Below are 60,651 nucleotides of genomic sequence, written 5' to 3'. Positions count from 1 at the left end.
CGGCCACTATATAGTCCAATTTTTCTCCCGTGATGTTGAGTTGATTAAGTCCATTCCCTTGAGCTATATTCCTATGGAAGATAAGTTAGTGTGGCCTTACTCTCCAACGGGTGTTTACACAGTCAAGTTAGGATACCGGTTCCTATGCACATCACAAAATTTTGAGGATAATGACTATCAACCTGTTAAGACAAATTTATGGAAGAAGGTATGGGGTTTACAGGTGCAACCCAAAGTCAGAAATCTATTTTGGCGAGCCATCAAAGACTCGATTCCATCAAAAGTTAACCTTAAGCGCGGTATGGTAATTTATGATGATTTATGTGATCATTGCAAAAGCTTACCTGAAGACACGGTTCATGCACTTTGGTCTTGTTCGTTTCTCACACGGGTGTGGAGCCACGATCCATGCTGGAACTTCAAAGCTTCCCAGCCATTCACAACCTTCAGGGACATGGTTGAGTATTCAATAGAAGCAGGGGTGGATTTGAATTACTTTGCTAACATAGTTTGGACGATCTGGCATTTGGAATGCACTTCAGACTGGTGATAAGCCATTTCCAATCCAACGGGTTCTTCATGATGCACGATCTGCACATGCCTCTTATGTACGATCTATCCCCCCAAAACCTCTAGACCGAGGCAGTCATGTTCCTCAACACATGGGGTGGACTCCTCTGAACAATCACATGCTCAAGGTAAACTTCGACAAGCCTATCTTTAGAGAGGATCAGAAGGCAGGTGTTGGGGTAATTATGAGGGATGAGCAAGGCAGGGTTATAGCATCCATGGCAGATAATTATCCACTACCCTTTTCAGTTGATGCAGTGGAAGCTTTTGCAACCAAGGAAGCCCTTAAGTTTGCTTAAGAGCTTGGTTTATCAACCATTGTTCTCGAAGGTGATTCAAAGCACACTATTGAGTCTCTAAAATGTGAGGATGTTTCATTAGTAGACAGAGGATGTTTCATTAGTAGACATAGGACATCTCATAGAAGAAGTAAAGTTGTATGAATGCCAGTTTGATGTAATAGAGTATAGGCATGTTAAGAGGGAAGGTAATAAAGCAACCCACAACATTGCTAGACATGCAAGACATGTTAGCGAATTTTCGGTGTGGATGGAGGATGTTCCTCCGCATCTCTTTGCTGTAATTCAAGTTGATTCGGCTTTCATTAATTAAAAATTACACTATTCTTTCTCCAAAAAAAAAAAATCATAGTGAGTTCCAATTAGCTCAACTAGTAAAGTCTATTGTTGCCAAATAAGAGATTTGAGGTTCAATCTTCTCTTACACTAAAAAATAATTGGTCTAATGACAATGAGTAATTATCATGGATAGGTTTGAAATAATATAATTATGATACTTTTTTTTTTTTATACAAGATAGAATTTCTACTCTAACTTAATCTAAGTGTATACCCCGGCCCTTGCCCCCCACACCCCACAAGCATTTATACTTGTGAAGTGACCACTACACCAAGGGTGTGCGGTGGTGATACTTATTAATAGTTATTATGATTGTGTTAGATTATGAAATCATTTAAAGAAAATATGATGTGGCAAGATTCTAGTGAACATAAGAAGTTTTCTAAGAAATCCTCATAGTATTTTCACATATTAAAAATAGGGTAAATTACGCTTTCCTTCGTTTATTTATTGGGTTATTTGCACTTCTCAAAAAAAAAAAAAAGGTTAACTTTTGTGTCATTTGCAATTCCCCCTCAAAGGTATTTTAGTAATTATGTTGTGGAATATCCCAAGATACAAAATATTTTATTACATGTTGATAGTTTAACTAATGGTAATAGGGTATTTGCTTATTTTGAATAGATAAGGGAGGGATTGTGAACTACTCCATCGATAAAGGGGAGGAAGTGTTTTTTCCCCCTTTATCATATACTATACTAGTTGTTAATGCATACAATACATGAGAAAATTTGGCAAAGATAGTTCTATATGATACATGTTTAATTAATAAGTATTAATAAATAAAAATTCAAATTTGAGAATTTGTTTAATGTTAGAAGAGTGTTTTATCCAAAAAGACGATGAGTTATTTTAGGACTATTCATAAGTCAAAAAACCATATTAAGAAATATTCCATATATTAGAATAATAATGTGAAAAAAAATATGGTTTTTAAAATATTATGTGACAACATTATAAAAAGTTAACAGAAATTCAAAATATATATGGGTATTGTAGATTTTTTTTTTTTTTTTAAATTCAATCATTTAGGAAATGTCAACATAAATAGTTTACATTTTAAGGAAGATAAGCGTCTTATTCCAAATTAGAGGGGAGTTGAGTGTAATAACAAAAAAAGGTCCAAGAAATTAAATTGGTGTAATTATCCTTTATATATACATAGATGCCTGTGTATCATACCTATGGTGTTAAATCCAAATCAAATGTTCCAAGCAGAAAGAGGAAGATATATAAGAGGAGAAAACTGAACTTCAAATAAAATGTCATATGAATATATGATACGGTTTGCATACGCAAAATATTATAAAAAAAACGGGGGCTACAAAAAGGATATGTATATCGTTTCAAGTCCAATGAAATTATTTTATTTTTTATTTGAATTTCTTTGCAAATTATATGTCAATTTTCGAAATTAACAAAACTCCAATTTCCAATTAATCCAATTAATTAGTTGGAATTAATTTCTCTATTTCAAATTTTGAGGAGTACCAAGGTTTTTGAGCTCTCGTTAAGGTTGCAAGTGTGAGATAGAGTATTAGGATTTGTATTAATAATTTCAAGACACTATTTTTTAGTTGTACAAAACTTAGATACAATACCTTAGATGTTATTCCTTAGATTCCCCTCTTAAGATTCAGTCATGTTGTTACTTAACTAAAAAATACACTTTCATCCAATGAAAAAAAATCCACATGGCAGAATCTTAAAAAGTAAACCTAAGAAACAGTACATAAGTACTGTATCTAAGTCTTGCTCTTTTTAGTGACGGTTGGAAGATTACAAATTTCATAACATAATGGAATCTAGTTATTCGAGTTATTTTTGAGATAATAGTTGATGAATTATTAATTAGATATTGAATCTCTTTTATAGAATAATTATTAAACTTTAGTGAGGCCTTGCACACTTCTAAAGTTTATTATTGGGAAATGCTAACGAATGTCCTTAATGCATTGGTTAACAATTCATTTAAAAAAAGTATTTATGAGGAAAAAAAAAACCAATTAATGTTTTGACAACTGTTTTCATTTCCCATAAAAGTAAAATGAATTGTTAACCAATACCCTAAAGACACTCATTAGCATGACCTTATTTTATTCTTTATTTTTTTTATATGATATGTGGTCATTGTCACATCTCTAACTCCTACTTTGGGTTTAGGGCATGACAGTTTAGATGATGAATAATTAGTTGAATCGTAGATGCTAAAACCATACATTGGAAAAATGGAACCATGTCCCATGCCTTTTATTTTTTTAATCTATAATTGCTATTGTAATTTGTTGTGATTAATACATAATAAAAGTGGTAATAATGGCAAATCCATGTGACAAAAATGTTCCCTTCACAGTTTATCACCTTAACGAATTGTCAAAAATATTTGAAATTTTTTGAATATTTTGCATTGCTCGGTCTATTGACACAACCTTTTTGTTTTTCCATAATTTACAAAGATGTTATGATTGTTACACAATAAAAATAGTATATCATATGTGAGAGTGAAACTTATCCGCACAATACTCATTTGGAGCGGTAAGAGTACAAAAATACCTAAAAAAAAAACTTAGGCTTTCAAAGAGTTGTACGTTAGTAAATAAGTTGAACAAACATCTTAATTTTCACCGTACCTAGTGTTCAACAATCACTATACATTTAAATTTAAATAGCTAGTTGTAAAAGAAGTTATTGATTGGGTTCTTTCTTCTTCTTTTTTTTTTCTTTTTTTTTAGAGATTAAATTCTATATAGACGTGATGTAAAATTTATGTTTTACATCATCCAATAAATGATTGTCATATCAGCATTTTACTTAAAATTCAATACATCTCACCACACCTAACAACATCTCGATAAATTCCCAATTTGGTTGGATTTATATATGGGTATTAGAATTGATTAAGTGTAATTATATTTATTCTTAAATATGTAATAAGATGATGTGACATGTTAGGATTGTAGAAGTAAAACATTGGTTTTACACCACGTCCTTATAAAATTTAATCTCTTATTATTATTATTATTATTGAGAGTAGCAATGAAGGAATTCACGCACCGTCAACCTCCTAGCGTTGTCTGTCATAGCACCATAGAGAATCTTCATTGCAATGAAGACCCTCCAGGTGTTTGGGGATATCTGGATGACGGACAGACCCAAATATTTTAAAAGTTCTCTATATAGGGTACTTAGCGGAAACCTAAGTCCCGCCTTCAGCATCTGCTCGTACACTTCTACACCTTCGTAATAACATTTCTCTGATACATAGAGTAGACGGATTGGAATGTAGTCTGGAATTTGAAAGTTAGCCCTAAAAGTGCTGAAATGTTTCTCCCTGATTACGGATGGGAATTTATGCACCGTCCACTCTGGTAGCATGATGAACTCCCTAAGTCCATCAGCACCGATGACGGATCCCAATGGTTGATCCTCGCCGTCATCAAACGTATCTTCTACTTCAACCATCTCCATATCCTCATTTGTTGAGGACGAGGAAGAGGCGGACGAACTCCTATCTTCATCGGGACTCTCTGGGTCTTTATGACCGGACGGGTATACTTCCTCGTATTCTGCCCCGTCATGAACTACTGACTGATTACTTGACGCACTAGACATTGCCTACAATCAATGACAAAACCTAAGACTGACGGATCTAGTAGTGACTGACGAGTGTGTAGGTCTAGCAAAATGTAAGCACAAAATGCAAGACTTGGAAAAAATAATAATAACAATACTCACCGCTCTCTGAGTAACGAAAAGTCAACGGTTGTATAGTTGACAGGTACAGATGTTCGACAGAGTGCTCTGACAAGGTTGACGATGGCGCTCTGACAATATGTTTTGGCTAAAAAGTGTAGAAATGAGGGAGGAGAAGTGTGTTATATATATGAGAGATGCACGGAAGACGAAGCGACGCTTCGATCCGGTACAAAATCCAATCAAAAAGTGACACGTGGCATGCCTCATAAATGCTTGACAACCTGTCAACAAATGTTCGCAGTTCATGTCCTCTTGAAGAACTGTCAACTTCAAGAAACTTCAACCGTCAACTTCAAGAGTCTTCAACCGTCAACATAAATAATCTTGGACTGTCAACCCCAATTAAAATTGAACCGTCACCCTACTGGTCCGACCACCTAAATCATGACGGACCATAGGGTGAAGGGGGCAACTGAAGGGGTAAAAAATAACATGACGAAGCTTCGCTACATTAGGCCTGACAGATCCTAGCCCATGGACCGACAGTAGGAGAGAGCCCAGGGCCTAGCATGACTTAAAATACTTGTTACACACGTTTGAAATCCGGAAGAATCCCAAAGGAAATCAGAATTCTAGTACAAGGATAATTCTGGAAGATACACGCTCAATGAAAGACCCACTCTACAAGGAAATGTTTTGCCCATCACGTTTGAGATTACTCAAGTAGAGTCCTATAAGGAAAAGACTTCTACGTCAAGGAAGAAAGGCCAATCTTCTACTACTATAAAAGCCCCGATACCCTCACAAATCAAGGTACGCATAATTTCCCCTTCTCTAGCACTCTAGAGTTGAGAATAGTTCTAACTTAACCTTCGAAGGGTATTTGGCCAGCACCACACTGGTGCCCTCTGCTAAATCACTTCTTTCTTTTTGCAGGTTGTTAGTTCAAGTGTGCGAGGATCGTGTAGCTCACTGGTGATTTTATGGCATCATCAATTATTATTTTGCAATAATTTTAGTGAGAATTCATGACTATTGAGAAAATGTAAAACTTTGATACAATATCTTAAATTTTTTTTTTTTTTGGAGAGTTTCAACCTATTTATTATTAGACCAAGGCACCAATCGATTTTTGGTGTATGCAGGGATTGAACCCTAAATCTATTATTCAACTATCAGAGACTTTACTAGTTAAGCTAAAAATATTTAACAATGTCTTAGTTGCTATACTTTAAGTTATTCAACTAAATTTAATCAAGTTTACATTAAAAAAAAAATTAAAATTGAATCATGCGACTGTATTAAACAAGAGTCATGTTAACGGATGCACCTAGAAAAGTTTTTTTTTTTTTTGAGAAGCCAACCTGGAAGACTAGGCAGGAACTTTTTTTTTTTAGAAAAGTTTGTAACACTACTTTTATGAGAAATATAAAAAAATTGTCAGAAAAATTAATTACTTTATCACTTTTCCATAAAATATTTCTAAAAATAGTTCCTAAACAATGCCCGCATCCGTCAACATTTCTCATTAAACAATACAATGCAAAATCTAATATATTCCTTAAGAGTTAAGATAATTAAATTCAACTATGTGAATTTTTTTTTTTTTTTGGAGATAATTACAATACGTTGTTAATCCCGTATTTTGGACTTTTTCTCCCCCTAAATTTTTAAATACTTTGTGTACAAGTAGATATCAATTCAATTACAAGGCTTCTAGTGTAATATTTCTTAATACAAAAACGCGTTTGAATTTATTTAACAAATTCTTACTATAAGATTTTGAAAACTACACCTAAATTTGTATATAATATTTTAGAAACTATAGTTAAGTTTTGTCCATGTTAACGGGTGCACCTAGAAAAGTTTTTTTTTTTTTTTTTTTGAGAAGCCAACCTGGAAGACTAGGCAGGAACTTTTTTTTTTAAGAAAAGTTTGTAACACTACTTTTATGAGAAATATAAAAAAATTGTCAGAAAAATTAATTACTTTATAACTTTTCCATAAAATATTTCTAAAAATAGTTCCTAAACAATGCCCGCATCCGTCAACATTTCTCATTAAACAATACAATGCAAAATCTAATATATTCCTTAAGAGTTAAGATAATTAAATTCAACTATGTGAATTTTTTTTTTTTTTTGGAGATAATTACAATACGTTGTTAATCCCGTATTTTGGACTTTTTCTCCCCCTAAATTTTTAAATACTTTGTGTACAAGTAGATATCAATTCAATTACAAGGCTTCTAGTGTAATATTTCTTAATACAAAAACGCGTTTGAATTTATTTAACAAATTCTTACTATAAGATTTTGAAAACTACACCTAAATTTGTATATAATATTTTAGAAACTATAGTTAAGTTTTGTCCATGTTAACGGGTGCACCTAGAAAAGTTTTTTTTTTTTTTTTTTTGAGAAGCCAACCTGGAAGACTAGGCAGGAACTTTTTTTTTTAAGAAAAGTTTGTAACACTACTTTTATGAGAAATATAAAAAAATTGTCAGAAAAATTAATTACTTTATAACTTTTCCATAAAATATTTCTAAAAATAGTTCCTAAACAATGCCCGCATCCGTCAACATTTCTCATTAAACAATACAATGCAAAATCTAATATATTCCTTAAGAGTTAAGATAATTAAATTCAACTATGTGAATTTTTTTTTTTGAGATAATTACAATACGTTGTTAATCCCGTATTTTGGACTTTTTCTCCCCCTAAATTTTTAAATAATTTGTGTACGAGTAGATATCAATTCAATTACAAGACTTCTAGCATAATATTTCTTAATATAAAAACGTGTTTGAATTTATTTAACAAATTCTTACTATAAGATTTTGAAAACTACACCTAAATTTGTATATAATATTTTAGAAACTATAGTTAAGTTTTGTCCATGTTAACAGGTGCACCTAGAAAAGTTTTTTTTTTTTTTTTGAGAAGCCAACCTGGAAGACTAGGCAGGAACGTTTTTTTTTAGAAAAGTTTGTAACACTACTTTTATGAGAAATATAAAAAAAATCGTCAGAAAAATTAATTACTTTATCACTTTTCCATAAAATATTTCTAAAAATAATTCCTAAACAATGCCCGCATCCGTCAACATTTCTCATTAAACAATAAAATGCAAAATCTAATATATTCCTTAAGAGTTAAGATAATTAAATTCAACTATGTGAATTTTTTTTTTTTTTTGAGATAATTACAATACGTTGTTAATCCCATATTTTGGATTTTTTCTCTCCCTAAATTTTTAAATACTTTGTGTACGAGTAGATATCAATTCAATTACAAGACTTCTAGCGTAATATTTCTTAATATAAAAACGCGTTTGAATTTATTTAACAAATTCTTACTATAAGATTTTGAAAACTACACCTAAATTTGTATATAATATTTTAGAAACTATAGTTAAGTTTTGTCCATGATAGAAAGCTACGAACTGAATCAAACCTCTAGGGAAAGAGCCAAGTTTCTTCTCTAAATTATAACGTAGATTCCAAAAGGCAAAAGTTTTTCTTTAAAAAAAAAAAAAAAAAAAAGCAATTACTTCATATACAATTATTAGTTTCTTACCAATTAAAAGAACAAAACAAATAGGTTACTGAGAAAACGAACTGTCTGTCACGAAACCACATTATCATAGCCTATTTACTTTTGCATTAATAAATGTCTTTTGCAAATCTGTCCTCCTATGATTAGTCCGTCTTGAAATTTTAGTCACAGCATTGTTACTATACTCCAAATTATTTTTTTATTTTTTTATTTTATTTGTTTTTCTTCGTCAAACTCGTGCTGACGGATATTCCGTTGAAACCCGAAGCGAAAAAAAAAGAAAAAAGAAAAAAAAAAAGTCTTTATATTTTTTTGATGGGTAAAAACTTTCGGATCTGAAATGGGTTGTGATTAGATTTTTCATATGATGATGATAATAGCAATGATTTTGTACTGAAAATTTTTGATACTCTGTTTTGTCTTTTTTAATGTTTTAGTATTTAAATTCAATGCCTTAAAGATCTCATAGCCATGAGGAAAAAGCTCGATACCAGATTTCCTGCTGTAAGTTTTCTCTATCTCTCTATCTGTTTTTAGTTTTTTGTAAGCTATGTTTGGTTTCTGAGAAAATGAAATTATGGTAAATTAGTTCAAAATCTTAGCTTTGGGGTTGAATCAGCTGGTGGGTGTTTCAGCTTTGTGGGTTTTATGGGTTGTTTTGATCTGGGGTCTTGTAAAGTTTTGATTTTTTTCATTGCTATGGTTGTGATTTGTGGTAAGAACAAAGAAATGGTTGATGGGTATTTTGTTTTTGGGCTGAATTCTGGATTGGGGTTGTGTTTTTTTTTTTTTTTGTTTAGGTTAGGGTTTGGTTTTTCTGAGATAGAATTGAAATCAGCTTGTGGGTGTAGTATGTTTTTTGGGGCTTATGGTAATATGAGACCGGGTTATGTTTTGCTTAGGTATTTGGGATTGATTTCTGTGTATTGATGTTTAAATCAGTTTCTGGGGGTTTTGTTTTTCGTGACTATTTCATTGGTGACATTTAATCAGTTACGTTGTTTAAGTTCTGGTACCAGTATTGGTTATCAAGTCAATTAATTCATTTTTTTTTTTGGTTCCTTTTGGTGCTGGGGGAGGAGTTGAAAACCTCAGTAATGTTCTTTCATGCCTTTGATTAGTATTGAAATCATGGATAGGATTTCCATGAATGGGGAGTTTTATTTTTTGGTATGTTGGTTTGAGAGTAGGGCTGTTGGGGAAACGAGTTAAGAAGCTATTTAGTATGGTGTTAGTGTTGTTTATGTATCTGGTTTCTATAGAAAGCTTTGTATCCCTTGGGATTACAATACATATGGATCAAATTGGTGAATTATTTTGTTGATTCTGTGTCTAGTGAAGGATGGCATTTCTGGTTTTTTTTTTTTACTAGTTTGAGAACTATATGGGACAGAATTTCTTCTTGGACCCTGAACTTTTAACCTGATATTCGTAATTCAGTTGCCTATGTTCAAGATCTTGTCCACTCGCATCAATTTTGTTAGTTGAAGTTTGAGTTTATTGTAGGGCACCAATGAATGTTAAAGAAAGAACTTTAGCAATATGGCCAGCTGACGAAATCAGATGATTTCTCTTCTAACTTCCTTCTATGATTTCGTACCTAAACATAACAGGGTCTGTTTTCATGGTTGTTTATACTTTATACTCACTTTCCCCCTTAACCGCTGGTAAACATTTCCTGCCTAGAAATATGAATTTGTTGACCCAAAAAATATATTATATATAAAAAATATGGATAGAATGAGATGTCCATCTTTAAACCAAACAAATAGACTAAACTAGAATACTAACACAAAACCAACTGCCCAAACCAATCTGTGGTGGGAGTGATGGCCTTGAAAATGCTCTCTAGGAGCTGCTAGCCTGCTACTCTCTTAGCTGAAAAAAAGGGTCTCCTCATTTCACAACATGTGAATCCAATCCAAAGTATTGTGCATGGAACAAATCACTAACTTGGATTCTCCTGTATCCCTTTGTCAGGCTATAACTTTTAAGAAAGCTCTTATCACTGCATGATTATACAGTGTGTCAGAAGATCTAGTATATCTCCCCTAGTTGTTCTACTTCTGCTTTGAAGTTTGATCTTTTGCCTCTCAATATCATTCCTTTGGCTGGCCTCATAAAAGTTGCTATTAAGTATTGGTCTACTGAATATGACTTGCAACTTGGATTTTTTTTCCACATTGTATAAACCCTTTCTGAAGTCTGAACCCTCTACTTTTTGTAAGCTATTTCAAAAGGTCAGGTGGTAGTTAAACAGTGTTTTAATAAAGTAGTATCTACTGTTTGGTCCCTCATACTTGCCTTGTTTGATAGGTGGTCCCTCATACTTGCTCCAAAACAAAGTAAAAACAACCAGTGACATTTAAAATTATTAGCTTTCTTTAGCAGGGAGTGATCTAGTGCACTTGTCATGAATGACAGATTGATGATGGGATCAGCCAACAGCATGTTCTGGACGTCTTTCCAGAGTATCTTTTCTTTTTCATGAGTGATACACTTCAGAACCTGGAATAAAAAGCCTATAGAAATGTGAAGAGTCCTAACTATTACTGTTGCCTTAGAGGTGCCTCTGATATATTATGTTAATCCTATAATGTAATACTGCTGACCTAGTGGCTCAGGCAACTTAGTTTCCTGGGCCTCACCCCATGGGGGTAGTACAATTGGCTAGGGACCTCGCCTCATGAAGCAAATGTCACTAGTTTGAATCTCCATTCCCCCTCCCCTTGGGCCAGAACTTTAAAAATTCTAAAATTTTAAAAAATCCTAGTTATTAGAAAAGAGGGGGACAGACCTTAGCTTCCTTGGTTTTCTTAATACAATACTTTAATTTGAGAGATCTGTTATACTCTTCTACTGGTGTCTAGCCTGAAAATGTTATCTTATGATGCTCAAAGAGAAGTGACAAAAGATTATTCTAGTTGGTATTTCTCATTTTTAGGTACCTGTAATGTCTTTTAATCGTTGCCATTGCATAATCTAATCTCATTATCTGATATAAAGTATTGATTTGACAGGCTCGGATTAAAAAGATCATGCAAGCTGATGAGGATGTTGGAAAGATAGCATTGGCAGTTCCTGTTTTAGTTTGTGAGTAGATTTGACTTTCTAGGGTATTATGCTTCTTCAGTCCTTTGATATTTAATTCCCTGGCTTATCATCTTCTTGAATAATTATGCAGCTAAAGCGTTGGAGTTATTTTTGCAAGACCTCTGTGACCGTACATACGAGATAACCCTTCAGAGAGGAGCAAAGACTATGAGTTCGTTGCATTTGTAAGTGAAGGATTACATTAATTTGTGTTTTCACAAATTTTTTTTGCCTTTACCATGCATTTTTCTGTGTTTTACTTCTTGACAACTTGGCCTTAAATGAGGGCTGCAGGAACGTAAATTTTTGTCAGGCCTAGATACTCCATTTCATTCATTATTTGATTCCCTAATACGGCAAGTTCTGGTCCTATCACTTTGTTTCTGAGTTTATTAGCTTTGTTTTGTGATAGCTACTGTAGATAATGAGAGGCTTTTATGTACTTTGCTCTCTGCAGTGTAGTTGTTATTCTAATTGCTAATAAATGCTGCTTGTGATCCACCATTTAATTTATTTTTTTTTTGAATTAAGTGCATGAGAAAATCAGTGTAGATAAGACTGTACAATGGTGTCTAACAGCATAGGCAGAACCTTTTAGTAGATGTGGATATGAGTTGGTTCAATGCTAGGGATTTGGGCATACACCAGGGGAGGGAAGATTTAAGGAAAGGAAGAGGGCTAGTTCTTGTTGTATGACCCATAGTTTCAATGGGCCTCTAGTGGAAAAAAGGGTTGACTAAGTGCACATATATATATATATAAAGACTTCAGTGCATTTTGCATGTGTTTCATCTTTGTCAAACTTGTGACATATCTCAATATAAGTGGCATTACTGAAAGTCACCATTTCAGTCAAATTTTCACCATGTGTTTAATTTCTCGTAAATTCTTCAAAATAAAGGGCTAAATTATCGCAATAATTGTGAGTTATCCCTATAAAGAATGAAGGCCTGTGCAACACCCGGCGTTTAACACTCCAAAATCTGGAAATGCTAACCACAGTTTCAATGATAATGGGAATATTTACTGAAATGATTGTGAAAATACCATTATCATATGCACACATAATTCAATAAGCTGTTTTCTCTTGATGTGGCATTGTGATTCACCAATGGCTGTTATAAGTTCATAGGCATCTCAGTCATACTAGTTACTGCTATGGGAATAGTGTATAGAGTAATAGTCAAGTCAGCATTCTCTTTTCAAAAATTCACAAAATCATTCCCAATGTTTTGAATAAAGTATCCTATTACTCTTATTATCGATCAAAAAAAAAAAAGTATCCTATTACTTATCAAAAAAAAAGTATCCTATATATAATGGCCGGAATTATCCAATTTCACTCTTAATTAATTGATTACTATGGGTTTCCTTTTTGAAATGCACATTTGTTTAGGTACTCTGGTTGTTGAGATTGAGGATACTGCATTTTGACCTTATTTTCCATTGTAATGTTACTTCCTTTTGCAAAAACTTAAAAATGACATGGTTAAGTTATGAAGCATTTGATATTCTCAGGCTCCATCTCTTAGGACCTGCTAAATGACAAATCAAATCCTCCATGCGTTCTGTGTTAAGCTCTTATGGAGGGTTAGGACCTACATCTAACAATAGTATATGAGAATCAACTTTGTTAGAATTTAAATGACATATCAATTTTTAGGGGTTTTCACAAATATCACCCATGGGTTTTGATGTGAATGTCCATTTGGTCCTTGGACTATTTGAACAATTAATCTTCAAACCAACCCCTGCACTTTAGTTTTGTAACAAATTAGACCTTCTGTTAGTATTTTCTGTTGAAATTAACAGATTTAATCAATTAACATGTACATAATAATAATGACATTTTAAAATTATTGATGATGTGGAAGTACACATGTTCAGATTTTGTGTGTGTGGAAATACTAGTAAAATTTTTAATTTGTTACAAAACTAAAGTTCAGGGGGTTAGTTCAAATCGAAAGTCCAAGGATCAAATTGACATTCACATTAAAATTCAAGGGTGATATTGTAAAAGCGCTCAAAATTTATATGTGCTGTATTCGTTAAGGGGATTCGTGGCAGGATGAAAAAGGGTGGGAGGAGAGGGGAGGGGAGAGAGAAAAAAAAGAGAAGGGGAGAGAGGGGGGGTTGCTGGGGGAATCCTTTCAAGCCCTCCATTTTCAATCCACAGAAAGGTGCATGCTTTGGAGGAGGGGGAGAGGCTTGGTGTCGGCCATTACTTTATGATTTTGTTCTCTGGCTATTTAATGATTTTGCCCTTGTTTCATACTTTTTTTAATTGTTAAGTTACACCCAATGGGTTTTGAACCCAAAATCTCACCTTCCTTCCATTCTTGTGGGAGGAGGAAGTGCCATTTGATCTAGAGCTCATTGGTCTTTCTTCATGTTCACTTTTTAATTAATAATTGGAGGTCAATGGATGGTAAGGAATTGCGTGTGTCTCTGCACACACAACCACACTCATTCTGACATGAAGTTTTAGGAGGTGCTTTTACATGTGGTACTTTTTTGCGCTTATGTTATTGGTAAAATGCATATGCACTGGTTTGTCTTTCCCTTCTCTCTTCCCCCCTAGAATTGAGCAAAAAACAGTGGCACCCTTTGCATTCCTCCCTTATTAAACCAAGAGTGAGTGATAAGCTCCTTTTCATACCTCTTGTCTTCCTTTCTCCCTACCTTCCATAGCAAACACACTGTTAAGTGGTTGGTAATACACACAACAAGTTTGTCTAGATATTCCTTGCCATATGAAGAATTTTTCTAAAACTAAAGATTATCTGGTTGCCTTCTTATTAGCACACTCCATCTGAATGGTGAGACAAAAATACAGTATTGTCTCAATTTGAAATGCTTCCATCTAATAGATCTTAATTGTGATTATCTATGAAAAAATAGTACTATCTGGCCAGACTTCTCATTATGATATCTTGTATCATTTGCTTACCCCCCTTCTGCCCCAACCCCCCCCCCCCCCTCCCCCCTCCCCAACAATCCATGCCCCATCAGAACCCACCCAAAAGAGAGAACAAATCTGAGGTTATGGATGTGTGTGCGCTTTTGGGATTCTTTTCATAGGTTATTGTTAATGCTTGGAACTCCATTAGGTCTTGTTTCCTTTGGTAATAGTATCATGCTGCTCCCTCTTCTGCATAATTTTTTGTTTAGATGATATTGTCAAATTGATCTTACAAATTTCTGTACTGAATTTGCAGAAAACATTGTGTGCAGAGCTATACTGTGTTTGATTTTCTGAAGGAGGTAGTCAGCCGAGTTCCAGACTATAGTCATGGTCATTCTGATGCTGGTGGCGAGGATCGTGCCATTTCAAAGAGAAGGTTAGAAGAGAAATTCCTGTTCTTTCTTCCCTTCTCATTAACCTTGATATATATATATATATATATATATTATATTGGTTATTACACATGCACCTTCTAGGTCTTGAACCAATGACCTCACCCTCCACATTACTCTTTAAAGGGGAAGAAGGTGCCATTTGAGTTAGCGCTCGTTGGCTTCATTAAACTTGATATACTAAGCAATTAGATATACTCATTGGCTTTTTATTCTACCAGAAAAGCTGCAGGCGATGAATGCAATGACAGTGATGAGGAGTTGAAGAAGAGCAAGATGGTAATAGCTCCTTTCTTAATTAGCCCCCTGACATATTGTTAATAAAGTCATTTGTTTTGCTTTGTTATATCAAAGCATCATGTTTTTCTCATTTACTACTTAGTTGAACAATTTTAATATTCAAGAACTGGGCTGTTTTGTCTCTTATCCTTTTTTTTTGTTGGTATTTTTCACAAGCACATGGTGGGCCTTTAATCCACGACCTTATCTCCACCTTGTTCTTACAATGGGAGGAGGTGCCATTTGAGTTAGAGCTCATGGGCTCTTATCCTTTAATTTTTTCTTGTATGTTCAAAACAAGACTTGTTTGTTTAAAGCAAGGAAAATGCATGTTTAGATCATTCCACTTTCATCTTTTCAATCTCTCTTCAGCAATTTTTAGTGTGAGTTGAGTTGAAATTCATCTGTTAGATTTCAGTGGCTGCTATAATGTGTTTTCTGGTCCTTTCTGCTATACAAAATCTGATATAAAATATACTTTCAGGTTTATTGAAGTTGGCATATAAAAGCATCTTTAAATTGTCGTGGAGTATTTGATTACGTAAGGTGTATATAGGATGTAATAATGATTTTGTTTTCCGATTTTTAATATCCTGCAGCATGAGATGAGTCATGCGCATGCCAGCAGCAGTGGTAGAGGAAGAGGGCGGGGTCGAGGGAGAGGTCGTGGACGAGGCCGTGGAACAATAGAAAGAGAGGCGCACCATATTGATACTGGATCTGACCCCTGCACGTCGCTTCAGCAGGGCAACAAACATAATCAGAACCCTGACACATTGATGGATAATGGTTCTGAGGCAAAGGAATTGTCAAAGGAGAATATTGCCACTACAGATGGTGCCAACCCAGCAGCTCGAAGTTTTGATCTGAATGCCAATGTTGATGATAATGAGGACACAAAGGCCACAGCAGCAGCGGCGACAGCAGCAGCAGCAGCCGCAGCCCCGGCCTCCTCAGCTGGGCCTACTACCGAGACTAGACACGAAGAATACCCCGGATGGTCTCTTTCTGATGTGGACAAGATGGCCATCGACCCTCTTCAGCTTGCACACCTCAGCAAAAGGTTAGACGAGGAAGATGAAGATTACGACGAAGAGGGGTAACAATGCATGAAATGGACACTTATTGTAATAGTTAGTAATTGAAATCAGATTAAAGCTAGCTCAGTGGCAAAGGGAATAAAAGAACATATTGGCGATGAAAACATGGCCCATGAAGGTTTCCACAAGATCAGGAAAGTCCCTTATTTCTTTCTTAGTTTGTCTTCATCACCACGTGTTTCTATCATGCCATTTGCTAACTATCATTTCCAAAGGTAGCTCTCCCTGACAATTGAAGATATATTAGTTTGTTCACATTCACTATTAATCAATGTATGGCAGCCTTGGTAGAGGTAGATTAGAAGCTTTTCTTTACTATATTTTGTTTGATTATGGTTTATAGTTATTAGATCAAGTCAATTCACTTGGTGGTTTTACTTCCTCAGGTGAAAATATGTTTTAGAGTATGTTCTATTAGATTGTCCAGACTGCTTGCTGTAATACATTTCATTAGCCTTATGCATAATGATGGAATGTTACTAGTTGAGACTGTTTTCTGAATTCTCTCTGGAACCAGTAAATACTCTAAATTGGAAAGAAAAAAAAGTATTTGTTTATGTTGCATTCTCAAATGATGATTTTTTAAATAAAAAATAAATTCAATTCCATTCAATTTAATCCATGAAATTTGACTTTAATTTTAAGTCAAAATTTAGCTATAAAATTGCTTATAGTTTTAGATTATAACCTTACTCAACATCTTTTTATTGGAGGTAAATTTTGACAAATTTACCATTGGTTTATATCTTCTATACTTGCAAAATTTCTAAAAAATTAAAGATCAATAACTATGTCATCAATAAATTGTTTAACTTACAAATTTTAACTTACAAGTTTTTGTAATTTAAAATTATGTATAAAATCTAAACTTATAAATCATATAGTAAATAAAATTTGATTGATACAAAATTTGAATGTGTAAGCATAAAATACATGCAATTCAACGGTTAAATTTTCAAAATATATAATAATGTTTATTTTATTGAATTAGATTATAGCAAATTTTATAACTAAATTTTATCCTAATTTTAATCCATTTATTCCACTACTAAATCTCAAATGATGTTTAAATTTTCTTTTTTATTAGTAAAGTTTTAATGTGCTATTTAATAGCATTCATAGCAAGTGAGCTAAAAAATTTAGTTTTTAACAACTCAAAAACTTACTTTATTTATCTTAACAACACACTTGACAATACACTCAATATCAAAATTTCTATTTTAACATCCACCTCATTAAAATAATATAAACAAACTAATAAAATAAATATAATAATCAACCTCAACAACCCACTGCCACCATCATCCACAACCCACAAACACCCACCCCACCCCACTGCCACCATCATCCATAACCCACAAACACCCATCGCAACCCACTACCACCATCACCCACTGCAAACCACTGCCTCCATCAACCACCACAACTCACAAACACCCACAACAACCCACTACCACCATAAAAACCAACACAACAGCAACAACCATCTCCACTGTCGGCCCACCAGCCACAACCACAAACCCCAACAACTGGAAAAAAAAAAACACACACACACAAAATCCAACACCAACACAGCCTAGCCACCACCAACACAGCACCACCAACAAACCCACAGCCAAAATCACAAATCGGATCCACAAATCACAAATCAAACCCACGCTACCGATACGACCGACCACCAGCAAAACGACCCACCAACTCCACCAAAAGACCTCTGAAATCCAGCAACCCAAACACCGAAATGGCAAAACCACACACCGATCTCAACCCTGAAACCGACGCACACCAATCTCAACCCCACCGCATGCCCAGGACGCACATTGATTTCTAACCCATTTATCACTGCTGAGAGAGAGAGAGAGAGAGAGAGAGAGAGCGTGTGGGATTATACGTACGCGTGTGAAATTAAAAATTTGTTTTTTCTTATACCTTCCAGCTACAGTGGGCTGTTATCTTTAGCAGCCCACTGTGGCAATTACTTAAAAATATTTAGCTTTACCTTCGTTTTTGGTGTTTTGGTTGCTGTAGTGTGTGTTTTTGGTGTTTTGGTCTTTACTGTAAAGTGCTCTAATAGATCTTCTTGTTATTTGCTAACAAATTTGAACAGCTCCAGATTGGCAACTAAATTGACCATTGAAGTAAAAAAATTAAAGGTTTAAAATGGATTTTAACCAAAAACAAAAGTTCCCCAAAAGAATGTTGATCCTGGCAAACTCTAGAAAATTAAGTCGATGCCATAGCATGTGGGAGTGAGACACATTGGGTCCAACAAGCCCTACAAAGTACAAACCTCCCCTTCACCTCATACCCTTCAAGATATCCCCAGCTACAAAATTTGGAAAAAGAAATGTGAACATCAAACAGAGGCCTCTCTTGATTGTCTCTCTCCCCTCCATCTTCAGCACTCTTTTTTCCTCACTCACTTCCCTAACAAGCTGACCCAGCAACCAAGTCTCCCTCATCCTCATCAACACGGAAACCCATTCAGCCATCCAAACACATACAACAGCTTCACCATCACAACAGGCCAAGGCCGAACCCCAAAATCACATCCAAGGTGGTCCATTATAAATACACATCACAAACCTTGAGTGAGAACAAAGTACATATTATAAAAGCCTTAACATTACCATGCATACATATATATTTTTAGAGCCATACATTCTTTTAAATTATAAAAAAAAAAAAACAAAAAGCCATACATTTTTCTCAGTTTTTTGGCTGATAAGCCACACTTTAAAATCAACACATAAACAGAAATTTACGAGCCCAAAGTGTTATAACACCCAGACCATACAGATTTGGTGAGATTAGCATATGGAGTTAGGACTCGTGAGGCTGCATCTGATTCAAGTGGAAGCTCCCTTCATTATTCTTATGTACCTCCACTTTAAACTTTTCTTCTTTGCTTCCCCTCTTGACCTTTAGAAGCATGTCAAACTTTGCAGATTCATCTATCACCTGTTTTTCAGTCAATTTGTTAGTAAATATCAAGCTGGGGCATCTTTAAACACCATCTGAAGAATTTTATATGTGACAAAATCATTTTGCTTTGAACAGCCAGTATCATTCTGTTCTTCTTTCCTATTCCATTTTTCTTACTAGCAATTTTAAATAGTTATAATTATCTACAACCATATATGAAGCCCCCCTACCAGAGTAGTTGCCCTTAATTACTCCAAGCAACAAATGTACCAACCATTATGGGAATAATCGCTTTCATTAAAGATGCTAAAAGAAATGAAATGTCAATTTTCTGTTTCATGCAACATACTACTGAAAATAATGAATAAGATATTGATCTGAATTAAGAAATGCACCAGTTTTCCCTCCTTCTTTACCAATTAGATATACATATAAGTTTTTATAAACAATCAATTATCAAAATGCAAATAACTTGAAAATATAGATAGATCCTGAAAATGATACATTATAATTAGATTTCAAATGCAACAGAAAATACAATTGGAGTCAATTCAGTGCACTGTTGAATCCAGAGACCAACAGAAAATAGAGACCAAATCACAGTTAATTGAGAAACAAAAAGGACATTTAACTGACCTCTGCCTTTGCATGAATGACCTCTTGCAGTTCATAAGGGAACAATGAGTTAGACCTCTGCTGGATGGTCTTGACAGCATGATTTGCTGCATCTTGAACCGAGGGGTCATGTGTTGGCACTGCTTGCCATCCTGCGCCATGTCCATCTGATTACAAAAACACAGGAAATTATCGCTATAATGTGTTTTTCAAAGAACCCTAATGATGGCTAGTTAAGATTTTGGCTACTCAAACTTCATTTTATCATGGCACCCAATCTAAAGCCTTTGTAAGAAAACATAAACCAAGAACTCTTGTCTTAGCACCTCAAGAAACATCATTTTTGGGTTTCAGATCATTCTTGGCTTCTTACAAGTTGCAACACCTTCAACCTTAGCAGTATCAGCTGACTCTCATTACACTTATCCAGTAACGTGCCAGGAAAGATATCAAATTAGAAACACAGCAATAAAGTCTAGACATACATATTTACCACTCACTTGACAAAGTGACCCTCCACCCACAAAAATTAGGGATAGGTTTCACACAATGTCATCCATATATATTACATAAAACATCAATATATAAAACTGTCAGACTGGAAAAAAATTGTAACAAAATTTAGAACTTAAGGAACCACACAGCCATATGCCGTTTAAATTGCAAACCAAAATAATGGGAACTTGACTAAAAGAATGTTAGCCACCTCTTTTAACCCCAAGATCTGAAGGGGTAAATGACGGTGAATCACCAGCATGCTTGAACTCCTGCAATTCTTTGAAGTTCAACCAGGGCTTCACCCAAACCTTGGCTTCATATAGCTTCTTCTTACCCGCATCAACAGCCTCAATAGTAAGATGATGCATTGTCCCAGCAACTACCTGTTCTTGAGCCTTTATGACCCTTGCAAACTCAAGCAGGGCATTCTGTAAAAGTTCTCAACTTGGTCAATAAAATATAAAATGATGTTCATTTCATTGAGATAGAGAGAACAAGATTAAAAAAAAAAAAAAGTACAAACAAATTATAGTTAAACAGATCAAACAGAATTCCTTGAAAACACAGAAATTAAGGACTAAAGTGGCGTAAGAGGATACCTAAGGGCATATTTAATGGCAGCTATGGAAAACACCATCACTAAAAAGCATTTATATGGATTTCATTCTTGCAAAGTCCCCGTAAATCTTAATCAGCAGTCTGCAAATGGTGGCAGAAATGCAGAAAATGAGATTTTTTAATTATTTAAAAAGTTGAAAAAGGCCAGCCAATCTTGGTTTTTGCTCTCCTGCCCCAAGCCCCTCTTTTTTTGAGAAGAAGAAGAGAAAAAAAAAAAAAAAAAAAAAAAGCTAATTAGATTTCTACCATAATATTTTGATCACCCCCCTCTACCCAAAAAAAAACCTTCTTTGCTTTAAGCTTACCCCAAGAAAATTGAGAAGCATGTATAAATATCTTGCCCTCATGATTAATTGGAGCTACCATAATGCCAAGAGCTGGTATTTCCCGGTTATTTCATAGAGGAAAACCTGGCTTAAGTTTTAACTTGAAATACTACCTTACCACAACAAATCTTAACTTCTAATGAGACTACAAGTGGCATCAATGGGTGAACCACATTAGAAAGCTTATTTCGCCTAGAACAACATTAATGCCAAATTGACAACAGGATGAAACTAATACCTTTTAATTTTTCGAAAGCAAAAATCAACTTCCTAATTTGGAGGATGAAATCAAACTTGGACCAAATTTCAGAGACCAATACAGACATATGCAACAACCAACCACCAAGCCTTAGTCCTAAAACTTTTGGGGTCAGCCATGGACTCTCAATAGAGGAGTCACAGTCAGCCACATGAATTCATTTTGCCTTTCAATTTTAATCCATAGTTATGGGATTTTTTTTTTTTTGATAGTTACCATAATGGGCAGGGCGGTTTGAATCCCAGTTCTCCTGCTACTCCTAATAAAGGAAAACAGGCAATGCCAATGAGTTACAAGGCTCTGAATCATTCCTCGAATTTACACTTATCCACGAATACACACATATATGTATATATAAGCTACATGTAAGTCTACCATTATTTCACGTTCTTGGTCACTTGTTCCAAATATCACAACAAACTGTGTTTTAAATTTTAATTAACTCAGCACAGCAGTCAACTAAATGGAGAAATATACACCCCAATACCGCCCAAAAAAAAAAAGTCAAACCACTTAATAACTTTTTTATAAGATTAATATTTTGAAAATCCAACAATTGAATTAATACATCCTCTTTGTGCAACTCCAACGAGTTGGCCTAATGATTCCTAAGGCCTCGTGAGATCCACTACTTGGGTTCAAGACCTATAACACCACTTTCGGCCACCCCAAAAGGATTCATCCCTGTAATTACCTACTGTGTGGGCCTACACACCAGGGGAATAGTCAGGTACTCGAATAGCTCTGAACAATCTGTTAGGAAAAAAAGATTCTTTCTTTAATTTTTTTTTTAATATATATATATATATATAGACAATGTAAATTTTAACGTTGGGTTGTCAAAATACACATCCAGGTGTAAACACTTAAACAGACGTAACCTGGAAAACCCATTAACTCCCAGAAATGTTTTACTACTAAGAAAACAGTTTATCAACAGAATATGCATCATCGTATTGGAAAGTTGTTAAAAAAGAAAAAAAAAATACATGAAAACAATTGAGCAAAACAACCTTAAAACAAAAACCCATAATCAAAACGAAAAAAAAAAAAAACATGAACCTCTTTCTTGTTGTGTTGTTCGACAGCGAAACGAGCGAGACCTTCGATCTCGCCGCTGTTCTGAGCAGAACATCCTTGTTGAGAATCGTGCACGCCTCCCAGAGTTGCCATTTGATTCGATTCTAGATAATAATAATAAGGAGACCCTTTGAAGAGAAACCGGAGAAAGACGAAAACTGTTTTGTAAGGAATGGAAAAAGCGAGTTGTGTTGTGTCGAATGGAATTGGACTGAAACTGAACTCTTATTTCAAGGTTTCGCCTTTTTTTTTTTTTTTTTTTTTTTTTGGACGAACCGAACAGAACCGAACGGAACGGATTGGATTGGATTTTCCGTTATCTTTTTTCTTCTTCACTTTGCTAGAACTAGACTAATATCGTGGCGCGTCGTGTGTTAACGTTTCGATACGTGTCGTACGCGTGTCAATCTGTATTGGCTTGCTTGCTTGCTTAATGTCTAAGCTTTGAAGAATGTTTTTGTGGGGTCTGTCTTAATTTTACTTTTACCTTTTACTTTTTCACTATTGTTGATATTAATTTCACTATATATTTCAGTAGGCCAATGCGTAAATAAAAATGGATCCAATCACAAATTAACGCACAAGTGTATTATGATTTTGGGTATGTTCGAATAAAAAAAAAAAAAAAGGGAAGTAAAATTAAGACTTACACCATAAGCCTCTTTCTTTCCCTCTCTCTCTCCCCTCTCAAAACTTACAAATTAAGCCAGCCATTTTAATATGGGGTCCTTTTCTTTAACTTGGTCATCTGTTATAAGAATTAGCTCGCTTATGGATGTAGGTTTGAAGAAAGGAGTCAAAGTTAGAACTCTTAGCTAAATAGGCTTTGTTAAGTTTCTTCTAATGAATTTTAGGCCTAGTCTACACACATGATGCAATTTTCAAGTATAAAAACCAATATTAGTGAATACTACTACTACTACTACTACTAATAATAATAATAAGGAGAAAGTTTCATGTTGAATGATAAAAATCTACCTTCATTCAATAGTGATAATTTGCCTTGTTCTGCAAAAATTCATTTATTCTAAATATGAGGATAATTAGGATTCAATCGTAGGAAAATCTTGTAGGTAGTTAGGGACCTTGCAATGATATCAATAATAGGTGCATGCTACTAATGTTTTGTTGTAAGACACTTTGAGTTGTTGTCTAAGTGATGAGAGAGAGAGAGAGAGAGAGAGAGAGAAACGGTAAAATGGTGGATCTATAATCTATTGGGTATGTTGAATCTTCATGATTTTTGGTGTGGGCTTCTCCCCATTTTATGGCTTGATTTTCATAATGTAGAGAGTATGCACTATCTTCAAGGACCAATGCCTCCTCTTACACTATTTTGGAAATAATGTTTGGACAAATGATTTCATTTTAGTCATATCAGAAAGATTATTCACTCCTATGGGAAGAGTCCTCCCTCCTCTCATAAAAAGTGTGGACTCCTATGTGAGACCCATGGTGGAGTCCACACCTTCTATGATAGGAGAGATAACTAATAATTTCTTTAGAAAAAGAGGGTTAAACTTACCATTAAAATTGACTTGCCTTTCTTATAGATTGGTAAATTGATCAAGGCAATTTGTCTTTGACAAGACATGAGGTTATTGTGCGTTTTTTTTTTTTTTTTTTTGATAAGGTTATTATGCGTTAAATGCTTGTTACTTTGGCTAAAAGAAAGAGGGAGAGTAAATTCAGTTGAACCAAGGCTGATGCAATCTGCCATCCTTGGCTTGGATGGCCCCAAGTTTACCCATGGCTAGAAATGGAGATGACATATCTGCAAAAACTCATATTCCTCATCCAGCAAGACCATTCCTCCTTTCCTTTGGTTTGGTTTTGAACTTTTCTTGAGCTTGGGCCAAGTTCAACACAACAATAGGTTTTATGGGATCTTTATTCAATAATGTGATTGCCTATTTATTGGGCCCATCTCGTCTTGGGCTCCATTGGGTTTGTGTGTATGTCCACTTGCTGGCCCAAGTACACTTCAGTCAAATTCACATTGGGTCTGGACAAGCCCAATTGCTGAACCTTTTAGAGACTTCAATACTAAATATAAAAAGGGAAAAAAAAAAAAAAAACATTTGTCACTCTATATTTCACAAAATAATAATAATAATAATTCTCAACAAGAATCGTTAATTCTTGGCGAACTTTACCGATGTACAACTGCTAAGTTAAACTCTTATTAAATTATTAAATGAAAAAAGCTTCATTATTTATTTTATAATATATTATAATTTTTGGTTGAAGAAAAAATTGATTTTATACAAATACGATATGCTTTTTACCATGTAACTTGAAAGTGATTGTTGTTTTTTATGCTTACTAATTATATTTTTGAAATATTTTTCTTAATTTACATATGATATTAATTTGTGTATATTACGACATAATCCTAGTATAATAGAGTCAAACTCAAAAGCAAACATGGAAATTACAATTTAGTTGAATTCAGAATTCCAAACCTCAACTGACAAGTAAAGAATATATAGCAGCAGACATATTTCCCTTGCACAAAAGAAAATATGCCTTGCCGGTTGGTGAGAAAATAAAAGCAAGAGAATTTCAGCTTTAATATAGAAAAGAAATAAACTATAAAATAAAGCAAGGAAACTCTAATTTCCAAGTAAGAATAGTTTCTGAGTAGCCTTTCACATTACCGAAAGGGTAAAAGGCTAAAAGCAAGACATCATGTATGGGAATTTCAAACATAACAGCTTAAATTTATTTTCCTTGTTTGGATAGATTCATTTAAAAATTAGAGTATTAGAAGTTTTTTATTATTAAATTGGAGTATTGTTGTAATCATAATTTTTTTTTTTTTTTGGGAGCAAATGGTACTAAAGTAGTCATAATTAAATGAATGAGAAAACAAAATGTTCGGTATGAACATTTCAGAAAAAAGAAATGAAATGTTTGTAAGACATATAGACATGGATTAAAGATTATAAATAGATAAAATAAAATAAAAAAGAGAGAAAAAAAGGATATAAATCAAAGTCGACAAGTAACAAGCATAAATGTCTTGCCCATTTGCTTCTCTTTTTTCTTTATCTATTTTATTTCTTTTGTTACTGAGAAGGTTGTTTTTTGGGCGTGATAGCATAACTTGAATTTGATGAAACAATGAAGAACATGATTCCTTGTCAAAAAGAAATACCCTTTAGTCCTATATATAGTTGAATTAATTGATGAGCTCCACCACATAAACTTAGTTATGACAAAATTGAAGTTGAGGCTAACTTGAAAGGTTTCTAAGGGTGTTTTGAAGCCAGATTGAATTCATATTTCTGTAAGTATTGATGCACATTTTTGCTACTTTGTTTACATGTGTTTGGTTTTCTATGTATTAAGTATTACTAGCTTGTAACCCTATGCATATACATGGATATACTTAAAGATATATAATAAGATACATAATATAATTCTTATACATATAATTTAAATACTATTGGTAGTCATTTTTATATTTGTTAACTTTAAAAAAAAAAAAAATTGTAAGGATATTATTATGTATAAAATGTAAATTGTCCATTTAAAAAAAAGATTTATTGTGAAGCACTTTTTTTTTAATGATCTATTTGGTTTTTGTACTTAATAACTCATTTGGATGAATATTTATAATATGGTCCCACATTTTATTCTAAAATTAAGAAATAAAACTCTTTACGAATAAATAATTTAGGTCACGTGACACAAAATTGGAATTCTAATTTGAAATTTTAATTTGAGTTTCTCTCAGATTCGCCTATTATATATATATATATATAGATTAATCAGTGTTTGACTCTCACTTTTGCACACCAAATCGGCTAACACTTGAGCTGTTATAACTAGTTGAAATGAGGACTTTGTGCATGTAGTTTGAGTTGTAGCACCATATTAGATATATTCTAATCTATTAAGGTACCTATTATTCTCCAATGATTTTCTATCTAAAATCAAGATTTGAAATTAGGATATATAACACCTAGCTTAAACAAATTGGAACACAAAAATTGTTGATAAACTCTATAATGGAGAACTTATATATATAATTTGAAAAGATTGTATACATGTTGAAGGCATCAAAATTTGTTAACGAATTTTAAAAATATCAAGGAAAAAGTATAGTTCCTTAAAGTTTATGGGTTTCTAAAAATCATTTATCATGAAAAAGTCACTAGAAATGCTAAAAATCTTGTCAATAAATGAAAAATGTAAAGTTAATAAGAATATCGAAGAGGAAAAGGTAATAGTAGTAACATCTTAATCAAGGTTTTTAGCAAAACTCATTTCCCTACAATCTTCAAATACTATTTTTTCCCCTCTTTTTCTTGTCAGTGAAAGAAAACGTATATAGAAAAAGAAAACATGATCTATTAGATAGAGAAGCATAGTCACTAGAAATGCTAAAAATCTTGTCAATAAATGAAAAATGTAAAGTTAATAACAATATCGAAGAGGAAAAGGTAATAGTAGTAACAACTTAATCAAGGTTTTTAGCAAAATTCATTTCCCTACAATCTTCAAATACTATTTTTTCCCCCTCTTTTTCTTGTCAGTGAAAGAAAACGTATATAGAAAAAGAAAACATGACCTATTAGATAGAGAAGCATATGACTCTAGCTTGCTTGGCAAGCCTTAATATCTCTCTTATACTTTTTCTCCTTTTTCTGAAATTTCACTTGATGATGTTAACCTAGCATATATTTAAGAAATTGCTGGGAAAAGTTCTTGTCTATTGAATCTTGATATTTGATTAGTCTTTCTCTCTCTTTCTTCAAATTGGTTAGCCCTAAAGATAATAATTGGAGACATTATCGTGGTCGGAGGCAAACGACTTTTTTTAGCAAAGTTTAAATTATGATACCATCTTAAATTTATTTTTTTATTTTTTTTTATAGAGTTTCAACCTATGGAGTCCACTTCTGATGATTGTACTCTTTATCATCAGACCAAAACACCAATCGGTTTTTTGTGTAGGCAATGATTGAACTCTACATCTCTTATTCAACTATCAGAGACTTTACCAGTTGAGCTAATTAGATATACATTGATCATCTATGGAGGTATTTGTCGAACTCCATAATTTTTCCTTAATGATCTATATTTGCATTCAAGGTACCACCTAACTCAATTTTATTGTTTTTATTAAAAAAAAAATGTATTGGATATTATATTGTTTGTGCATGAGATAGAGATGGAGCTTCAACATTATAGACATGAGCATCCATTGGATTTCAATAAAGCCAAGGGAATAGGATTGCTTTGTTTGATGGTTCGAGGAGGGGGGATTTGTACCCCGGATGTCTCTATTGGAAACACCAAAAAATGTCAGTTGAGTTACAATACTCTAAGATTTCTTTGTTCTGGGTGCTTAGAACTAGTTTTGGATCCTAGGTCCAAGTGTGTAGAATGCAAAGGATGCTACCATCATAAATCATGTGCGGAACTACGTTCAAATTGCAATATCCATTGCACATAAAACATCCTCTTATTCTCTTCGAAAAAGTGCATTTTACGAGGACAAAGGATATAGCAAATGCAAAATACGCAAAAAAAAAATTGTTCTAGATGTACTTATTGTTGTTCTTGTTATGACTTTGACCTTCAAAATAAATGTACTTCTTTACCATCCACCATGGAAGCTGAAGTTCACAACCACCCATTGATCATCATTTGGAAGTGGGTCACGTTCACTTGCGACCTTTGTGGCAAAGAAGGCAATGGTGTGTTGAATGCAAAGGATGTAGCATCATAAATCATCTGTAGAACTACCTTTGAATTACAATATCCCTTGCGGACAAGACATCCTCTTATTCTCTTTGAAAAATCGATTTTATGAGGACAAAGGTTATAGCAAATGAAAAATATGCAAAAAAAATTGTTTCGGATGCACTTATCATTGTTCTTGTTACGACTTTAACCTTCAAAATAAATGTGCTTCTTTACCACCCACCATGGAAGCTAAAGTTCACAGCCACCCGTTGATCATCCTTTGGAAGTGGATCACGTTCACTTGCAACCTTTGTGGCAAAGAAGGCAGTGGTGTACCCTAAATATATGCCCTATGTGGTTTCTATATGCATAAAAGTTCTACTTCTTTCTCATGTAAAATCAAAGTTGTACATCACAAGCACCCCTTCAATCTTACCCATTCTCTTAAGAGTGATGCTAGATAGGGATACTACAAATTTTATTACATTAAATTGATGTGTTATCAATCATTGAAAAGTAATTCAAACATTCATTTATTAGATTGTTGATGTGCACCAATTACATTCATTGTCATATTAGTTTATAAACATTTTGTATTATTTGTATCATTTTCTTCTCTTAAAAAGTTAACATAGACTCCCGTTGGAAAAAAAAAAAATTTTTGACGTAAACTATGGCCTTTGTCAACTTTTTTTATAAAATGGACATAGACAACAGGCTTTACTATTGCTAGAGTTGCAATTTTGTTGTCCACCTCAATTGTGCTATAAATAATGGAAACAAGAAGTACATAAATTTGTTGGAACTTAATTCAATCAAAAAATATGTTAGAAAATGAAAGTCCAAAGCTTAATCAATTCATTTAATCAACGACTTACAAAGTAAATAAATAAATAAATCAATGTGGACATGACTTAAATAGCCACAAAAATCAAACACTTCTCTCATGAGCACAACTTAGAACTTACTAATGAGGTTCAAAATGAAGAAGAAAAAAAAAAGAATGGTGACATTCTCCCTACATTTTTTTTATACATTGATTGTTGAGGTTGAGAGGATTTAAACTTTGGATGTCTACGTTAGAAACAACAAGAGATATCATTAGAGTTACAAGGCACTTAGCCTGTGTAAAGTGTAACTTCTTTCTTCAAAAATCTTGTGTTGAATTACCTAGAAAAAAAGTGACACCCACTCACCTTCATCCCAGAGGCATCTAACGGGAGTAAGGGTGTGTTTGTTTTGGGTGAAAATCACTTCCGGAAATGCTTTTTTGGAAATGGGGGTGTTTGGTTGGTCCGGAAAATAGAATTTTCCGGAAATTGATTTCCGCTGACCGAAAAAAAATGGCCTTGACTATAGAAATCATTTTACACTTTCATTTTCACTTCAAAGTATTTCCGGAAAAAGAGAGAGAGAGAGAGAGAGAGAGCAAGCGCGCGAGAGAGGAAGAACCGACGACCGTGACCGAGATCGCGATCCGGTCCGACGACCGCGCGCGAGAGAGGAAGAACCGACAATCGCGCGTGAGAGAGGAAGATCCGAGATCGCGATCGATGCTTCGCGAGATCGCGCCGTCAATCGCGATCTTGGATCGCCATCGACGACGCAGTCGTCGAACTGGATCGCGGTCAACGGCGCCGTCGAACCCAGTCGAGCGTCGATCGTTGATGATTTTTTTTCTGGGTTGTGGCTTGTGTTTTTCTGGGTTTGTCTTTTCCTTCTTCGCGTAAGAGGATACCTAAGGGCATATTTAATGGCAGCTATGGAAAACACCATCACTAAAAAGCATTTATATGGATTTCATTCTTGCAAAGTCCCCGTAAATCTTAATCAGCAGTCTGCAAATGGTGGCAGAAATGCATAAAATGAGATTTTTTAATTATTTCAAAAGTTGAAAAAGGCCAGCCAATCTTGGTTTTTGCTCTCCTGCCCCAAGCCCCTCTTTTTTTGAGAAGAAGAAGAAAAAAAAAAAAAAAAAAAAAAAAAGCTAATTAGATTTCTACCATAATATTTTGATCACCCCCCTCTACCCAAAAAAAAACCTTCTTTGCTTTAAGCTTACCCCAAGAAAATTGAGAAGCATGTATAAATATCTTGCCCTCATGATTAATTGGAGCTACCATAATGCCAAGAGCTGGTATTTCCCGGTTATTTCATAGAGGAAAACCTGGCTTAAGTTTTAACTTGAAATACTACCTTACCACAACAAATCTTAACTTCTAATGAGACTACAAGTGGCATCAATGGGTGAACCACATTAGAAAGCTTATTTCGCCTAGAACAACATTAATGCCAAATTGACAACAGGATGAAACTAATACCTTTTAATTTTTCGAAAGCAAAAATCAACTTCCTAATTTGGAGGATGAAATCAAACTTGGACCAAATTTCAGAGACCAATACAGACATATGCAACAACCAACCACCAAGCCTTAGTCCTAAAACTTTTGGGGTCAGCCATGGACTCTCAATAGAGGAGTCACAGTCAGCCACATGAATTCATTTTGCCTTTCAATTTTAATCCATAGTTATGGGATTTTTTTTTTTTTGATAGTTACCATAATGGGCAGGGCGGTTTGAATCCCAGTTCTCCTGCTACTCCTAATAAAGGAAAACAGGCAATGCCAATGAGTTACAAGGCTCTGAATCATTCCTCGAATTTACACTTATCCACGAATACACACATATATGTATATATAAGCTACATGTAAGTCTACCATTATTTCACGTTCTTGGTCACTTGTTCCAAATATCACAACAAACTGTGTTTTAAATTTTAATTAACTCAGCACAGCAGTCAACTAAATGGAGAAATATACACCCCAATACCGCCCAAAAAAAAAAAGTCAAACCACTTAATAACTTTTTTATAAGATTAATATTTTGAAAATCCAACAATTGAATTAATACATCCTCTTTGTGCAACTCCAACGAGTTGGCCTAATGATTCCTAAGGCCTCGTGAGATCCACTACTTGGGTTCAAGACCTATAACACCACTTTCGGCCACCCCAAAAGGATTCATCCCTGTAATTACCTACTGTGTGGGCCTACACACCAGGGGAATAGTCAGGTACTCGAATAGCTCTGAACAATCTGTTAGGAAAAAAAGATTCTTTCTTTAATTTTTTTTTTAATATATATATATATATATAGACAATGTAAATTTTAACGTTGGGTTGTCAAAATACACATCCAGGTGTAAACACTTAAACAGACGTAACCTGGAAAACCCATTAACTCCCAGAAATGTTTTACTACTAAGAAAACAGTTTATCAACAGAATATGCATCATCGTATTGGAAAGTTGTTAAAAAAGAAAAAAAAAATACATGAAAACAATTGAGCAAAACAACCTTAAAACAAAAACCCATAATCAAAACGAAAAAAAAAAAAAACATGAACCTCTTTCTTGTTGTGTTGTTCGACAGCGAAACGAGCGAGACCTTCGATCTCGCCGCTGTTCTGAGCAGAACATCCTTGTTGAGAATCGTGCACGCCTCCCAGAGTTGCCATTTGATTCGATTCTAGATAATAATAATAAGGAGACCCTTTGAAGAGAAACCGGAGAAAGACGAAAACTGTTTTGTAAGGAATGGAAAAAGCGAGTTGTGTTGTGTCGAATGGAATTGGACTGAAACTGAACTCTTATTTCAAGGTTTCGCCTTTTTTTTTTTTTTTTTTTTTTTGGACGAACCGAACAGAACCGAACGGAACGGATTGGATTGGATTTTCCGTTATCTTTTTTCTTCTTCACTTTGCTAGAACTAGACTAATATCGTGGCGCGTCGTGTGTTAACGTTTCGATACGTGTCGTACGCGTGTCAATCTGTATTGGCTTGCTTGCTTGCTTAATGTCTAAGCTTTGAAGAATGTTTTTGTGGGGTCTGTCTTAATTTTACTTTTACCTTTTACTTTTTCACTATTGTTGATATTAATTTCACTATATATTTCAGTAGGCCAATGCGTAAATAAAAATGGATCCAATCACAAATTAACGCACAAGTGTATTATGATTTTGGGTATGTTCGAATTTAAAAAAAAAAAAAAAAAGGGAAGTAAAATTAAGACTTACACCATAAGCCTCTTTCTTTCCCTCTCTCTCTCCCCTCTCAAAACTTACAAATTAAGCCAGCCATTTTAATATGGGGTCCTTTTCTTTAACTTGGTCATCTGTTATAAGAATTAGCTCGCTTATGGATGTGGGTTTGAAGAAAGGAGTCAAAGTTAGAACTCTTAGCTAAATAGGCTTTGTTAAGTTTCTTCTAATGAATTTTAGGCCTAGTCTACACACATGATGCAATTTTCAAGTATAAAAACCAATATTAGTGAATACTACTACTACTACTAATAATAATAATAATAAGGAGAAAGTTTCATGTTGAATGATAAAAATCTACCTTCATTCAATAGTGAGAATTTGCCTTGTTCTGCAAAAATTCATTTATTCTAAATATGAGGATAATTAGGATTCAATCGTAGGAAAATCTTGTAGGTAGTTAGGGACCTTGCAATGATATCAGTAATAGGTGCATGCTACTAATGTTTTGTTGTAAGACACTTTGAGTTGTTGTCTAAGTGATGAGAGAGAGAGAGAGAGAGAGAGAGAGAGAGAGAGAAACGGTAAAATGGTGGATCTATAATCTATTGGGTATGTTGAATCTTCATGATTTTTGGTGTGGGCTTCTCCCCATTTTATGGCTTGATTTTCATAATGTAGACAATATGCACTATCTTCAAGGACCAATGCCTCCTCTTACACTATTTTGGAAATAATGTTTGGACAAATGATTTCATTTTAGTCATATCAGAAAGATTATTCACTCCTATGGGAAGAGTCCTCCCTCCTCTCATAAAAAGTGTGGACTCCTACGTGAGACCCATGGTGGAGTCCACACCTTCTATGATAGGAGAGATAACTAATAATTTCTTGAGAAAAAGAGGGTTAAACTTACCATTAAAATTGACTTGCCTTTCTTATAGATTGGTAAATCGATCAAGGCAATTTGTCTTTGACAAGACATGAGGTTATTGTGCGTTTTTTTTTTTTTTTTTTTTTTTTTTTGATAAGGTTATTATGCGTTAAATGCTTGTTACTTTGGCTAAAAGAAAGAGGGAGAGTAAATTCAGTTGAACCAAGGCTGATGCAATCTGCCATCCTTGGCTTGGATGGCCCCAAGTTTACCCATGGCTAGAAATGGAGATGACATATCTGCAAAAACTCATATTCCTCATCCAGCAAGACCATTCCTCCTTTCCTTTGGTTTGGTTTTGAACTTTTCTTGAGCTTGGGCCAAGTTCAACACAACAATAGGTTTTATGGGATCTTTATTCAATAATGTGATTGCCTATTTATTGGGCCCATCTCGTCTTGGGCTCCATTGGGTTTGTGTGTATGTCCACTTGCTGGCCCAAGTACACTTCAGTCAAATTCACATTGGGTCTGGACAAGCCCAATTGCTGAACCTTTTAGAGACTTCAATACTAAATATAAAAAGGGAAAAAAAAAAAAAAAACATTTGTCACTCTATATTTCACAAAATAATAATAATAATAATTCTCAACAAGAATCGTTAATTCTTGGCGAACTTTACCGATGTACAACTGCTAAGTTAAACTCTTATTAAATTATTAAATGAAAAAAGCTTCATTATTTATTTTATAATATATTATAATTTTTGGTTGAAGAAAAAATTGATTTTATACAAATACGATATGCTTTTTACCATGTAACTTGAAAGTGATTGTTGTTTTTTATGCTTACTAATTATATTTTTGAAATATTTTTCTTAATTTACATATGATATTAATTTGTGTATATTACGACATATTCCTAGTATAATAGAGTCAAACTCAAAAGCAAACATGGAAATTACAATTTAGTTGAATTCAGAATTCCAAACCTCAACTGACAAGTAAAGAATATATAGCAGCAGACATGTTTCCCTTGCACAAAAGAAAATATGCCTTGCCGGTTGGTGAGAAAATAAAAGCAAGAGAATTTCAGCTTTAATATAGAAAAGAAATAAACTATAAAATAAAGCAAGGAAACTCTAATTTCCAAGTAAGAATAGTTTCTGAGTAGCCTTTCACATTACCGAAAGGGTAAAAGGCTAAAAGCAAGACATCATGTATGGGAATTTCAAACATAACAGCTTAAATTTATTTTCCTTGTTTGGATAGATTCATTTAAAAATTAGAGTATTAGAAGTTTTTTATTATTAAATTGGAGTATTGTTGTAATCATAATTTTTTTTTTTTTTTTGGGAGTAAATGGTACTAAAGTAGTCATAATTAAATGAATGAGAAAACAAAATGTTCGGTATGAACATTTCAGAAAAAAGAAATGAAATGTTTGTAAGACATATAGACATGGATTAAAGATTATAAATAAATAAAATAAAATAAAAAAGAGAGAAAAAAAGTATATAAATCAAAGTCGACAAGTAACAAGCATAAATGTCTTGCCCATTTGCTTTTCTTTTTTCTTTATCTATTTTATTTCTTTTGTCACTGAGAAGGTTGTTTTTTGGGCGTGATAGCGTAATTTGAATTTGATGAAACAATGAAGAACATGATTCCTCGTCAAAAAGCAATACCCTTTAGTCCTATATATAGTTGAATTAATTGATGAGCTCCACCACATAAACTTAGTTATGACAAAATTGAAGTTGAGGCTAACTTGAAAGGTTTCTAAGGGTGTTTTGAAGCCAGATTGAATTCATATTTCTGTAAGTATTGATGCACATTTTTGCTACTTTGTTTACATGTGTTTGGTTTTCTATGTATTAAGTATTACTAACTTGTAACCCTATGCATATATATGGATATATTTAAAGATATATAATAAGATGCATAATATAATTCTTATACATATAATTTAAATACTATTGATAGTCATTTTTATATTTGTTAACTCTTTAAAAAAAAAATTTAAGAATATTATTATGTATAAAATGTAAATGGTCCATTTAAAAAAAAAAATTATTGTGAAGCACTTTTTTTTTAATGATTTATTTGGTTTTTGTACTTAATAACTCATTTGGATGAATATTTATAATATGGTCCTACATTTTATTCTAAAATTAAGAAATAAAACTCTTTAAGAATAAATAATTTAGGTCATGTGGCACAAAATTGGAATTCTAATTTAGAATTTTAATTTGAATTTCTCTCAGATTCGCCTATTATATATATATATATAGATTAATCAGTGTTTGACTGTCACTTGGGCTGTTATAACTTATAACTTGTAACAGCTAGTTGAAATGAGGACTTAGTGCATGTAGTTTGAGTTGTAGCACCATATTAGATATATTCTAATCTATTAAGGTACCTATTAGTCTCCAATGATTTTCTATCTAAAATCAAGATTTGAAATTAGGATATATATAACACCTAGCTTAAACAAATTGGAACACAAAAATTGTTGATAAACTCTATAATGGAGAACTTATATATATATATATATATATATATAATTTGAAAAGATTGTATACTTGTTGAAGGCATCAAAATTTGTTAACGAATTTTAAAAATATCAAGGAAAAAGTATAGTTCCTTAAAGTTTATGGGTTTCTAAAAATCATTTATCATGAAAAAGTCACTAGAAATGCTAAAAATCTTGTCAATAAATGAAAAATGTAAAGTTAATAAGAATATCGAAGAGGAAAAGGTAATAGTAGTAACATCTTAATCAAGGTTTTTAGTAAAACTCATTTCCCTACAATCTTCAAATACTATTTTTTCCCCTCTTTTTCTTGTCAGTGAAAGAAAATGTATATAGAAAAAGAAAACATGACCTATTAGATAGAGAAGCATAGTCACTAGAAATGCTAAAAATCTTGTCAATAAATGAAAAATGTAAAGTTAATAAGAATATCGAAGAGGAAAAGGTAATAGTAGTAACAACTTAATCAAGGTTTTTAGCAAAATTCATTTCCCTACAATCTTCAAATACTATTTTTTCTCCCTCTTTTTCTTGTCAGTGAAATAAAACGTATATAGAAAAAGAAAACATGACCTATTAGATAGAGAAGCATATGACTCTAGCTTGCTTGGCAAGCCTTAATATCTCTCTTATACTTTTTCTCCTTTTTCTGAAATTTCACTTGATGATGTTAACCTAGCATATATTTAAGAAATTGCTGGGAAAAGTTCTTGTCTATTGAATCTTGATATTTGATTAGTCTCTCTCTCTCTTTCTTCAAATTGGCTAGCCCTAAAGATAATAATTGGAGACATTATCGTGGTTGGAGGCAAACGACTTTTTTTAGCAAAGTTTAAATTATGATACCATCTTAAATTTATTTATTTATTTTTTTATAGAGTTTCAACCTATGAAGTCCACTTCTGATGATTGTACTCTTTATCATCAGACCAAAACACCAATCGGTTTTTGGTGTAGGCGAGGATTGAATTCTAGATCTTTTATTCAACTATCAGAGACTTTACCAGTTGAACTAATTAAATATACATTGATCATCTATAGAGGTATTTGTCGAACTCCATAATTTTTCCTTAATGATCTATATTTGCATTCAAGGTACCACCTAACTCAATTTTATTGTTTTTATTAAAAAAAAAAATGTATTGGATATTATATTGTTTGTGCATGAGATAGAGATGGAGCTTCAACATTATAGACATGAGCATCCATTGGATTTCAATAAAGCCAAGGGAATAGGATTGCTTTGTTCGATGGTTCGAGGAGGGGGGATTTGTACCCCGGATGTCTCTATTGGAAACACCAAAAAATGCCAGTTGAGTTACAAGACTCTAAGATTTCTTTGTTCTGGGTGCTTAGAACTAGTTTTGGATCCTAGGTCCAGGTGTGTAGAATGCAAAGGATGCTACCATCATAAATCATGTGCGGAACTACCTTCGAATTGCAATATCCATTGCACATAAAACATCCTCTTATTCTCTTTGAAAAAGTGCATTTTACGAGGACAAAGGATATAGCAAATGCAAAATACGCAAATAAAAAAAAATTTCTAGATGTACTTATTGTTGCTCTTGTTACGATTTTGACCTTCAAAATAAATGTACTTCTTTACCATCCACCATGGAAGCTGAAGTTCACAACCACCCATTGATCATCATTTGGAAGTGGGTCACGTTCACTTGCGACCTTTGTGGCAAAGAAGGCAATGGTGTGTAGAATGCAAAGGATGTAGCATCATAAATCATGTGTGGAACTACCTTTGAATTACAATATCCCTTGCGCACAAGACATCCTCTTATTCTCTTTGAAAAATCGATTTTATGAGGACAAAGGTTATAGCAAATGAAAAATATGCAAAAAAAATTGTTTCGGATGCACTTATCGTTGTTCTTGTTACGACTTTAACCTTCAAAATAAATGTGCTTCTTTACCACCCACCATGGAAGCTGAAGTTCACAGCCACCCATTGATCGTCCTTTGGAAGTAGATCACGTTCACTTGCAACCTTTGTGGCAAAGAAGGCAGTGGTGTACCCTAAATATATGCCCTATGTGGTTTCTATATGCATAAAAGTTCTACTTCTTTCTCATGTAAAATCAAAGTTGTACATCACAAGCACCCCTTCAATCTTACCCATTCTCTTAAGAGTAATGCTAGATAGGGATACTACAAATTTTATTACATTAAATTGATGTGTTATCAATCATTGAAAAGTAATTCAAACATTCATTTATTAGATTGTTGATGTGCACCAATTACATTCATTGTCATATTAGTTTATAAACATTTTGTATTATTTGTATCATTTTCTTCTCTTAAAAAGTTAACATAGACTCCCGTTGGAAAAAAAAAAAATTTTTGACGTAAACTATGGCCTTTGTCAACTTTTTTTATAAAATGGACATAGACAACAGGCTTTACTATTGCTAGAGTTGCAATTTTGTTGTCCACCTCAATTGTGCTATAAATAATGGAAACAAGAAGTACATAAATTTGTTGGAACTTAATTCAATCAAAAAATATGTTAGAAAATGAAAGTCCAAAGCTTAATCAATTCATTTAATCAACGACTTACAAAGTAAATAAATAAATAAATCAATGTGGACATGACTTAAATAGCCACAAAAATCAAACACTTCACTCATGAGCACAACTTAGAACTTACTAATGAGGTTCAAAATGAAGAAGAAAAAAAAAAAGAATGGTGACATTCTCCCTACATTTTTTTTATACATTGATCGTTGAGGTTGAGAGGATTTAAACTTTGGATGTCTATGTTAGAAACAACAAGAGATATCATTAGAGTTACAAGGCACTTAGCCTGTGTAAAGTGTAACTTCTTTCTTCAAAAATCTTGTGTTGAATTACCTAGAAAAAAAGTGACACCCACTCACCTTCATCCCAAAGGCATCTAACGGGAGTAAGGTTTTTCCATGTAATGCCTATGTTGTGTGTTGCAATGACTTCACCTACAACTGTGAAACATGCATGTTTGATCTTGATATTAAATTTAATTTGATCTTCATGTATTTATTCCCTTTTGAATTCATATATTTTATTAAGTTGATTTCTTATATTGGCTTCAAATTAAATATCTCCATCATAATTTGCAAGATTTTTTTTCTTTAAGTTATCTTATCCATAAACACAATTTTTTTAATAGTAACTGCCATGTTTAACTTTGGCCATATGGGTTGTGTTTAAATAAATGGATGGTAGGAGGATTTGAATTCCATATACTATAATATGATTTTTTATTATTATGCTTTTTGGACCAATACATTCTTTTAAAAAGTTTACTATGGGTGATTTGATAAAGGTGAAAGATTGCTTATATAATTGTTTAATAAAAGGCGTGTTAGAACATCCATTTTCTTGCTCGTTAGCGCTTTAAGGGCTGCCAATCCCACTAGCAGCCCTTTTTCTCCTCTGATCCGCTGATAGGCACTAGCAAAGCATAGCAAATCACACTAAGCCCCCTCTCTCTCTCTCTCTCTCTCTCTCTCTCTCTCTCTCTCTCTCTCAACTTAAGCAAGCCATTTTAATATGGATTCCTTTTCTTTGACTTGGTCATGTGTTACAAGAATTAGCTCGCATATAGATCTAGGTTTAAAGAAAGGAGTCAAACTCAAAAACTATTAGCTAAATAAGCTTTGTTAAGTTGCTTCTAATGCATTTTAGGCCTAGTCTACACACATGATGCAATTTTCAAGGATAAAAAACCCATATTAGTGAACACTGAATACTAATAATAATACTGAGAAAGTTTCATGTTGAATTTTCCTTGTTCAATAGTGAGAATTTGCCTTGTTCTACAAAAAATTCATTTATTCTAAGTATGAGGATAATTAGAATTCAATCGTAGAAAAATTGCATAGATAGCTACGAACCTTACAATGATATGAGTAATAGGTGCATGCTATAGATGTTTTGTTATATGACACTTTGAGTTGTTGTCTAAGTGATGAGAGAGAGAGAGAGAGAGAGAGTAATAGTTAAATGGTGGATCTATAGTCTATTGGGTATGTTGAATCTTCATGATTTTTGATGTGGGCTTCTCCCCATTTTATAACTTGATTTGCATAGGGTAGAGAGTGTGTACCATCTTCAAAGGCTAATGCGTCTTCTTGCACAGTTTTAGAAATAAAGTTTGGCCAAGTGATTTTCATTTTAATCATAGAGGAAAGAAAATTATTCACTCTTATGAGAAAAGACCTCTTTCCTATCCCAACAAGTAAGGAATCCTACATGAAACACATGATGGGTTCCAAACCTTCTATGAGAAGAAAAAGGACTAATAATTTCATGAGAAAAAGAGGCGTAGATTTGCCATTGGAATTAGTTTGTCTTTCTTATAGGTTGGTAAACCAAAGCAACTTGTCTAAGGAAGACAAAAGGTGATAGGCATTAATTGCTAATTGCTTTGGCTTAAAGTAAGGAGGAGAGTAAATTCAATTGCAAATCATTAAAAAAAGCACACACCGAGGTTGATGCAAGCTGCCTTCCTTATAGCTTGGATGCCCCCAAGCTTTACCCATTGCTAGAAATGGGATGACATATCAGCAAAAACTCATATTCCTCATCCATCAAGACCATTCCTCCTTTCGTTTGGTTTGATTTTGAACTTTTATTGAGCTTGGGCCAAGTTCAACACAAAAATAGGCTTTATGGGTTCTTTATTCGACAATATGATTGCCTCTCTATTGGGCCCATATCGTCTTGGGCTCCATGGGGTTTGTGTGTATGTCTACTTGCTGGCCCAAGTACTCCTTAGTCACATTCATTTTGGGTCTCGACAAGCCCGATTTTTGCTGAACCTTTTAGAGATCTCAACACTAAATATATAAAAAGTAAAGAAAAACCTATTTGTCACTCTATATTTCACGATGTACCACTGCTAAGTGAAACTCTTATTAAAATATTAATAGAAAAAATCTTCATTATTTATTTTATAATATATATATATATATATACTATATAATTTTTGGTTGAAGAAAAAATTCTGATTTTATATGAATACGATATGCTTTCTACCATGTGACATGAAGCTAATTTCTGTTTTTTATACTTATTAATTATATTTATGAAATATTTTTCTTAATTTACATTTGATATTATTTGTGCATATTACGACATAATCCTGGTATAATAGTGGCACACTCAAAAGCAAACATGGAAATTACAATTTAGTTAAATTCAAAATTCCAAACCTCAAGTGCCAAGTAAAGAATATATAGCAGCCGACATCTTTCCCTTGCACAAAAGAAAATATGCCTTGCCGGTAGGTAAGAAAATAAAAGCAAGAGAATTTCAGCTTTAATATAGAAAAGCAATAAACTATAAGATAAAGCAAGAGAGTTTCAGCTTTAATATAGAAAAGTAATAAACTATAAGATAAAGCAAGGGAGAGATGGGAATTTCAAAGTAAAGAATAGTTTCTGAGTGGCACAAGAGACTAGCCTTTCACTTTGCCGAAAGGGTAAAAGGCTAAAAGCAAGACATCATGTATGGGAATTTCAAACATAACAACTTAAACTTATTTTCCTTGTTTGGATAGATTCATTTAAAAATTAGAGTATTAGAAGTATTTATTATTAAATTGGAGTATTGTTGTAATCATAAATTTTTTTTGGAGCAAATAGTACTATAGTAGTCATAATTAAATGAATGAGTAAACAAAATGTTAGTATGAACATTTCAGAAAAATGAAATGAAATGTTTGTAAGTCATATGGACATGGATAAAAGATTATAAAAAAGATATAAAGAAGTGAGAAAAAGAAGATAAATAGAGAGAAATACTATGTTCACAATACTTCTACAACAAATCATAAGTGATAGGTTGTTATTAGTTGTAAGCAACAAACTAATTTTTAAGTTGTAGATTCAAATTAGAACCAATAACAACTTATCACTTATGATTTTTTGTGAAAATATTGTTAATGTTATATTTCTCGTAAATCAAGGTTGACAACCACAAATGTCTTAGTTACTTGTTTCTCTTTTTTCTTTATCTATTTTGTTTCTTTTGTAACTGAGAAGGTTTTTTTTTGGGCATGATAGCATAATTTGAATTTGATGAAACAGTGAAGAACTTGATTCCTCCTAAAAAGCAATACCCTTTAGTCCTATATATAGTTGAATTAATAGATGAGCTCCACCAGATAAACTTAGCTATGACAAAAATGAAGTTGAGGCTAACTTGAGGTTTCTAAGGGTGTTTTGAAACCAGACTGAATTTCTATTTCTGTAAGTATTGATGCATATTTTTGCTACTTTGTTTACATGTGTTTGATTTTTCTATTTATTAAGTATTATTAATCAGTGTTTAACTCTCACTTTTGCACACCAAATCGGCTAACACTTGAGCTGTTATAACTCGTAACTGCTAGATGAAATGATGACTTAGTGCATGTAGTTTGAGTTGTAGATCTAATCTATTAAGGTATTTATTATTCTCCAATGATTTTCTATCTATAATCAAGATTTGAAATTAGCATATATAACACCTAGCTTAACCAAATTGGAACACAAAAATTTTAGATAAACTCTATAATGGAGAACCTATATATATATATATATATATATATGTATATATGTATATATATATATATATGTATGTATGTATGTATGTATATTATTTGCAAAAATTGTATACTTGTTGAAGGCATCAAAATTTGTTAATGAATTTTAAAAATATCAAGGAAAAAGTATAGTTCCTTAAAGTTAATGGGTTTCTAAAAATCATTTATCATGAAAAAAATCACTAAAAATGCTAAAAATCCTGTCAATAAATGAAAATGTAAAGCTAATAAGAATATTGTATAGGAAAATGTAATAATAGTAACATTTTAATCAAGGTTTTCAGAAAAACTCATTTCCCTACAATCTTCAAATACTATTTTTCCCCCTCTTTTTCTTGTCAGTGAAAGAAAACGTATATAGAAAAAGAAATCATGACCTATAAGATAGAGAAGCATATGACTCTAGCTTGCTTGGCAAGCCTAATTTTCTCTCTTATACTTTTTCTCCTTTTTCTAAAATTTCACTTGATGATGTTAACTTAGCATATATTTAAGAAATTGCTGGGAAAAATTATTGGCTATTGAATCCTGATATTTGTCTCTTTCTCCAAATTGGCTAGCACCAAAGATAATAATTGGAGACATTACCGTGGTTGGAAGCAAACGATTTCTTTTTAGAAAAGTTTAAATTATGGCACCATCTTAATTTTTTTTTTTTTTTTTTTATATAGATTTTCAACTTATGGAGTCCGCTTTTGATGATTGTGCTCTTTATCATCAGACCAAAATACCAATTGGCTTTTGGTGTAGGCAAGGATTGAACCCTGGATCTCTTATTCAACCATCAAAGACTTTACCAGTTGCGCTAATTAGATACACCTTGATCATCTATAGAGGTATTTGTGGAACTCCATTATTTTTCCTTGATGATCTATATTTGCATTCAAGGTTCCACCTAACTCTATTTTTTTTTTAAATGTATTGGATATTATATTGTTTGTGCATGGGATAGAGATGGAGCTTCAACATTATAGACATGAGCATCCATTGGATATCAATAAAGCCAAGGGAATAGGATTGCTTTGTTCAATGGTTGGAGGAGGGGGGATTTGTACCCCGAATGTTTCTATTGGAAACACCAAGAAATGTCTTTGTTATGGGTGCTTAGAACCAGTTTTGGGTCCTCGGTCTAGGTGTGTAGAATGCAAAGGATGCTATCATCATAAATCATGCGCGGAACTACCTTCGAATTGCAATATCCCTAATGCACAAAAACATCCTCTTATTCTCTTTGAAAAATCGCATTTTAAGAGGACAAAGGATATAGCAAATGCAAAATATGAAGAAAAAAAAATTGTTTTGGATGCACTTATCGTTGTTCTTATTACGACTTTAACCTTCAAAATAAATGTGCTTCTTTATCACTCACCATGGAAGCTGAAGTTCACAACCACCCATTGAACGTCCTTTGGAAGTTGATCACGTTCACTTGCAACCTTTGTGGCAAAGAAGGCAACGGTGTGTAGAATGCAAAGGATGTTATCATCATAAATCATGTGCGGAACTACCTTTAAATCTTGCGCACAAAACATCCTCTTATTCTCTTTGAAAAATTGCATTTTACAAGGACAAAGGATATAGCAAATGTAAAATATGCACACAAAAAAAAAATTTGTTCCGAATGCGCTTATCGTTGTCCTTGTTACGACTTTAACCTTCAAAATAAACGTGCTGCTTTACCACCCACCACGGAAGTTGAAGTTCACAACCACCCATTGATCATCCTTGGGAAGTGGATCACGTTTGCTTGCAACCTTTGTGGCAAAGAAAGCAATGGTGTACCCTAAATACATGCCTAATGTGGTTTCTATATGCATAAAAGTTCTGCTTCTTTCTCATGTAGAATCAAAGTTGTACATCACAAGCACCCTCTTAATCTTACCCATTCTCTTAAGAGTGATGCTTGATAGGGATACAACAAATTTTATTACATAAAATTGATGCATCATCAATTATTGAAAAGTAATTCAAACATACATTTATTAGATTGCTGATGTCCACCAAATACATTCATTATCACAATAATTTATAAACATTTTGTATTATTTGTATCATTTTCCTTCTCTTAAAAAGTTAACATAGACCCCGTTGGGAAAAAAAAATTTTGACATAGACTATGGCCTTTGTCAACTTTTTTTATAAAATGGATATAGAATACAAGATTTACTATTACTTGAGTTGCAATTTTGTTATCCACCTCAATTTTACTATAAATAATGTAAAGAAGAAGTACATAACTTTGTTGGAACTTAATGATGAGAAGTTCACTCAATCAAAAAATATGTTAGAAAATGAAAATCCAAAGCTCAATCAATCCATTGACTGAACAACTTACAAAGTAAAAAAAAAATCTCTATGGACACGACTTAAATAGCCACAAAAATCAAACACTTCACTCATAAGCACAACTTAGAACTTACTAATGAGGTTCAAAATAAAGAAAAAAAAAAAGACAAAAATACACTTTTAATCCTTACATTTTGGGCCAATTCTCGATTTGGTCCCTAAATTGATTTTGCTCCTAGGTCAATCCCTAATTTCAGAAAATTGATTCTATTTTGATCCCTGTTGTCAACCCAGTAACAGAAAATCAAACGTGGCAGATGGAGCACATTATTAGCATGTTAGATGCTGACGTGGCTAATTATCGAGTTAATGTGATCATTAAAAAAAGATTTTAAAATGTCACATCATCATATAAATGAATTATAAATAAAAGAAAAAAAATTAAATTCTCAATTTTAATTTTAATTGTGAAAAAGTAAAAAACAAACAAAAAATAAAATAAAATAAAATACAATCTAATTAAAAATAGTAATTAAATTTTTTTTTCTTTTCTTCTTTTCATTATTTTCGGAAGAACATGTATGGTTGCCAAGAAAATTAAAATTATCAATATTTTCTTTTCTTTTACAGCATTTTCTTAGCAAATAAACATGCAAAAATTCATTCAAAATCTTTATCCTCCATCAAAATCTCCAAAAAATCAAACCCATAAATCCAAAAAAGATCATCAAATCCAAACGAAAAAAACAAACCCAGAAATTTGAAATAAACACAACAACAACAACCCAAAACCCAACCCCAACCCCAACCCCAACCCACATCATTGTGCTCTGCATTTTTGGTCAATAGCCTTCTCAAATCCAACAAATCTGACCAACCAAAACATTGAAACCCAAAAAATACCTTGCAATCCGAAGCCTAAAACAACAATTAACCCAGCCAACAATCGCCAATCAGACCAACAAACCAACCAACCAATCCTGCAATCTGAAACCCACAAGAACATATCAAACCACCAAGCACCACCACTGCCACCGATCAGTCCATCAAGCCACCGCAACCCATGCCAACAACAAACCCATCCAACGATCCACCCCCAACCACCATCGGACCAACCACCACTTCACAACCATTGATCCAAGAGATAGCTTTAGAGATTTTCCCATATCTATGATCTGAGAGAGGGACTTTAGAGCTTTAGAAAGATGAAAGAAAGAGAGAATGAGATTTAGATCTGAGAGAGGGAGCTTTAGAGATTTTCGTTTGGGTAAGCAAAACTCCAACTCTCATACTTGAACCATTATGATTTGGGACTTATTTCTATTGTTGCTAGATAGGGATACTAAAAATTTTATTACATAAAATTGATGTGTCATCAATCATTGAAAAGTAATTCGAACATTCATTTATTAGATTGTTGATGTCCACCAATTACATTCATTGCCACAATTGTTTATAAACATTTTGTATTATTTATATCATTTTCCTTCTCTTAAAAAGTTAACATAGACTCTTGCTGAAAAAAAAATTGGCATAGACTATGGTCTTTGTCAAATTTTTTTATAAAGTGGACATAGACTATAGGCTTTAGTATTGCTTGAGTTGCAATTTTTTTGTCCACCTCAATTGCGCTATAAATAATGGAAACAAGAAGTAAATAAATTTGTTGGAAGTTAATGATGAGGAGTTCACTCAATCAAAAAATATGCTAGAAAATTAAAATCCAAAGCTCAATCAATCCATTGACTCAACAACTTACAAAGTTCTAAAAAAAATCAATGTGGAGGACACCACTTAAATAGCCACAAAAAACAAACACTTCACTCATAAGCATAGGTTAAAATTTATTGACGAGGTTCAAAATAAAGAAAAAAAAAATGAATGGTGCATACAAAACATTCTCCCTCCACTTTTTTTTTAATACATTGAAAGTTAAGAGTGGGGGGATTTAAACCTTGGATATTTTTGTTATAAACAACAATAGATATCAATTGAGTTACAAGACACTTAGCCTGTGTAATGTGTAAAGTGTAACTTTTTTTTTTCAAAAATCTTGTTTTTGGATCACCTAGAAAAAAAGTGACAACCACTCACCCTCATCCCAAAGGCATCTAATGGGAGTAAGGTTTTTCCACGTAATGTTGTGTGTTGCAATGACTTCACCTACAATTGTGAAACATGCATGTTTGATCTTGATGTTTAATGTAGTTTGATCTTGTTGTATTTATTCCTTTTTAATTCATATATTTTACTATCGACAGGTTAATTTCTTATATTGGCTTCAAATTAAATATCTTCACCATAATTTGCAAGAATTTTTTTCTTTAAATTATCTTCTCCATAAACACAATTTTTTTTTTTATAATAACTTCCATGTTTAACTCTGACCATATGGGTTGTCTTTAAACAAATGGTTGGTAGGAGGATTTGAATTCCATATACTATAATATGATTTCTTTATTATGCTTTTTGGACCAATACATTCTTTAAAAAAGGTTACTATGGGTGATTTGATAAAGCCGAAAGATTGGTTTTTATAATTGTTTAATATAAAGCATGTTAGTATATTCATTTTCAAATACATAGCCATGTAGATTGTGTTTTGATATAAACTCAAATTCTCACTTCCAAACTTAATAAGGAAGTAAGGATTAATTTAAACAAAGATTAAACAGTAAGAGGGAGAGATAGGACTTATGATGGGAAACTCAAAAAACACAATACCAAAACACATCATCCCAAAGTAGAGGTATTAAAAACATAAATATCAACCTAAAATAGAGTTACAAGAAAGAATTAAAGATCTAGAGAGACATAACAATATCATTTTTTTTCAGGAGGGAATATGAGAGAGAATAAAAGATGATGAGAAGATTATTCAAAATAAAAAGTATAGTTGTAAACACCAAATTATCTATGTCATGCTATGTAATAGAATAATATTATATCATTATATACTATATTTATAACAAAATAGGATCACATCTAACAATCAAAGGAAAAAAAAAAAAAGAAAACAAAAGGAGTGGACTGAATTGGAGCGAACAAATTGAATTGAACCGAATTTGACTGAATGGATGGACTAAATAGACCGAAGGGAATTGAATTAGACCGAATGGACCAAATGGACTAAAGTGGCTCTAAGTTTTTTTTTTTTTTTTTTTTTTTTTTTTTTGATAGTGAAACTAGCTTCATTTAATTAAAATGAACCAAAATACAATGCTTCTAATGCTAGTGGGGGGGATTCCTCCAACCATATAATCTCATCCTCAACTCCTTTAGCAAATTTAGCCAAAGAGTGAGCCACAGAATTGGCAGAATGACACACACAACTTACAGACACAGCTCATAGGCTTGAACTGAGACATTGGATATCTCCATACAAATGACCCAAATGTGATAGAGTAGCCTGTGAACATGCTATTGTCTGCATAACTGTTGCATTATCACCCTCCATAATCAACTCCACAAAACCCAAGTCTAGAGCAAACACCAACGCTTTTTGGCATGCTAGCACCTCAACCTCCTCATTGTCAGATATTAATCGACCCTTCGCCGTCATGGCTACCATCACTTCCCCCAACTCATTGCAAATTACTGTGCCAAAACTGGAGGCATTAATGTCATTGAATATAGCCGCATTGAAATTGAGTTGGAAACAATTCTCTAATGGTGGACTCCAGGTAGCACCTCTCGCGGCTGTCAACTGGACAGCCAATTGAGCCAAGTGCTGTTACGCCTCCTTATATTCTTCTATAAACTCCACTGCCCTCGTCACCAGCCAAGAAGGTTCCTGCATGACTCCTCCATGAGTAATAGTATTCCTTTGATTCCAAATCAACCAAGCTTGGACAAGGAATAATTTGAACTCTTCCAATGACAATTTATTCAATAACTCCTCTGCTAGCTATAACACATCAAGCTATCCTCCAGCACATTTCTGTAGCCTTCTTGTACACCTCCCCCAAACCCCCCAAGCCACAGTGTTAGGTTTTGGCCCCTGTAAATTAGATTGTTTAATCTAATTAATTAACCAAGTGAATACTTAGGTTTATTATTCAAATCTAAGTTAAAACAATAAAGTCATATCATGTAAAGCAGTGGAAAATAAATAACACAATGATATGATGACCCAGGAAAACCAAATCGGTAAAAAACTTAGGGAGGATTTAACCTAGCTATCCTCAAGGTAAAAAGCAAATCCACTATAGAGTATCGAAGTTTACAATAAGACTTAGACCACTAACATTCTATTGCTACCACATGTATAACTTACTGACACGACCACATGCAAACTCTGAATTCGCGGACTTCTTCTCTATTAGGCCTTTGCAACACAAGCACCCACACTTGTGACTTTATAAAAACAAACTCTCCTGTTTGTGACTCCAAGACCACTCTTAAAGGTTTAGATCTTTAACTATTGTTGATCTTGATGTAGCAACTTCAGATCTACGGTTTTAAAGATATGAGAGTGATATTTGGTAGTGACTTTAATAGAGGAAGGCACAAAACCTTTTAGATCTCACAAGGGCACCTCCAAAGTCATCAAAAGATCTCTAAAAAACGTGCTTAGGGTTTCCTTTATATACTAGAGGAAGTAGATCTAAGACCTTAATCCTTTTGGGGCTTGAACTGCTACCAAACTTAAAATTCTGCAGACCCGTATTTCGATCAGCCGAGCCTATCTTTCGATCGATCGAACCAGGTAGATTTTGAAACCTTCTTTTTGCAGCTTACTTGTTCTTGAATCTTGACTTGAATCACCTTGAGTATTGTCTAATAATATCTATAGACTCTAGGATCTATATCTAGACAAGTTTGTGCTCACGATTTTTCAATTATTTCAAACTTTTAGAACCTAACACACACCACATTCCCACAAAGCATGAAGTGCAAATTCCATTGTCGTTGTACATAACCCACAAGTGCCATCCTCAATTACATGTCTGCCAACCAAGTTCTCCTAAGTAGGCAAGATGTCATGCAAGAGCACCATCCGAATACTTTGATCTTGTTTGGGATGTGGAGTCTCCATAGTTTGGTCCTCACCGAAGAGCTCACCCCTGACAAAGAGCTTTCACCCTGCATGTCTTCCTCCCTCTTAAGCTGTCTAGCCACTTAATACCCTGTTTTGACTAAAAAGTTGCCATTTTTTGTGTGCAGCCAAAACATTGTGTCAAGAGTATGACAACGGCTCTGTGGTATCCGATTGATAGCTTTTACATCCACTCTATGAAACATCAGATCAATTAATTGACGATCCCAAGTTTTGTCCGACCAATCAATTAGTTTGCACACATGCCACGCCCACTCCTCTTCCGCTGGTGTATGGAGCACCATATTAGTTGAATGGTTCAGTATCCACTTGTCCTTCATCACTCAAATCTTAGACCCATCTCCCACCCTCCAACAACATCCTTTCTTCAAAATTGGTTGAGCTGCCACTATGCTCTTCCACACATAGGAGTTGTTTGGTGTGTCCTTTGCCTCCAAAAAGCTGCACCCAAAAAAAAAAAAAATACTTTGCTTTGAAACACCTATAAAGCAGTGAATCCTTTTTTTGCATTAACCTCCAACCTTGCTTAGCTAGCATTGCCAAATCGGAGCATCAGATATCCCTAAACCCCATGCCTCCTTCCTTCTTAGGTTGAGAAAGCAAATCCCAACTCTTCCAATGGATCTTCCTCTCATTAGCCATCTATCCCCACCAAAACCTTGCACACATAGCATTCAGTTCCTTGCAAATCTTCACAAGTAATTGAAAAACTCCCATTGTATAAGTTGGAATAGATTGTGCGACCATCTTTTATTAACACCTCCTTTCTAGCTCTAGATAGCATTTTGCCTTTCCATCCTTGTAATTTTTTCCCAACTCTATCTTTAAGGAAAGCAAAAGTTTGGTGTTTTGAGCGTCCTATCAGTGTAGGTAAGCCCAAATATGTCTTAAACCTGTCCACTTCCTTAACATTCAGCTTATTCTTTATCCAATCCCTTTGTGCACCATCAGTATTACTGCTGAAATAAATAGAAGATTTTATAAAGTTTATAAGCTGACCATAACTTAACAATAAGTATTGTTAATGTTGTCTCTTTTTAAGAAAAATAAAATAAATAAATAGATGTTTTGAAATGAGTTTGGATTCATTAAATATATGTGGAACAAATTTAAAATTAAAGTGCTAAAATAGGGGTTATCATTATCATTAACCCCCTTTTTTTATTAAATTCATCTTCAGAGTACAGAGTGAGTCTATAAAATCATCTTCAGAGTCTTCGTCATTGGATTCATTTTCTTCATAGCTGTAGTCCTTTGCATAGATAAAATATAACCTAGAATAAAGATGATCTCCCCGAAATCATTAAACCAACAAAACATCTTCAGATGATTCAACAATATACCTTTTGATATTCAAATTGATTTTACTTGGAGGAGGTGCAATAGCTTCAGCCCTTGGCTTCTTGTTATCATCAATTAGACAAACAAAAACTACACCATAAAAACTACCTTTGAAGAATGTAATCAGAGAAGTATTGACGATTTTTATGTCCCTCCAAGCTTTATATCCTAAGTTCAAATCTTTTGTCCCATATATTGTGCTCTACTCCATGCTCCACTAATAAAAACATAATACTTGGCTTCTTTTATTTATTTTTCTTTAGAACGTTAGTTAACATCCGTAAGTGCTTTGTTTTTATGTAAAAATATTAACTCTGTCTCTCTGTCATGACGGTGCCTCAAATTAAGCAACCCGAAGACACTCAGACATCACCTCCTCCCCACCGGTGTTTCAGCCACCTTCTCTGTTTCAAAAGATCAACCCAAAATAATGTGATTAAATCTGGTATGCAATTTTTTATAGCAGATTTATTAAATTTTTTTTTTCCTTTCCATGTTCTTTTGCCAAAAGTTTTCATTTTCTAAGAATCTTAATTGGAATTTAACATTTTAGTTTTTGGTTTAAGATTTTAGAAATCCCGTAGGGAAGCTTAGAAACAAATGAATTTAATAATTTTTTTGGTTTTCAAAGCTTCTCCCATTGCCCATTCCTAGAACAAACACGCAGGAAACGAATCGTTTACAAATTGGAATTTAAGAATCTTCATTGAAAATCAATCTAAGCAGTGATAAGCAGTGTCATGTACAGGGGTGAGAAATTGTACTGTTATGATTTGGGTTTGGCGGTAGTTCATTGTTTTATTTTGTTTAAATGTTGATTTTGAAAATGCATAGGAGATGTTTTGTAAAAATATCTATTAGAAACTTTAAACTAATACTGAGCTGTTTTATTATGGCTTATACTAAGTACTTTTTTAAAATTTTGAAGTTTATGCTCTGATTGGTCTCTGTGTTGAATAGAGCTATGAAATTAAGCAAGAAAATATCACCAGTTTTTGCTTGCATTAACTTAAGAGGTATATGGAGATCCTCTTGTGCATCCCCAGCCAGAGCTATTGTGAACTTTTGACCCCAATTGCTAGGTTTCTTCTCAAAATAGAGAGACCTTTGCTACTGCTTTACTTGTGAACTACACAAATTCATTTGGATTGTTTTAGCAATTATCTAATGGGTGAATCTTTGGTCCTTTATGCATTCAGATAGGAACAGACTTTGAAGATTTTATGTGCTCTTGGTTGTAATAGCATTGGAATTTTTGCCATGAGAAACTAAACAAATTATTCTAAAGGAGTAGCGAAAATATTTACAAAAATGATAACAAAATACTATATGTTTCACAATAATTTCTTCTTGGTAGTAATTATTTACATTCACGTAGTGATGGCTCATGTGGTTTTCTCACATTACAAGCGTTAAATAGAATGTACAATCAAGAAGCAAGAGACACAGCAAGTGTGGAACTAAATAAGTACATGTGATTTCTTGTTTACAGTTGTGTAGGGTCACAACACTTAAGATTGTTTAAGCATTTGATCTTGAAGCATGCAAGACTCTTTTCCACCATTATGTGAGAATTATGTATTATCAATGGAAAAGTTGACTATTGTCAACTATCACGTTATTAACTTATTGTGACCTTGTGATCAAGGTGTACATATTAATAAAATTTTGCTCATATCTTGAATCAAATTTTGATAATAACTAGTTGCTAATCCATGTAATGCATGGGAAAGTTTGGCAATTTTATTTTAATATATTATACATATTTGTTTTCTTTATTAAGTACCAATAAATCAAAAAATGTCAATTATTTTCATATTAACATGATATAATATTATATATGTTATCTCTAGAGTATAAATGAACAAATGAATCAAGGTTAATAGTAACTTGACGGTTACTTCATAGGTTCATATAACAATTTCCACATTAAAATTGCAATAATATAACAACAAAAACTCACATACAAATAAATACGCAAATAATTTGTTTATGCTTGTATGCTTCCACTTCTCATGAATGGAAATCTTTATTACTGTATATAGTCATATCTCTATATTGTTGTACATTCTGCAGAGAGATTGTATTTTTGTATGATGTAGTCTCATTTTTCACCTCAAGGCAAAGTTAAACATGACCCCAAAGAGTAACAAAAAGTTGTTTTCAGGCCCTTAGCAGTGTTCTTTCTTTTCCATGGTACCCTAGATACTCCCAAAAGTGCAGCTTATATGCCTTGAAAAAGGAAATAACTTATTAACTTCCTTGACAATAACAAACAATAACAAAGACCTCTCTATGAAAATGTCCACTTAACAAAATAATAATCATATTCTTTAGTTTCACCAATCCGTAGTTGAAGAAAAGTGAGGTTTTAATATTAGAAAAAATTCATTTTCCACTAGTTTCTTCCTTCATCCTTTTAACAAAATCCTCCATCTAGTGATTGGTGCAAACATTAGTTCCACGATCCTTGCTAATAGCTAATTTTTCATCATTCCCCATTGTAAGGACCAGAATTGGATTCCTTACCCAAAAGGTGGATGGACTTAGGCCCAAAAAGCTCAATACAATAAATTTGTAGAGAGTGGGTTGGAAATCTGGGCCCTAATGAATCAAACAATAAGTAAAGTAGATTTGATGACTAGAAAATGAAGATAGACAAGTTTGAACTAAGGAAAATCGTCATCGGCACAGTCCGAGGAGATCAGTTCTTATATATTGATTCCCAAGTTTGATTGCAAGTTCAATTCTTTATTGCTACAGTGTTTTTCTTTTTATTTCTAATCCTCCTTTCCTTAGGGGTCTCTTACATTATATATCTCCCTTTGAATAATCTTGGTCTTCCACTTGTTGATCAAGCTACTACTTGAGTACTTGTTCCATCGGACACCCACAGGCCCTTTTGTGAGTTAGGGCGACTAAAGCAGCACTGTTCAAGGGTCTTCTCCACATAAATGCGGTCAGAGAGTTAGCTACGGAGTATTCAATGTGGTGGTAACAGCTTTTTCTTGGATATTTCCTAGCTTCCATTTTGTCATGTACGTTCACAGTGCATATCTTTATCAACAGAACTTCCTGGAGTGTCACTCTGGAAAGTAGAACTCAACTTCTGACCCTTCTTTGCTTAGTTGAGGAGGTACTCCTCCTCGGCCTGCCTCTCCCAGTCTTTACAGCCACGGCTTGCTCGTGAAGTTTTTAGTCTTATTCCTTCCTCACTGTTGATTTATTCTCAGACCACTATGTCTTCTCAGACAAGGCCCAAGGCCCAATATATATTTGGGCCTGCATCCCCACACCCACCAAACACAATCCAAAATATATTATACATGGAAACTAAACTTATGCATGCATTGGAAGAAAAGTGATATTGGACTGTCAGCAACAATATTGAATTGCAAACAATAAGAAGCGGTGTCTTATATTATATGTAGATAGATAGAGATTTTCACTATTAATAAAGTGTGAGGAGAGGAAGAGATGAAGGAGTTAAAAAGCCAAAGTCTGGCATTAGGAAACTAAGGGGTTGCCGTTTGAGATTGTAAACATGGAACACAAAGGGTTGTTATTTGAAATTATAACAATGGAACACAAAGGGTTACTGTCTGAAATTATAACCGTGAAAAAGTAAGGGTTGTGAATTATTTTCTTTTTATTAGGATTTTTAAATTTAGAAAAACCATTTTTAAATTGTAGGACAAATTCAGGAAAAAAAAATAGTAATGACATGGCTGTTGATATAGCTCAACCTGAGCGTAGCAACATTAAATACTACGCTTCAGCTTTTAGTAATATATAGATATAGATGTATATATCCTTGGAAGACTCTTGATATGTAATTCTTGTTTTCAAGAGAATATAGGTCTGTTTGGTAACATTATTTAAACAACAATTTTAATTATTTAAACAACACAACTCGTATTTTTATAACACTTTTTCACTCACACGTATTTTCACAACACTTAAATAATGTTATTAGAATAACATTACCAAACGGCCCTATTGTGTCAAGTCGCACTACTAGCACTATCTCTGACTTGAAAGATTACTTTTCAGAAGCCATCAAAACCATTGAACAATTTCGTGCACAATTAAACATTTAAGTATAGAAGATAGACTATTAATTAATTAAACATTTTGTCTCTCCACACCGCAATAGAAGATAGAATTATTATTATTGAATCTAAAAAACAAGTACAATAATACCAGTGACCAATTTGGTCTGGTACATTAAACTAGGAGAATAATGCTAGAGATATAAACTTTTTTACAAAAAATTTTACAAATTGCTGATGTGGTGAACGATTATTGGTAAATAAAAAAGTGTTATTAATAGTTGGCCTAGATGAAAATCAATAAGAAGTAGGCCACATTAATAGTTTGTAAAAAATGTTGTAAAATAGTAAAGGAAAAAGTGTTATTAATAGTGGGCCTAGATGAAAACCAATAAGAAGTTGGCCACATTAACAATTCGTAAAAATGTTGCAAAATAGTTCGTGAATGTAGCATTACTCTAAAACAGAAGGCCATGACAAATAAAATCAAAAAACTATCCCTTGAACCCATGCTAGGTGTCTTTCCTCCTTTGTGCTACTATTTGGTGTATACACAACAGTCTCCTCGTAATCTTGTAGCAATAGATCGGCCATATCCATTACCTAGTTTGGGTGAAGCTATTTCCCCTCAAAAGTAAAACGTGTTCCTTGCATTCCATAATGCCCACACCAGCATGCCCTGTTTCTCAATTTGATGCACAATGATATGGGTGGAATGAAAGTTTAACAGATTGTTTGATACACATATTGGTTCAGATAATGAACAAGATAGAGGGTCATGAAGCAAAAATCAACCCATCTAGGGGTCTGAGACAGGGGGATCCCCTTTCTCCCTATCTCTTCATCATTGGCTGTGAGGTCTTGGCTAGGCTAATTAGTAGAGGGGAGATTAAGGGTAATATTAGAGGGGTGCATTTAGCAAACGGAGCTCCACCTATAACAAAGCTTTTCTATGCTGATGATGTGATGCTATTTTGCAATGCCAAGCTGTCAGAAATAAAAACTCTGCTGAATTGCCTGGATTGCTATGGCAAATGGTCTAGGCAAATTATAAGTGTTGAGAAGTCCGGCATTTTTATTCGAAAGGAGTCCATCCTGAGTTTCTTAGACAAGTTAAAGGCCAGTTGGGATTTAAAAAGCTCAAGCATGGAACTAAGTACTTAAGGGTGCCATTATTCTTATCTAATAACAAGACTAGAGATTTTGCCTATGTGAAGGAGAAGGTAGATGCAAGATTGGCTAGTTGGAAGAGTAAAAACCTTTCTTGGGCAGGTAGAGCTACTTTGATTAAATTTGTTGCCCAATCCATCGATAATGATACTATGTCCACCTTTTTGCTCCCAAGGAAAATTAATGACAAGTTAGATGCAGCTGTGAGACGTTTTTAGTGGAAGCCAAAAGAGGATTCTAATAAGTTTTATACTCCTATGGCATAGGATATTTGTGTAGGCCGAAAGATGAAGATGGACTTGGTTTTAAAAAGCTTGAGAAGATGAATCAAGCTTTAGTTTCCAAATTGGGATGGTGGATTCTGTCTAAGAAAAATTGTTTTTGTGTGAAGCAATTGGCTGCTAAGTACAAGGTTAGAGCTGATTAGCTTGGAGCTCCAAAAGCCTCTAATGCATCTTAGGTTTGGAAGAGCATTGAAAGGGTGAAGGATATAATCAAGTTGGGAGCGTGTAAATTAGTAGGTTCTGGGAATTCTATTTTAGTTTGGGAAGACCCTTGGTTACCTGACAAATCAGGTTTTATTCCAACACCAAGGGCTTAAGTAAATAATTCTTGCTTGGTAGTTTCTCAACTTCTAAATTCTTTGGGTTCAGGCTGGAATGATATTTTGTTAAATGATCTGTTTGACCATAAGTCTATTGTAGCTATTAAAACATCCCAATTTGGTCTTTTGGTATGGAAGATAGATGGACTTGGACCAAATCTGAAAATGGGAAGTTCTCGGTGAAATCTTGTTATCGTTTCATTTCTGAGGGAGACAATTCATCTAGCAGTGTTTCTCTTACAAGGAATATATGGAAGGCCATCATTCATGAGAGGCTAAAGATGCATCTTTGGAGAATTGCATTCAATCTTCTTCCCACTAAGGACAAATTGAGTGAGTTTTCCCCTTCCTCTGATACTAGCTGCCCTCTTTGTAATGCTAAGATAGAGTCAGCCCTACATCTTTATACTCACTGCCATATTGCTAGAGCTATTTGGTTCGATAGTCATTGGAACATTAGAATTGATAGTTGGCATGTTCAATCTCCGTCTCATTTGATTGAGTTACTTATTGATCCTCCTCCATCTCTCCAGCTGGATAAAAAGCAAAGAAATGAATTCTTGTTATTTGGTGCTCTAGCTTTATATTTGATTTGGATGTGGAGAAACAAAGCAATTAATGAGAAATCTTTTCCAATGGAGAGTCAAGTTATCAGAAGCATTCAGAAGCTGTTTTTGGGGCATTGGCGGCCTAAAGTTCCAGTGTTGACAAGTGTTCCAGCTAGAAACAGTGCTAGGTGGTGTTGTCCAAGTCAAGGTATGCTAAAATTGAATTGTGATACAGTGGTAGGTGATCTATCTTCATGTATAGCTGTTGTTGCCAGAGATTGGAGAGGGATGTTGGTGTTTGCGATTTCAAAGAAAGTTAAGACCAATATCCCTGTTCAAGCAGAGGCTAATGCCATTCTATTGGCTGCCCACATTGCGTTGAACTTCTCTTTTTGTAATTGCATTATAGAGAGTGATTGTAAAGTTTGTATAGATGCCATTAGAGCTGGTGGGAAGGTAATTCCTTAGAGGATTCTGAATTTTGTGGACTCAGTTAAGAATGTAATTAGTGACTATGGCCATGTATTTTTTAACTGGGTTCATAGGGAGGCTAATCAGGCTGCGCATGTGCTAGTCAATTGGTCTCTTAGCCAGTCTTTTTTTGGTTCTTTTGATATGGGATTTGGCCCCCCAAGTTTTGTTAATGTTATCTTGGCTGAGGCTGCTCAGGCTTCTGTTTCTGTTGTGATTCAATAAATTTTTCTTTCAGCAAAAAAAAAAAGATAGGTTGGTATAGGTTGGCTCCAAAGGGGATTTTTTTTTTTTTTTTGGGTAAATGCAGCTTACCATCTTGCATTGTACGATGGAGTGCCATAAATTTGGTAGTACACAACCAATATTGGCTTAACACATCTGCAATAAATTGTGAAAGAAAATAAGATTTGATTACCAAAAATAAAAAGATTAAGTTTGTAACAAAAGTTTTCCCACGAAGCACCTCAATTTCTTCAGGCAATATACTAAACTAAAACACAGCTAGAATCTAAGTTCATAGAGAATGCTTTTAGCCTTTGATAAGACAGTTAAGTCAAAATGAACAACAACCATACAATCTAAAATTTCACCTTACATCTCATAGCTTGTGCATTTCAGCAGCATAGCCACACTTATTGACCTTAATCACTGTACTACAAAAGTTTAATGTATTCCTTCACCAATCTAGCATCAAACTCGCAAAATATAAATTCTTAATTGACCCAACACATTGTTTCCTGTAGAAATTCTACAAACATATAAAACCCAAAATCTAGCAATCCCAATTGTTTCTTGTATACACTCACCAATAATAATAAAACTCTCATTTGAACTAACATGATAAAAAGAGATTTACAATTTTAAAGACCAGTCTAAAATTTCAAAAGCTATAGCAAACATGTAAAACACAAACTATAATTAGTCCTAATAGTTTCCCTATGGAGTCGCATTTTGGCAACATGGAGTTGGGTATTCAATTTGGAATTAGATGGTATTAGGCTTTGTTGTTATATGAAAAGTCATGTATTGAAGCCTAGAATTTAATTCCAGAGCTCCAGTACCACGGTGCCAAATTCAGAATCATTAAACCTCTAGTCTGTTTGAGAACTTATAAATATTAATAGGCACAAATTATATACATTTTTATCAAACACATAATGTATATAACAAGCCCAGAATAAGAGGTTGATGCCTACTCCCTCCCCTACCTCCAGCTTCACAGTCCGTGTCTCCACAAACCCTCTTTACTCACTCACAGCCCAGAGAAAACTATTAATGTGTTACCCACCACAAACCCCAAAATCTGCAATTAGAAAAAAAAAAAAAATTTAAAAAATAAAAAAAAAAATAGAGATTTACCGAACTCCAAAATCCCCAAAAGAGAAGAAATTACATTTACCCGAAGCTTCATCCATTGGGTGCAAAGATTGATGGAAGCATGAATGTTTAACATTAAGCAATATCTAGTTAGTTTCATATGGAAAAAATAAAATGAAAGAAGTGGTGTGGTGTTTCTATTAGTGGAGTATGGAATGAAGCACAATATACGAGACAGAAGATTTGGGCTCGATTATGCATATCAAGATTGCATTCATTAGTTGTTGAGTTCAAGGACCCTTTGACAAAACAACCATTTGAAGAGTAGTGTGAGGTTGAAGACTTAGCAGGTGTTTAGACAAGGGATGCGAGAGGTTGAGCTGTAAGTCGATTCCTATAGCAAGTAACCATCCATCCAATAATGTCTTCCAGCAAACTCAGGCAAATTAAAATTGTAAACTTTAGGGTGAGTTTGGTTTAGCTATTTGAAACTGGGTTTTTTGAAAAAGTGAGGTTTTCAAAAAGTGCGGTATGAAATTAGGCTTTTTGAAAAAACTGAGTGTTTGGTAAAAAATTTTAAAAAGTGTTTTTTGAAAAAGTTAAATGTTTGACTAGCACTTATAAAAGCGGTGGTTTAAGTGATAAATTATCAAAAATGACAAAATGTGTATATATATATAAAGGAGTTTATTTCATATTTAGTATCAACTTCTTCTTAATAATAATAATAATAATAATTACTTCATGTTAATAATAAATGACTCTCTTAATAAAAGATTTTGTAAAAAAAGTATTTGGCTTTAGCATTTCTCTTTTCAAAAAATGTTATGTTCACAACATTTTCACAATAAATTTTCACAATATTATTGTCAACTGACGTTACTCAAATATATTCTATTCTTTTAATATATTTATTGGCACCTTGCCCACCCAACCCAACCCATTTCCCTTTTCTTTTTCTTTTTTCTTTTTTTTTTCTTTTTTCCTTCCGTTTTTCCTCAGCCACAAGAGCCAACCCTACACCTTTTGTAACGTCCAACTCAATTCAAGAGTGAAGAAAGCCACACTTGTGACCTCACCTAACCCACTCCCCTCAACCACGCATCTCACAAGTATCCTCACTCTCTTTGCCGGCCACTCATTTGCTTCTTCTTTTTTTTTCTTTTTTTTCTTTTTTTTTAATTTTTAATTTTTTTCCATACAACAAACACTCCTCTCTATCACTCTCTCATCCCCTCCCACAGTACCCACTCCATAGCACCACCTCCACCATCATTTTCCTGCAAGGAACATCGGAAAACTCCATAGGAAAAAGGTAAGGCTCACTCATCTTTAAAGGAGTTTATTTCAAATCGGGAAGATTCACCTAAGGTAATTTCTCTTAATTTCACCAAAAATCTTCAATACCTCTCTCTCTTCGTAACCCCAAAACCAAATGGAAATTGAAGTCAGATTAAT

The 60,651-nt window shown here is 33.6% G+C and overlaps 2 protein-coding genes and 2 long non-coding RNA genes across 5 annotated transcripts; 3 read left to right on the top strand and 1 right to left on the bottom strand.

Annotated features, from left to right (window-relative positions):
• Positions 1 to 8,700: 8,700 nt before the first annotated feature.
• Positions 8,701 to 16,793, top strand: LOC115987086 (dr1-associated corepressor homolog). Its single transcript, XM_031110540.1, has 6 exons — positions 8,701 to 8,967; positions 11,484 to 11,556; positions 11,648 to 11,741; positions 14,775 to 14,897; positions 15,135 to 15,192; positions 15,792 to 16,793. Exons 1-6 carry the CDS (start codon positions 8,935 to 8,937, stop codon positions 16,293 to 16,295), a joined length of 885 nt encoding a protein of 294 aa, XP_030966400.1. The 5' UTR covers positions 8,701 to 8,934; the 3' UTR covers positions 16,296 to 16,793.
• Positions 16,794 to 18,879: 2,086 nt separating this feature from the next.
• LOC115987326 (cysteine proteinase inhibitor 6) lies at positions 18,880 to 22,895 on the bottom strand. The gene is made up of 4 exons (XM_031110858.1): positions 22,596 to 22,895; positions 20,539 to 20,758; positions 19,854 to 19,999; positions 18,880 to 19,253 (listed from the first exon to the last, which is right to left on the bottom strand). The coding sequence occupies exons 1-4, from the start codon at positions 22,704 to 22,706 to the stop codon at positions 19,116 to 19,118; spliced, it is 615 nt and encodes a 204-aa protein (XP_030966718.1). The 5' UTR covers positions 22,707 to 22,895; the 3' UTR covers positions 18,880 to 19,115.
• A 12,062-nt stretch (positions 22,896 to 34,957) lies between these two features.
• On the top strand, positions 34,958 to 37,636 carry LOC115987778. Its single transcript, XR_004091216.1, has 2 exons — positions 34,958 to 35,043; positions 36,641 to 37,636. It is a non-coding gene; the product is annotated as an uncharacterized LOC115987778 (long non-coding RNA).
• A 4,291-nt stretch (positions 37,637 to 41,927) lies between these two features.
• Positions 41,928 to 44,327, top strand: LOC115987047. 2 transcript variants are annotated; one of them, XR_004090960.1, is made up of 4 exons: positions 41,937 to 42,007; positions 42,084 to 42,203; positions 43,014 to 43,178; positions 43,295 to 44,327. It is a non-coding gene; the product is annotated as an uncharacterized LOC115987047 (long non-coding RNA). The 2 variants fall into 2 exon arrangements; XR_004090959.1 differs by lacking the exon at positions 42,084 to 42,203 and having other exon boundaries at positions 41,928 to 42,007.
• The last annotated feature ends 16,324 nt before the right edge of the window (positions 44,328 to 60,651 follow it).

This window comes from Quercus lobata, chromosome 4, assembly GCF_001633185.2.
Source record: "Quercus lobata isolate SW786 chromosome 4, ValleyOak3.0 Primary Assembly, whole genome shotgun sequence".
NCBI lineage: Eukaryota > Viridiplantae > Streptophyta > Magnoliopsida > Fagales > Fagaceae > Quercus > Quercus lobata.
The sequence above is the reverse complement of the archived record's forward strand: the minus strand, read 5'-3'. Positions and strand labels throughout refer to the sequence as shown.

Excerpts from the sequence above, each read along its gene's own strand:
- LOC115987326 (XM_031110858.1), bottom strand. The coding sequence starts at position 22,706 with ATGGCAACTCTGGGAGGCGTGCACGATTCTCAACAAGGATGTTCTGCT. Across the intron at positions 20,000-20,538 it reads AGATCTTGGGGTTAAAAGAG|ATGGACATGGCGCAGGATGG; the intron begins GTGGCTAACATT and ends TTTTGTAATCAG. Across the intron at positions 19,254-19,853 it reads TCATTCATGCAAAGGCAGAG|GTGATAGATGAATCTGCAAA; the intron begins GTCAGTTAAATG and ends ACTGAAAAACAG.
- LOC115987086 (XM_031110540.1), top strand. The coding sequence starts at position 8,935 with ATGAGGAAAAAGCTCGATACCAGATTTCCTGCT. Across the intron at positions 8,968-11,483 it reads TCGATACCAGATTTCCTGCT|GCTCGGATTAAAAAGATCAT; the intron begins GTAAGTTTTCTC and ends TTGATTTGACAG. Across the intron at positions 11,557-11,647 it reads GGCAGTTCCTGTTTTAGTTT|CTAAAGCGTTGGAGTTATTT; the intron begins GTGAGTAGATTT and ends ATAATTATGCAG.